Source organism: Zingiber officinale, chromosome 9A (assembly GCF_018446385.1).
Source record: "Zingiber officinale cultivar Zhangliang chromosome 9A, Zo_v1.1, whole genome shotgun sequence".
Lineage (NCBI taxonomy): Eukaryota > Viridiplantae > Streptophyta > Magnoliopsida > Zingiberales > Zingiberaceae > Zingiber > Zingiber officinale.
The window spans coordinates 31,888,197-31,960,285 of NC_056002.1; the positions used below are offsets into that span (position 1 = coordinate 31,888,197).

Consider the following 72,089-nt stretch of genomic DNA (forward strand, 5'->3'; position numbering starts at 1 on the left):
TCCTAATAGCCAAAATGATAAATCAAAAGCTATTGATCATGATTTCTGAATAACATACTCCAGCGACAATAAACAAATCTAAACTAATACGATGTCCAAGATCAAGGGCATAAGACATGTTAACTATCAGCATGAATACAAGTGAATTGAATAACAATCCACTACCAACTATCAAGAATTCCTTTTTAGGTATCTTATCTTTCCATTTGGTCTTTGCCTTGTTGACCTAGGGAAATTTCCTGAACACATTTTGCATCTAATGACCAAGGACCTCCAGGCATAAGCTAAAGTTGTTTATTTAAACACGTTATAATTCACCATTCCAATCTAGAACTATAATGAAAGAAATCTTACAAACTTTGTGGACAAAAGTAATCGAGTTCTTGACGAGATGGCGTGCGCATGCTGTCCCTTAGGAGTTGCTCTGATACCAACTGAAACATCCCCATTTTTTTTTTTATTTATTTTATTTTATTGTTATTTTTTTATCCCTCTCATCAACTACTATAGCATGATCATAAGGCAGTACTATCAAAGAAGTTATCATAACCAATGGGCACGATAGCATCAAACTAGGTTTATCAAGATGAACAAAAACTCCTCAAACATTTCCCACCCGAATGATAAAGAAATGAAAAATCTCTCGCAGTAAACCCAGTAGGCTCTGCACTCCCGGACAACGGACAAAACCATGCGTCCATCCCGCCTCCTCGTCTACTCCGTCCGAAGGTCTTCCGGCATAACCTGGAAGTCATCCTCACCTGTAATAAAAATGTAGTGAGTCTACGACCCAGCAAGTACAGACCAATATGCATAAGAGGATATCCATAAAGTAGAGGAGGTAGTAACTAGAAACCAAACGAAAGCATAAGTCAGATATCATATAGTAGAAGAAATACTCATTGCACAAGTCATCCTATATAGCTAATATGGTGAATATGTCACATATCCGGTAACCACAATTTGAGCCAGTCAACATTCCCATGATCCTAGAGGCGTCCCTACTAGAGATCATGCATCCAGTCATATAGCCGAAGATAACAATAAATTACCAGTCAAGTTTGGATGGGCCCTCCCCGGAGCTCATCCCGGGTCACCCATCCCGTACTGCTACCACATATGCTCATATTCATTCTATTAGCTATGTAGAAAACCTTAGACAACTACCTTATCATATAACAATTTATCATGCATAACCCTTTCATTCTTACAGTCAACATATCCATTCACAATGCCCGTTCCATATCCGTATCATATACAACATAGCTATACACAATATAAGCATGCGTATCAAACCAAGAACCATCACAGTTTTTATATTATTATGGTAGAAAGCAGCCACGATTTTTAAAATGAAACATGAAATCTTACAGGAAATTAAAACACAAAGCTAATAACAGCCAAGAAGTCAATTTGTGTACTTCTACCACCAAATTCCCACTAGTATACTACAGCATAATCTTGACCAAAAACCACAACCAAAACACCACTGCTCGGAGAAATCAGAACTCATTAAAATCAATCCCATCAACGCCGAGACAATTCCGAAGAGAAAACAAAACTGAACTACAATTTCAAATCATATTTGGAATCCCGGCCACCATAGACTCACCTTCTTGCTTCAAAGCTCACCCACATTTCCAAACCAATTTCAGAGTCCAGAACACTACAATTGAATTTCCGAACCAAAATCTCAAGAAGGAAGCGAAACAAATAACAAGAGTCAACTTGAGGACATCGCAAGAGTCAACACACTAGAACTCCACAGAAATCCCAAATCAGAACGCACTCCATCAACCAGCCTCTAAGTCAAGAATATCAACAAACAGGTATCGTGCAAGACACTTACCACCACAACAGCATAGCGGAACTCGATTCAAACTCGATCACAGTAAATCAAACATTGCAAGATTCATATTAAGAACGTTCCTGTGTTCATCAAGCTTCAACAACAACAGAAAACACCAACCAAATATTGAATTCAAAGGAAATCAGGCGATTTCAACAGCACTTTGGAGAAACTTCGATTCATAGCATTAAATCTCAGAAAGAACCGAGTACAATTTCATTCACAGTCCGGCGAAATCCATAAGATTATCAATAGAATAGACCACCGGAAAATCAAACTCCAACGAGAACAGAACGCGGTGACAAAACACAGAAACCTTGCGATTCAAACCAAGAAAACCCCCAATGAAACCTCAACCAAACTAGGCTCTACCGTATGAAATCCTTTCGCAAAAACATTTCACCGATCTCCATACCTGAGAGAAACGTTCAACCCCTCCTAAGTTCCTACCTCCTTACCTCACAGATCTCGCACATTCATAAGGAAATGAACTTGCCTCCCTTTCCTTGGGTCGCCTTCCTCGCCTTTGCGTTGTCCCGTCGCCGATGTGATGGTCGATAGTCTCCTCGCCGTTCCCTTCAAGCTCGCCGACGTGAGGAGCTGCTTGGCCGGAGTTGCGATCCTCGGTAGAGAGCTCCGTCGCAGATCCCGTGCGAAGCGTGGAGTCGGCGAATTTGAGGAAGGGGCGTGAGAAATGGTGCGTGAGAAACACTAAGGTTAGGTTTAAATACCTAGGTCCATTAAATCCCAACTTAGGTAATTGAGCTCAATTAACTCCTAACTTAACTTAATTGGGTATTCCTAAATAGGCTTTTCCATACCCAATTATACCCTTTAAAATCTAAAATAATTCCCTAAAAATTCATAAAAATTTCAGTAAACTCCATAAATTCATATCAATTTAATTCCTGATAAATCATCCATAAAAACATATCTATTTTTCCTAAAAATAATCTAATTAGATTAGATTTTAATTATTTACACCTTTATCCGTATTTTTGGTATTTAATAACCTTATGTATTTATTCTATACTCCTCCAAGCCGTACAAAGGTTACAAGTTATCTCACCAAATCCTCCTTTTATATATATATATAACTTTTATGCATATTTAGGTCATGCAATTTATTTAAGTTTGGATATACTGTAACCTATTTTATTAAACATAATTAAAGCTAGCCACTTAACTTAAACTCCATTCTAGCTATACCCGAACCAATTAAATAATTTCTTTTATTTAAAACAATTAGTGTAGGACATTACAGAACTACAAGAACCAATACCATATTTCTCTAAGGAAACAACAAATCATCATGTTATTATGACATATTTTTGAGAAATAAGAAGAAGAAATGGAGTAAAATAAAATTGGTTTCTCACAATTATTTTTTTCATTGCTTATTAATCCGAGCTACATAATTAGCTCAAGCTAGAGGTGTATTTGGTTAAAATTGAACCTAATAAAAAAATAATTTATAAAAAAATTATTTGATATTTTAATTTATCAGAAAATAATAAATCTTATATCGATATAAAAAATTTGATATACTGAAATTTATGAATGATATATATCAATATATGATATATAAAATGTATCAGTCAGTAACTTATTATACATCGAACACACAATTTCATAACATACCGAACACAAGAACCTCTTATACACAACAGGAGTACCTAGTTGAGTTGATATGATGAGGAAAGAAATCAACGACTTAAAGCATATACCATCGTAACAAATCTTGATAAAGGTAATATATATGTATTTAAATATTCAAATCTTTTAATAAATTAAATAATTTATTATTATTTATTCATAACAAATTTTTTTATTTTTAGGTGGGAAATCACGAAGATCAAAGAAGGCGGTTGCTGCTGTTCTCTACCCGCGAGATTGGCATTGTATGGTGTTGCTTTGTGCGAGACGAAAGATAGAGACCAGAAGTAGGAAATTGCAGTCTTTACTTTTGAATATATTCACACTAGCAGTTTTTGTATGATGGATGTTTTATTATTATTATTATTATTATTATTATTATTTAACGTTGACAGGTGAGTAAGACTTGACGACTGCTATCAACAATTTTTTATTTTTTATTTTTGGCATTGAGACGGATGCGGTGATAAAGGAGAGCACATCTATTATGTGTCATTTGACATGATGTCGATTAAAATCAAGACGGTCAATATCGGGGTTTATCAAAAGAGCCTCGGTCAAAGGTGGTTGTCTGATTATCCCGGTCGGTAAAGAAGTAGTCGAGCGGATCACCCGACCGGTCAGACGAATGGACATCCTAGACCAATTGGAAAAATGAATAAACCCGTAGCCGGTTGTTTTGATCGACAGGAAAACTAGCTGCTTGGAACGCCCGTCCGACGCAATGAATGACATTACACAGGAGGGGACGAGAAAACAAAAAAGAACACTCCGTCTATCATTAAATATGAAGAAGCCAAGACAAAGAAGAACACTCCATCTATCATTAATACACGAAAGTCAAGACAAAGAAGTATCCCTCTAACAATTAATATCATTAAATAAGGGCAGATGAACGATTACAAAGAAAGGTATAAAAGGATACGTCAGGTATGAGGAAAGGCAAGATTTATCTATTTCTTAATTACTCATTCTCTCTTCCTGATTCTAACTTGAGCGTCGGAGGGCCAACGCCAAGAACCCCTCCCCTGGTTTGGTTTTGTTTTGCAGGATTGAGGTCTTCATCCCGTCAGTAGTCACCCCATCCCTGACTTTCCAGCTTCCCTCATTTGGACAGGATCATTTTGGCGCCATCTATGGGAACGTAGCATGTATCCGAATAAAAAGATAGAAGACGCTGGATGACTCATAACAGTGACGTTGACGCAAGAGGATCTTGATGCACTAATTCAAGCTTGAGTGACGAAGATATTGGAGCAACGGCAACAGGCGTTGGCCGATCGGCCAAGGCATGAACCTGCTGCCTCTACAGCAAGTCGACAGGCTGAAAGAGGAGATCGAGCGAATCAACTTTCCGCTCGGGAGTCAAATAGGAGACTGATCGGCTCCTATGGGGGCTCCTGTAATACGGCAGTCCCTTTCGACCGAGCGCTATCGTGGGCTCCCCCAGAAGAAAGGGGTCGAGCGGATAGAGACCGGGGATCTTCCTTGGATGAGGCGCTCATACGGAATGCACGAAAGGGAAAAGCACCGAGGGAAGACAACTCGCCCGAGCGGGTCTATCAACAATTTTCAGAGGAGATCCTAAATGATCCTCTGCCAAAGCATTACACCCCGTTGACGATCGGGGAGTACAATGGAGCGACCGATCCCGACGACCATTTATCCAAGTTTGACAACGCGACCACCCTTCACCAGTACATAGACGGGGTGAAATGCCGAGTCTTTCTTACCACTCTATTTGGATTGGCGCAACGATGGCTCAAACAGTTGCCGAACAGCTCGATCCACAACTTCAAGGACTTCCGAGTGGTATTCCTACATCACTTCGCTAGTAGCCGCCGCCACTAGAAGACGAGCATGAATATATTCTCGTTGAAGCAAGGGTGTAAAATACGACAACAAATAATAATTAAATAATAAGGTTTAATAGACGAAAAACTTAATAGAATTTATAGGAATTTTTAGAAATTTTTTGGGATTTAATCGGAGCTCATATGACGTATTTAAAGGGGATACATTTACGGGCTTGAGAAAAAGCCTGTTTAACATACCCGAATGTGGGAGTTGATTGAGGAATTGATCTAGGGTTTAATTTACAACCCCCTAAGTTATAAAAGGGAATAACCCGTGCCCTAGCTTTCCCTCGCCGATCTCCCCTTCCCGAGCCCTCATCCTTGCGACACCGCCGAACCTCTCCTCTTCCTCCCGATCCCTCACATCTCGACGCCGCCCCGCCTCCATCGCCGGCTCTCCTCCTCACGCGCAAGCACCAAGATGCCGCCCCTTCCTGATCTTCGCGACGCTGAGTTCTCCACCTGATCCACTGCCGCTGGCTGACCATTGGCGCTACCCTCTCCTCTTTGCACCGCTGTTGACCACCACCGCCCCACAACCAGTCGCCGTTGCTAGATGCCGACGACCACCCTCTCCCTCTCGCGAGTTTTCTTCCTCACTGAGCCGAGGTTGGATGGTGCAATGGGTTGGTCTCTTCCCGATGTCTCTCGACGATCTCTTGCTCTTTGTCAATGGCTTCGTTGACATCCCAATTCTCACCAATAGCTACTAGTTCTTGGGTCTCCCTGCCGTTTGGGACGTTGGCACTAACAAGAACGCTGCCCATTGGGGTCGCTTCTTCCAAGATGTGTTTAAGAGGATAAGTGGCTCCAGTCATTATGAAGAATCGCTAAACAAACTTGACAAAGCTTTGAGGGATATTGAATCCAATCCATCTTTCCCACAGGCAATCATGGAGATGTGATGATTGCTAGTTATGGTAGCATTCAAGTATTGTTAGCAGAAGACCCACAGCTCCGATCACACTCTTCTATTAGTGAAACTTTTCCGGCTATGATCTACTGATGATCACCTTAGACTTGGATAAGTTTTGGAGGTATTTTCTGTACAAACTAACTTTGACTTAGTTGTGGAATGCTTAATGTTGTTGGATTTAATCTAGTGATGGAAGAGGTTAAATTTGTTAGGGAGATGGAGATTTGATTTTAGTTTCCTGTGGCATTTAGGCTGATTAGATGATTTAGATGATTTCATGGTCATTATTAGGATCATCAAATTAAGATGGGTTGGTGGATATGGATTTTTCTTTTGTCAGATTTTGTTGGATGCATGTTGATGTTAGGATCATTGATTTGTTGTGGATGAATTAAGTATGTATTGATCTTAGTGGATTGTCTATGGTTAAGGAAACTAACCTAATTGACTTAAGTTATATGTAGTTAGGGTTAATGATCATATTGAGTAGGGTTTTCCCTAATTAGTTTGGGAATTTTATTTAGCTATTTAATTCATATGAATTTAGCTAAATAAAATATGTATATATTATTGATTTATGCAGGACGCTGATTCGAGATGAGCATATTGATGCAGGGCTTTTGATTCGATCTTCTTGCTAAGGTGGGTACTTCTTGTTTTGTTTCTTTTAGTACTTTGACCTTGGTGCATGAACTATTTTGGATAAGAAATTATTTTTACCTTGACTCCACTCTTATTTTCCTACGCTTGATACTTCCACGCGATCTTTGAGAAATTCGTTTTCATATCTATATAGTCTCTTGTTATTGTCCATGATCGGTAGCAGATACTAGATACCATGTTTGTATGCTTTGACTATTGTTTATTATGTACTATATTGAGCATGCTGGCTTCATGTAGCATACCTAATTTTTATTTATATTTGTATGATGATTATTGCATTTGGCGCATCATGTCATGGCATGTATGTCAATGACCAATTCTCCCTTGCGGTCGAGAGAGTCGTTGACCAGGGCCGCATCCTCGGCCACTCGAGAGGGTGGTAGCTGGAGTTGATGCCGCTTGTATTGTCGTGCCGCACTCGGCCACTCATGGGTAGTGGTAGCTGGAGTTACGAGCAGCGGGGACCCCCGTGGCAGATTTAACTAGTTAGCTACTATGCAACTGTCCCCTCGGCCACTCGTGAGAGTGGTAGCTGAAGTGGTGTACAGTCTGTCACTGATCCGACCTCTCGACTATACAGGGGTCATAGTGCAGAGGGGTGGGCGGGAGTGACCATCCGTGCATACACTGTTATTATATTTGCTTTGGCTGCTGCTGTTTATATATGTTGTTATTGCTTACTTACTGCTGTTGTCCACATATGCTGATATGCTTACTTATGTTGAGATATATTCTCATTGTAGATGTTTAGTGATTGGAAATTTGTATATACATTGCTTATTACCTCTGTAGTTATGAGCAGTACTGTAGCAGATTAGTACCATTTCTAACCTTCTATACCTAGCCTAGGATATGATTTCAGGTATGAGCATTTATTATGGTTCTATTTTAGTATCTGTTATTTCTTTTATGAGACTGTATACTCTTGGCTCACTTTCTATTTATATATTATGTTCATGCACTATCTTTTCTTTACCCGCTGAGTTCCAATACTCACCACCTCGTAAATTAGTTTTTTCTTTCGCCAGGTAGCAAGTAAATGAATTATGGATGCTTGGAGAGTCCCGGCTGCCAGTCCCACGTCACACTCGAGGACAGTTACTTTTCGATTTTATTTCTATTTGATAGTATAGTGATTTTGCACATCTTGTTTTTTCAATAAGTCGATGTGGATTTTGGAGTCTAGTGTGGTGGTCGCAAGCATTTTTGGTTAGTGACTTTGTTGGTCTTACGTTCGTATTATTTTGTGTTTTCCGCTGCGTTTACTTACAACCATGTGGGATGTTATTATACCGCGTGGTTGTGTGTTTATTTTGTTCCAGCCGAGTGGACGGATGATATAAACTACGTGTTATGTTGTTTCTATTTTGTTTATGTTCCAGTTGTGTGGGCTGATGAATATACTATATGTTGTGCGTATATGCATATATGTTTCATATTGTCACCGGTACAGGGGAGATGTTACCGGATTTTTGTCTGGCAGGGACTCCTCTGGGGGCGTGACAAAGGGACCCGAGAGGCCCTGAGGGTCTATATCCAACGTTTCAATCAGGTAGAGATGAACATTCCGACAGTCTCCTCAAGCTTATGGGCATGTGGGAAAGATTGACCTTAGGTATGTAATTAATCAAATAGACTACTGCAGCAAAGACATAAGGCCAGAAAGTGAGTGGAATAGAAGAGATGTAAATTGCGAGCGTTAGGCAGAGTAATTGGAGGTGGTAAGTTTCAATGGTGTTTGAGCATTCACGTTGAGAACCACAAGGGTAGAATGTGAATCAGGAGTATTTGTGAGAGATAGCACTACAAAAAAATGACTTTTCGCAGTGTGCAAATTCACTTTCCGCAGCGCGCATTGCGCGCTACACAATTAAAATCTATAGAAAGTCCTAAATTATTGGCAGCGTGCTTTGTATGCCACAAAAAATATTATCTGTAGCGCGCAATGCATGCCGCGAAAAATAATATTCGTAGCGTGTGTTGCACGCTGTGAATAATATTTTCCACGGCGTACATTGTGCGCTACAAAAAATATACTATGGATAATAATCCGCAGCATGCAAACGTACTTTGTTGATGATCTTATTTATATTAAAAAAAAATTCATTGAAGAAAACAATAAGCCACAATTTTACAACAAATTCAGTGCAAATCAAATCCACACATAATTAATAAAAGTCATAGTTTTTCATTATACCAAAATAAGGTTTGAGAATCCAAAACAAGATACAAAATCTCAAACAAACTAGCTATTACATAATCATGTTAAATTATGAGTTTTTCATTAAATTCTGCTATTACAAACTAGCTATTAATAAAAGCTATAATTTGTAAGAACATATTTGAAGAGAAAAACATTATCTTGTTAAATTATGAGAAAATATAGTGAAATTTAATTGTACTTGTCCACTATAGTTTTCCCTTGTTCAAACTTCTTCAACAATTCAAATGCTTGATCTAGTCTTCCTAAATAGAAGTTAGCCTTTGCCTTCAGGAGCTAATGCCAGCGATATAGAGGAAAAAATTAAAGATTTTCAGAGTTATCTTCTTTGTTTGACTGTACATTGGCTCCATAAGATAAAGTGTTAACTTCAACATGCCCTATAGTCTACTCACAGAATTTGATTACTTCTTCATACATTTGAAAATGTAAAATTGAAGAACAACATTCAGGATACTAAAATTGATCTTCAAATCATGTATCTAAGATAATATGAATCCTTTTGCTACTTTCCAATATATATTCGAACAGAAGAGAAGAATGGTGATTATGGTACTAAGGATGCTATTCAAACCATAGACAATTAAATTTAAAATTACAAACCATGAGAAGAGCCTCAACTTTCATTTCCATCAATTTTTTTGAATGTGCACTTGTTATTAAGGACTCAGACATCAGTTGTAAGGTTTTTGTCAGTCCATCAAATGTCCTTTTGAATAAAAGCTCCTCGGCCTAGCTCATGTGATCAACCACTTGCTATGACACCAAAGAAGTATTCTAGTCTACCAATTTGTGAAGGCAAAGGTAATCGAACAAAAAACACACACAATTATCATAACTAAAGCAAACAATAATCCAACATAAAAATTTTATTTGTTGAGGATTAGCACATATAGCAACAGTCTAGCAATGTTAATCATCAATTAGTTGTGAGAACCAAACCATAAAAAATCAGCAGGTAACTCTTTCTTCCAAATAGGTTACTTTATAGTTAATTATTATGGTTCATATGTGGCTGGAATGAACCAGCAGCAAAGCATAAATACACATTTGTTCCTTTTTCAAATTACTCAAACCATTCTTATGTATATCTTAGACACTCAGTGGATTCTTCTTATACTTGGACCCTTCAATCAGGTAAAAATATAATTTGCAAGAGAAACTAAGTATGACGATTATAAGAATGGTGACCCACTGGGTTAGATGCATAAGAGGCCAGAAACACAAGTTTTTCTCCTTGCACCTTTCTCATAATCACAACTATTATTAATTTATGGTCAACAAAAAGGATTTTGAGCCAAAAATATAGAAAATACATAAGCATAATGAATCACACTATCTTTATAATTATAATATCAAAACAAAAAAAACACACCTTTCCTCTTCCTAAAAATGCACAGGATCAAGAAATTATGAAGAACCAAGAAACATGGAAAATAGCTGAAGTTTACACAGGGTGATGCACATATACAATTCTTCATAGTTGTGTAGAAGAAATGACATCAAAAGATAAAACAAAACTTTTTTTTTTAGTTTAGAAAACATAAAGATGTCAGAGCCCTATTTCAAACTCTCATATATGATAATTACCTTTAAATGGGAAATTACATTATGTACATGAAAACCAGAGTTCATGAATTCCTTATGCTTAACCAATGTCAATTGTAATACCAATTCATATTAGTCTTTCAAGTGATGCTTCATTGAGTTCAACTGTAGAAGACTATTGGCTAGTAATATATCACCAAGCAATTAGTTATAGAGAAGAGTCTACTTGGACAAGCTCTAGATCATTTTGAATGCACCATGAGATCCACATGCTGTCATATAACTTAAAATTTTGCAAGTATTGATATTAGGAACAAAACCATCATAGGAAGTAAGAATCAAGATGCATGAAAACAACTCTGTATCCTCAGTAGGGACCGATGAATGTTAATGAAAATCTAGCAAAAATACTACAAAAAACACTATTTCAAAATACCAAAATTATTTCAAAATAGCCTAAATTTGAAACCACTAAGAATGATTTCTATAACAACATTGTGCATAACCATGAAAAAGCTATTTGCAATCTCCGGACCCTGTGCAACTCACCCCATCACCACTTGCCCTCTTAGCCGTCGTGATTTACCTCCCTCGTGATGGCCTGGGGTCTGGTGCGATGGGGGTGAGTGATATCGCCTTTTGCCACATGAAAAAGCCATATGCAAGATACAATTTCTATCTATGATCTCTCAAATTTCTTTACAAGCAGATAATGTTCTCTACAGATAATATTAAGTCCTAAAAGAGGATAAATGCTTAAACCTATTCCCCATCGTTATCACAATTTAGGCTCGACCAATAAAGAAGAATAAAAAAAAAGAAATTAAGAGGGAATCAAAGAGAAGGAGACTAATGCAAGAATAATTGCATCGAACACAAAACCATAGACTAATACCATTAATGAAGGCACATAGCGGGTGAGGAGGAGGCAATGAAGAAATACTAACAGAGAGGCGGCCCCAGTGAGGATGAGGCAAGGAAGATGGCTGAAAGTCAAGGCGGCGAGGAGGAGGCGGTGAAGATGATCGAAAGTTGAGGCCAAAATTAGAGACGGCGATGAGGGAGATGACGAAGAGGGCGGCGAGTCGAGGCGTGCACGAGGGTTCGCAGAAAAAAATAAGGTAGAAAAAACATAAAGAGGTAAAAAAAAACTAAGGCGGAAAAAACAGGCGGGAAAAAAAAGTAGAAAAAAATCAAACGTCTCTTGTAAATCCATTTGTAGCGTACCGTGTGCGTTGTTGATAATAATCATTATTATTAATTATTTATAGCGAGCATTAATATACATGTCTTTAATAATAATATTAACGACATGCTTTTAATATGCGTTGTTAATGTCTCTCTTTTTTTTCTCCAAATTTATACTATTAACAGTGTACGTCAACATGCATGTCGTTATTAATATTATTAATGACGTGCTTTCAATGTGCGCTATTAATAACATGTTGCGAAAAACCATTTTTGTTATAGCGTAGCCGGCGAGTGATGTTGTCGACAACAACCATTCTAGAAGGTGGCCGGTGGGTATTGTGGAGAAAAGAAAAAAAAAAGATTGTTGTTAAGCTTAGTGCTCTGATACCATGTTGACGATAGAATTTATACACTTTATTAATGAAAATATGTGGTATATAAATACTATTACAAGTGAAAAATAGGAAAACATATAAAATACTAGAAAATAAATAAATATTTCCTAAAAATAATTATTCTCTAATAATTAGGAAACAAATAAATATTTCCTAATAATAATTATTTCCTAATAACTAGGAAATAAATAAGCATTTACTAATAATAATTATTTCCTAATAGTGGCTTACAGCCTTTGGATAGTTTTTCATCTAGTACCTTTTGAGAGAAAGACATGCTGAGTTGTTCATGCATTGCACAAAAGATTAGGGCTTTCCCTTTCCTGGGGTCTCTTGAAAGTGTGTTGTCGGCTGAGGAATACTATGATTGCGTGATCTTGGTGCAATCTTCCCTCAGCGTTCGATAAAGTGTCCGAGAAAAATCGTATGGTTTCTTCCTCTTAGACCCTCTCTCCGAGGTAGGGGGCCCTTCCTGAGGCCGCGGGAGCTCGGCGGGGGTGAGAATCCCCTGTTCTTCTTTTCGATGCAGCTCATACTTTAGTAGCCTTAAAAAGCGCATACTCCTCCGGTGTCATGGCGATGTTAATTTTATCAGTATTCTCCATCTTCACGTCCCGGAACATGCTGAGAAGAGCTTCCCATAGATGTTGTCAAATTTGATTCCGTCCAGAAGTTGAGTCAGATGGGGGTATCGATGACGAGGCGATAGCGTTGACAAAAGGAGGACCTATGCACACCACAGACCAATCACACAGGAGTGTTAGCACCCAAAATCAGGGAAGAGCTCATTGGCGAAGGCTCTCTGATGCTCAAGTCAGATTGAGAGCCTCATGAATTGTAAGAATGAAGTAGATACGTATGTGTGTGTACCTGGCCAAAGGGAAGGACCTCTCTTTTTATACTACATTTTCTAACCTCCGTAATGATGAGGGATTAGAGAATATTGGATGTTAGAGTATACTGGGTGGTGGATGAAGTACGATAAACTCTCATTGGGTAGAGGAAGGTTTCGTGTGGTGCAGGTGGCATGGTATCAGAATATTCCCTGACGCATAACCGTTATTCTCTAGCGAGTGGTTACGATTCTTTGACAACATTGTCACCGACCTATGGTCAGAACAGTGTTAGGGCCGCCCGGGAGTTTAGGAAGCTTCATCTAGGAACAAAGGACAACTTTGAGAACCTCTGGCTGAGTAACTAGCCGGACGTTAGTTAGGGCCATATCCATGAGCAAGGGGAGGGGACTGCACCCTAAAGATCGATCGGCTAAGAAGTCGACCGAGTATTTTTGCTAGGGCGGTGCCCGGGAGTGGATAAGGGGACTAAGCTCTAAATGCTCAATCGGTTGAGAAGACGGTTGAGACTTTTAACTGGGACAGTGCCCAGGAGTAGATAAGGAGCTTGAGCCCTGAAGGTCCATCTTGATGAGAGCCGGCTGGGAGTTTTGACTATGACGGTGCCCAGGAATGGATAAGGGGGCTAAGCTCTAAAGGCTCGACCGGCTAAAAAGTCGACTAGGACTTTTGACTGGGATGATGCCCGGGAGTAGATAAGAGGCTTGAGCACTGAAGGTCTAACTTGATGAGAAGCCGACCGGGAGTTTTGACTGGAACGATGCCCAAGAATGGATGAGGGGATTAAGCCCTGAAGGTCTGGCCTGATGAGAAGCCAGCCATAAGTTTTGACTGAGACAGTGCCTAGGAATGGATGAGGGGATTGAGCCCTGGTCCGACCCGCTGAGAAGCCGGTCGGGGGTGGGCCTTGAGACCTCTTATGTGGCTCGTTGATGCGGCCCTTGAAAGACTCTCCGGTCTTAGTTGCCACCCCTGAAGGCGTTGAAATTCCGTTATGTTTCAGTTTCCTTGTACAAAAATTGTACAAGTACAGAACTTTTCCTAACAACCCGCATGTTCGATCAGACATGTGTTTGATCAATCAAGCAAGTTCTTGACGGATCAAAGCACACCTTGATCGAAATATAAGATCGCTGGCTTCTTGTGTTGGTATTCAGAATCGATACAAAGAAAACTAAACTAATTATGCAGCGGAATCAAAGAACTAGTTGTACCTTTCCTTTGTAGACAAAAACCTCTTGATCTTCTGCTGTTTTCCTCTCCTTTTCCTGGACATCATGTGGGCGACAATCTACCAAGACAACAAACATCCTTCCCTCTTTGGATCCAAAACCGCCGACCACCAAGTGAGCTCTAGGATGGGGCGCCTTCTCCTCTTCTTCCTCTTCTTCAAGCCGCCGGCCACCAAGGAAAGCAAGAGGAGGCGCCGATCTTCTGAGATTCGCAAAGTAATTAAATTGGTTGGGTCAATAAAAAAAAATTTGGTTGATGATTCCAACTCTGAAATCTCGTGTGTGAAATGCCGATCTTCTATGAGATTGGCAAAGAGACCTGTAAATCATGTAACTAGTCCAAGACATCAGGTAACTCCTTCAACATACTGTTGTCAAAAACACACTTGGGATGCCGTCATTTTTTCATTAATCTTTTTTACAAAGTAGTTAAACTTTGCATTAGTGTCACATGGTGCTCAGTAGAAGGTTAAACATTGGTATCTATATATTTGTACCAAATTTTTGGAGTGAGATTCTTAGGTTTCAAATAAACATTTTGAAGGAGATGATGCTATCCAATTGTGCTCCTTAAACCTTTTATTGTGATTGATCGATAAAGTAAAGTCCAAACGCTTTAACTTATTTGTTGTTGTCTTTAAACACGCACCTTAAAGATAATTGTTGATTGATCAATAATTGTTATCCAATTCAATGTTTTTTCTTAATAAAAATTATTTTGGTTTAGTCGATTTGGTATGGATTATGAAATTCAAAATTCAATTGAATATATTAAATTTAACTGGATTTATTTTTTTTTAAAAAAATGAATAATTGGCAATCGACTAATGGTTATGATATATCAATTGTTAGCGAGAGCGCTGGGGCGAATAAATCGTTTTTTTACCACCATGATATATCAATTGATGGCCCAAGTCTATGACAATTCAAAAGACATGTAGTTGAGTAGTGAGTTTATAAATTGAGCATGAATCGATTTGATAGTAGATTATAACGAAAGTGTTGGGTAAATTATCATTAATTTTTTTTTAAAAAAATTGATTGATTAATTTTGGTTGTTTTCATTTATGAAAAAAAAAACAGTTAAACTAGTTGGGTCAATTTAATTTTAATCAAATGCTCGATTTAAATTGTGATTCATAGATAAAGTAAAATTCAAAAGCAGACTTATTTTCCTCCTTTTGGATACTCTTGGGCACTCATAGTGTTTCAATTATCTTTTAATTTATTTTGATGATTGATAATTTTTTTTTTTATAGAATCTAATTTATTATTTAAATTTGTACTTTGCAAATATTAATTACTTTTTTACTATTTATAAAATAGGTAAATTTGCACGGATCTACCGAAAACTAAGCACACGGAACTAAACAAATTTATGAGTGTGTCGAGAAACGAGTTTCATAACCTTTTTCCCATACGTTTCCCCTTGTCTTCCTTTTGCCCCTCTCCTTCTAACTTGTTGGCGGTAAAGGAAAAATACTAACGACGACCAGAGATGACAATGGGCTACGAACACAAGTGCAAATTGTGCAACATAAGCTCATTTTTGCAAAATAAACATAATTATTTTTTATTATAACAAAATTTTTCCTATCCAAATAAGAATATTTTGAAGGTAAGAGATTTAATCTCTTAAAAGCTTCAGTTAGATCATGATAAATTAAATTTGAAAGTTCTACTGGATTAATTCAATTTTTTAAAGTACGATTTCATTTTTAAATTCCAGAAATTGATTAAATTGAAATATTAGTTGACTGGTATATTATATAATTAGTCAATTGAAACAGATATGTCTAATTTAACCCTTCAATCTTGGTAGATCGATTGATAATATAATCAGTTAAATGATAATAAAAATCTGATTAATTCAATGATTATTCAATTTTATATCAAATTATTCAATTGATATTTATTTGATTTGTTAAATTTTTTTGTCAAAGTTCAGTCTTAATGTAAAAAATATTTTTGGATGGTTAGATTTTGAGCCGATTGAGCGTATGTCGGAATTATATGGACCGATTTGAATGGATTGCCCATTTACGGCCCAACTATTCAAACGCATCCCCGTCCTGCCTCTGTTTCACGACGCGAATTGGTACGCGACTGCCTTTCCTGATGACCTGGCCGCAGCCGACGGGTGAGTGGCGAAGCCATGCGTGTCATCGTGTCTTAAGTCGTCGTATTCATCGGGACGCGATGCGTTCGTCGTGTCTTCGACTCATTGACATCTCCCCCCTCGCCCTTCCTCATCGCCTCGTCTCGTCTCGTCTCCGCCCCCCGCCTCGCTTCCTCCCCTGTGCCGTGCTCCGCCAAGTTCCAGAAGGTACACTCTAGAACACGATTCCATCGAAAAAAAATTTCAATTCGAGTTTCTTCCTCCGTGAATCCGTCATTTAATTCCGTCGGCACCGTAATAAGGGAGGCGTTTGGCTTCGTTTCCTGAATTATAGCTATGAATTTGTTGGGTTGATCACAAGACGGCGGAACTTGTTGATCCAATCCGGCACCCTGCGAGCGGGACGTGATCCATTTTTTGAGACCCCTGCGGCTGGGGGCGTTGGCGAACGGCGACGCTCGAAGGTATTCGTTCCTTCTTCCTGCGCTTCTCTTGGACGGATAGGGTTTCTTCATGTGTTTTCTATTGATGTATTTCCTCGCCAGATCGGCTTCTCGAATCTGTTCTTTCAGGATGATTTTTTCTGCGGATTGTGTTTTGTAGATCTGTGTAGTTTTCAACCATCTGTATGGTTTGTGATCGTCAATAAGATATGGATCCGCGTAGCTTGATATTGTCAATGGGATCGATGCACTTGTATGCTGTGCTGTTCTATGTTTCTTCGCTTCAGATAGCTAGTATTGTCTTCATGGGATAATGTTTACTCAAGCCTTTCGAGATTTGTGTGCCACATGGGGTTTATTTATGACTGAAATGCCAACATAGCTGCATCATGCTGGGCATTCTTGGTCCTTAGTAGTAGGAAGCAATGGGTAATTCGCCTGTATTATTCTCTGGAAATTTTATTCCAGATTCCATGTTTAAGTATCCTTACTTTTGTTTCTTGTAGTGAGTTTGCTGATGCAGTTGGACTGCCAAGTTGTTGCATATTGCATAACTACGTATGCAGTATCCGAGTGCATTTGCTGACTACAGGCTTGCTCTTCAATTGTGGCTTTATTAGTTCTTTTCTCATTTGGATTTGCCGCTATGGAGTATTTTAGTGGAGATTTAGATCCTATTTATTATCTTTAAACTTGCTGTTATGCTTTGGAATTTGGAAGATTATTGACATTTGTCCAGAAGTTAGTGGCGATTTTTATCTGAATCATGTATAAGCATAAGCTTAGATTGACATTTTTAGAAAATTGTTTGACTATTTATCAATTATAAGATTTGGTGTAATGCAATATGAATCAGCAGGCATTGCCACTCAAGTAACTGGAAGCAGTATCTAACAACCACTAGGGATGGAACAAACAACTGTTCCAGGAAGACCCACCTCATCCTTTCCGACTGCTCCGCAATTTTCGTCACCTTTCAGATCCTCAGGTCCTATTGTTGGCTTGGATGGATCTGTTCCTTCTCGAGCTCCTACCCCTATTGCCTCTTCAGGCCCTGTAGCTGACTTTGGGTCATCAGTTACTCCACAAACTACATCACCATTTTTCTCCTCTGGTCCTCCTATTGGCATGCAACCATCTCACTTCAGAGTGCCACCACCATCCATTAGGTCAAACGGCCCTTCTGGCCCTCCATCTTATCCAGCACAGGATGTCAGTTCTTATCAGCAAATGCAAGCCCCGAGATATTATCCAGTTGCTCAACCTTCAGCTCCCTTGGGTTCTTCACCTTTTATCCATCAGCCACGTGGGCCACCGCCTACGGGATCTTTTCAGCCTCTATCTCAAACTCCTGCAGTTTCAATGGGCCCCATGCAAAGTTCATCGCAAATGGTACCAAGAAGTAATGTGCCCCAACTGTCAGAGCCATCATTTACTACAACTAAAATACCATCTCAACCACCTTTGCATGCATATTCGAATGTACCTCCAAGACCTAGCATGCCTTCATTTCAACCAGATACACAGTTTCATGCTTCTAGGCCAGTTTCACAACCGCCAATGCAGGGTGTTCCGCCTGCCCATGTTCCTGCCACACATCCATCTTATTATTCTCACCAAAGTATTGTGCCTCCACCACCTCCTGTTGGAGGTTCATTGGGTTATAGTTCAAGGGATCAGCTGCAGCATCCTATGACAGCACCTCCTATTGGAGGTGTTCAAGGTCTAGTTGAAGAATTTCAGTCATTATCTATTGGGTCAGTTCCTGGGTCTCTCAATCCTGGAGTTGATACAAACTTGCTTCCAAGGCCACTAAGTGGAGATGAAGTTTCAACTAAAATTCCTGAGATATACCCTATGAATTGCCATCCGAGATTCTTCAGGCTGACCACTCATGCATTACCAAATTCTCAGTCATTGTTTTCTAGGTGGCATTTGCCTCTTGGAGCAGTTGTTCATCCACTAGCTGAAACTCCTGATGGGGTAAAATTATATTTTGTGCTTATTGTTTAAGTCGATGCCTTCTCATACCTTGCAAGCATCATATCGACTATTTTCATTCAGGAAGAAGTACCAGTCATCAATTTTGGGCCAGTGGGCATCATTCGCTGCCGAAGGTGCCGTACATATGTAAATCCCTATGTAACATTCACAGATGTTGGAAGGAAGTGGAGGTGCAACCTCTGTTCTTTGCTCAATGATGGTATGTAAACCATAATATTTTTTACATTCTCATTATGTCCGCTCTGGCATTGTTATACATGTTTTTTTCCAAATAATATTTATTCTGTGTTGCTAATCTACACTTATATTTCATGCACGACTGACACTTATGAGATAACCATTGCCTTAAATCGCATTCACATGACCATTCCTTGAAAAGTGATGTAGGTTATCCATTAGCCTAACAATACTACAACCTGAAATATCATGGATCGCCTGATTATCAAATGTCATGGAGTTTAGTTTCAATCCTTCTGTAGGACAGTACAATAATGCTGAACTTATATTGTCTACTTATCAGCTCTAACATTTATTCTCTAAGTGAACATGACCTAGCTTAACTACTTGATCTACCTGAGAACCAGGGGATGTTTATGCTGCAACAAATATGGAATCACATTAACCCTAAAATGACTCAGCTGAAAGAAGTTACGAAGGTATAGATACCCTGTGTACAGTGATATGTATATTTTGATGAGATCAAATTCCTATGTCCATTATGGACATGCCATTATCTTGGAACATAAAAATGACTGTAGCCAGACTTATATAACACTGAAATATAACGTACTAGCATGGACACTATTTTTATTACATGAAATTTTATTAGAATGGTGTAAGACAACATGGCAGCTTTTCTTTACTTTTTGTCTTTGAAGCTGGAATAAGCCCTTAATTATGAGTATCTCTCTGATCAGTGCCCATGGAATATTATTGTGCCCTGGATGCCAATGGCAGAAGATGTGATATTGACCAAAGACCAGAGCTATGCAAAGGTAGTGTAGACTTTGTTGCTTCAACAGAGTACATGGTTCGACCACCCATGCCACCTCTATACTTTTTCCTCATTGATGTGTCAGTATCTGCTGTTCGTTCTGGTTTACTCGAGGTAATCTATTTGGAAGATAGTTCAGTTTCCAAAATTCATTTCAAGTTCATATATGTTAGCAGTTTTTTTACTTAATATTTGATATGGACCATGGAATTCAGTTTTTTTTTTTTTAAATGGTTTACAGATTGTTGCAAAGACCATCAAGTCCTGCCTTGATGATTTACCTGGATTTCCTAGGACACAAATTGGCTTTATAACATTTGACAGCACATTGCATTTCCACAATCTGAAGGTAAGTAGTGTTGATTTAAAAAGCTATGTCGTGTAATAAATATTTGTAATATATACCCCTGTTATTCATCTTTTTCCTGATACCATTGCTTGCATGGTAAAGTAATGCTTACAATTATCAAAATTATTACTGATTAATCTTTTCTTTCCCCAGTCTTCCTTAACTCAGCCTCAAATGTTGGTGGTAGCTGATCTGGATGATATATTTTTGCCATTGCCTGATGATCTTCTCGTTAACTTATCTGAATCTAGGCATGTAGTTGAAGCATTCCTTGATAGCCTGCCGGTTATGTTCCAGGGCTCTGCTAATGTAGAATCAGCCCTTGGGCCTGCTCTTAAAGCATCATTGATGGTTATGGTAAATTGTCTTTCATCTTATTGGTTCCTGTTTGTTGAGTTTAATGTTCATTTACATGTTTTTCCCTTTTCTGATAGAGTCAACTTGGAGGGAAGTTGCTCATATTTCAGAGTACTTTGCCATCTCTTGGTGTTGGCCGGTTAAGACTTCGTGGAGATGATCTTCGTGTTTATGGGACTGACAAAGAACATCCTTTAAGACTACCTGAAGATTCATTTTATAAGCAGATGGCTGCTGAGCTTACAAAGAACCAGATTGCTGTGGACATATATGCTTTCAGTGAGAAGTACACAGATATTGCTTCTTTAGGTGACATTCCAAAACTCTTCCAGCCGCTGTATAAGCAGATGCCATTCCACTTGTCTTTATGTGTTTTTCTTGTTTTTGCAGGATCTCTGGCGAAGTATACTGGTGGCCAGGTATATCATTATCCATCATTTCAGGTCGCTCTTCACCGTGAGAAACTTAGCTATGAGTTGGGTAGGAATCTTAGAAGGGAGACTGCCTGGGAATCTGTGATGCGTATAAGATGTGGCAAAGGTCACTAATAAAACTATTTTCCTTCTGTAGTTTCTTTTTTCAAGATAATGTGAACAAGCATTTGATTTTCTAAGCATTTTTTTTTTGTGTATGTGCTTGTTTTTTAGGTGTCCGCTTTACAAGTTACCATGGACACTTTATGTTACGATCAGCTGATTTGTTAGCCCTTCCAGCTGTAGATTGTGACAAAGCCTTTGCAATGCAGTTGGCTCTGGAAGAAAACCTACTGACAACTCAGACTGTATACTTTCAAGTTGCCCTTTTGTATCCTTTTGCTATTATGAAATGCATTATTTACTACTTTTTAAGAGACCAATTGGGTGAAAATTCTAGTCAGGTATATTCAAACAAAGTGTCAAAATACTTGGTGTCTCTCTGAGTGAACAACTTAGCAAGAAAGTTTTTAGATGATAGTTCACACCATTTCTCCTGTACAAGTTTTTAGATGAAAGCATTGTTGCTGCAATTTGAATTATTCAGGTGTCAATGCTGCTACACTAAAGTTTTGTGCCTGAAACCATTGTAGCACTATCATTTCCCTCTCTTATTGGACTATGCTTTTATATTTGACTTGCTAAAATAATAACTAAAATGCTTGCTTCATGCTAGTTGTGGATGTTAAGAAAAGCAATTCTGCTGGAAGTTTGCCTTCGCCATAAACTAGTGGCTGATCCCTGGCACAGTTTCAAACATAGTAGGGGAAGAACTCTACACGTTTACTCTTATGGTTAAAATATTCTCATATTCAAAATTTTAGCAGGATAAGAAGAATCTGTTTTTCTTGAAAAACTACTTATTTGAAAAATTTTGCGAATATTGAAATTTCTTGTCGTCTAGAGCCATGACGAATTCTATAGTGCACTGGTAATGATAAGTGAGTCCTTAGCTGGCATAGGTATACTTCCTCATCAGGTGAGAGACGAATTAGAGTTCACACAGCAGCTGCACCAGTAGTGACTGATCTTCATGAGATGTACAATCAAGCGGACACTGGAGCGATTGTCGCTTTGTTGGGTAGGATTGGTAAGTAGAAACACTGACCTCTGTAGTTTTGGAAACTTGATGTCTAGTTTCTTATTGCCAAGAATCCTGCAGCGATTGAGAGCTCACTATCACAGAAGCTGGAGGATGCTAGACAATCAATTCATTTGAAACTCGTGAAAAGCCTTAAAGAGTATCGGAATCTCTTTGCTGTTCAGCATCGTCTGAGTGGGAGACTGATATATCCAGAATCTTTGAGATTGTTGCCGTTGTATGTATTGGCTCTTTGTAAATCTGTAGCTCTTCGTGGAGGGTATGCCGATGCTCCTCTGGATGATCGATGTGCGGCTGGTTACAATATGATGATACTGCCTGTGGCCAGGATGCTGAAACTTCTCTACCCTTCCTTGTTTAGGATCAATGAGAATCTTTTGAAGGTAATTTTATATCACTGGTTTTTTTCTTTCGCTATTATGTACATACCTTTTATTATATCTTAAACAAAATTGTTTAAGTTCTCCTAAAGTTTAATCTACCAAATAAATAATAAAAATTTGAATGACATATTTTTTAATAATTCTCCTCATTTCATTCAATTTATTTATTTATTTTCTTTGTTTCTTCAAGGATTTTATGTACAGAATATTATGGCAAGCATCTATATTTTTAACTTTGTATAATTCACCTACTTGCAGGATTCAAAAGAATCTGAGGAATCATTGATACAGTTACCACTGACTGCCCTAAACTTGGATCCCAAAGGCATTTACATTTTAGATGATGGGTTCAACTTTATCATTTGGTTGGGCAGGATGCCCCAGTCTGATTTAGTGAACAATATCCTTGGAGTTGATTTTGCCAGCATCTCCGATCTATCCAAGGTACTCCATTTAACCTTTGCTTGTGTTGTTGAACTTAAACATATATGTGTTTGGGGTCATCACCTCAAGCTATATTCCTACTTTTTGAAGTCAGCTACATAAAGAATTATATGCAATACTATATTACAAATGACATTCATATTATGTTTACATGTTTTTCTCATTCGATCATCTACTAGTGCTACGCCCAACTCTTCTATTATAGTTTTTTTTTTATATATTTTATTTATACCTTAACCTGATCTTAACTGTCTCATCAGTGTTATTTTGACTTTCTGTGTATTATTTTCTAATTGTCTAACACTTCAATCCGTAAACTATGTCAAACTCTTCTTACCAAATTTTTCTTGCAACCTAAGGGGCTTAAGGGGCATGCAAGTATAACACAAAATTGCACAAGCTCCTCCCTAATCAACCACCCACTCTTTATGAAATGTTCAGAGGAGTTGTGGATTTGTAATGTAGCTTACCAGCTTACGAAACTAATTCATAAATAACATAGTCGAAGAGGAATCTCCCTCACTGTTGTGATTAAATTTTGAACTTGGAACTTGATCTTACTTAACTAAACTGGCTATTTTATTCGGTGGACAACTTCAATGAACTATTATTTAAATTAAATGTTTTTTTGGTTTCTTCTATCCGTTATAGTCCACTCTAATAGATTGAATTGTTCAAATTATGGGAACTATTTAGCTGTACAATCTTAATCTATTTTATTCTATGCTATCATCCATGCAACTTAATTGCTCTGGCATATCAATAGCATCTGTTGATTAAGGAATACCATAGATGGAATTCGTTTTAACTCAACATTGTTCGGCTCCAACCAAGTTGGGGACACAATTTGGTCGTAACCCATGACCTCTGCTACTCGAGAAGCTCACATGATACACTGGATAAGACACTCATTACCATATCCTTTTCTTCTTCTTTTTTTTTTTTCGTTTGTGTGACTGAGTCATTTTGTTTTGCAGGTTGTGGTTTCTGAACATGAAAACCCCATCTCAAAGAAGCTGATGAGGATATTGAACCAATTGAGAGAAAAGAACCGTTCCTCCTACCCGTCTTGTCGCCTCGTTCGACAGGGTGAGCAGCCAAGAGAGCTCTCCCTGTTCCTCACCAATCTCATTGAGGACCCAACTGCCGGGTCCAGCAGCTACGTCGACTGGATCCTTCAATTACACCGGCAAGCACAGAGCTAATAAACAAAAAAAAATGTCAGCAATTTCTCCCCTTCCCTTCTGCGTCGATCTCGGTGTGTGCTCGATCTAGCTCGACGAAGTCAATCTTTTTGGGATAGCGAAGGCATCTTTGAACTTGAAATGAGACAATGATAGATCTTATCTCGTGTCACAACTTGGAGTCTTCTTTTCTACGTCTTGTTTCTTGTTTGAATAATTTTGTTTCATATATATTGCGCAACCCGCGTGCTTAAACCTCTATTTATTCCTTTGTAGATTAAACATTTTCTTATAAATGTTAAATCATGCTGCACCCGAGATTATACCCTACTCGGATCGTGTGCCTTAATAGGAAATTATTTTGCATAAAGGCCATTCAGATTAGTTTGTTCCCTTTCTCTATAGTATCATGACTATCGATTAATAATAATAATAATAATAATAATAATAATAATAATAATAATAATAATAATAATAATAATACCAATCAGTAATTCTATATGTTTTTTTTAGCTTTTACTTTTTGTTTAAAATATATGCCCATGTAGTTTGTTTGGTTATGAAAATAATTCTCTGTTTACTATTTTTAAACGTTTTTTTAAGTTTAATCTTAGAATATCCATGTAAGTTTTATATAAATATATAATTTAGAATTAAAAAATTACTTTAGATATTCACTTTTCCCTTCACCCTGTATTAATTTTTTTATTTTTTATTATCTGTCCTCTATAATATTTAAGAAATAGAATATAAAGAAATAGGATATATTCTTCACATTTAGAGAAATATTATTTATAAATATAAATTTTAATGAATAAATAGGATAATTACTGATCATGTCCGAAAATCATGGAAACGGTAAGCTAGAGATGCGGTTGTTGCGTTGACTGGATGTAGACCACGCTCCGGCCTGCAAGCACAAGAAACGTCAGTGCCGAGCCAGGAAAGGAGTCCCCAACGTTGACCCTCCGATGCTCAAATCGGTCATAGGCACGAAGAAGAAGATGAAATTGTTGGTTGCTACTCGGAATATCGCACTGGTTCCCCTGTATAAAATTTTTGTATAAGTTCCGAATCTTTCCTAACAACCTATTGTATTTTTTAGAAATTAAACTTAGAATCACAAACAAAACTTAACATTATTGATTTCAAGTTCAACTTATCAGTTCTTAGAGGTTTAGACTTGGATCGCAAACGATACTTAACATTATTAATCTAAATCCACTCATGTTACAAAGTTGATTAAATATTTATTTCAAAGATCGGCTTCCAGGTTAAACATGACAAGACACTAGGCCTTTTTGGATATGGGATCATCCACCACTTCCTAGACAAAATCTTTCAACGAAATTCAATATTTAATCTCCTTATAATAACCCTAGGTTTAACCACTAAGAACAATCGAATCACATGATCGAAAAACAAAAGAAACACAAAATCGAAACATAAAATCGATTGCCTAAAACCGATAGCCTCTTGTATTTGGTATTTCAAAATCCATACAAAGAAAACTAGTATGATGCGGAATAAGACAACTAGTTATACTTTTCTTTGTACCTAAAGACCTCTTGATCTTCTGTATTCTTCACCTCCTCTTGGACGTTGTGTGGGCGACGATCTACCAAGATGAATTCCACCAGGATCACTTCTTCTCCAAGACTCTTGAGCCATCATGGGATGCCAAAATAGGAAATTTTCTTCTTCTTCTTCTCCTTCTCCTTCAAGCAACCGACCACCAAGTGCTTCTCATCTTCTTCTTATTCCTCTCCGAACAACCAGCCACAAGGATATAGCAACCCTCGATGCCGCCGTCCCTAAGGAAACAAAAAAGGTGACAAGATGAAGGTGGTGCCCCTGGCTACAAGAAAGAAGAAAGGAAGGGAGCATGACCGACCATCAAGGAAATAGAGAGGGAATAAGAATATGTTGTCTTAGCCATGAGACACCCTCTCCCCCTCTTTTATAATCCTTAGTCTTGGTAAAAAAGGAAAGTTTAATTAAAACTTCATTTTAATCTTCTTATGGCCGACCACATCATGATATACTAAAAAGGAAAATTTTTACAACAAAAAATTAAAGTTTCCTTTTAAACCATGATGTTTACAAAAGGGAAAATTTTAAACATAATTAAAACTTCCTTATTTGTGGTCTCCCTCTAAAGAGGAAATTTTAATAACAATTAAAATCTCTCTTTTTAAATTTACTATTGTACATGACAATAAAGGAAAGTTTTAAAAATTAATCTCTCTATTTTAAAAACATGTAGACAACTACAAAAAAGGAAAGATTAATTAAAACTTCTCTTTTTAAATCTAAAGGGAAATAAGGGAAGATTTTAACAAAATTAAAATCTCTCTTTAATCTTTTGTATATAGATATAAAAGGAAAGATTTTAAAATCTAAAACTCTCTTTTTAAAACCATGAGGATGATTATAAAAGGAAATTTTAAAAATAAAATTTCTCTTTTAAATCCCTTTCATGAATGACTATAAAAGGAAAAATTTTAACAAAAATTAAAATTTCCTTTAATCCTATGTGGCCGACCCCATGCTTGGACACCAAGCATGATTTGGCTGGCCACTACTTGTGCTCCAAGCCTATACTTGGCCGACCCCCTTGCTCCAAGCAAGGTTGTGTCCGACCCATTACTTGGATAAGAAGTGGACTTAGTGGATACAAGGTTTTATAGAGGCTACAACAGGAACCGAGAGGAGAAATTGGTTTTGGTCTCTCGATGAGCTTGAGCTTCCTGTGTTCGCCCCGAACACCCAACTCAAGTTCATCAATAATAACTCATACCACTAAAGAGTTATTATTGAACTACCGCACCAATCCCAAATTACATTATGGGCTCCTTTTTATTATGAGTGCATTAATCTCCCTGTGTTTAAGATATTGAATGCCAACTAATTAAATGAGTTACTAATAACTCACTTAATTAATATCTAACTCCAAGAGTAGTACCACTCAACTTTATTGTCATTCCGGACTAGGTCCACCTGCAGGGTTTACATGACAATCCTTATGAGATCCTCAAGGGGACATCATCAACCTAAATTACTAGGACACAATTTCATTCTATAATCAACAACACACCATATAAATGATATCATTTCCCAACTTATCGAGCCTATTAATTTATCAAACTAAATCACACCCTTTGATAAATTAAAGAAATAAATATTAAATATACATGCTTGTTATTATATCATGATTAAGAGTATGCACTTCCATAATAATAGAGGTTTTGTTCTTTTATATAGTCAATATAAAATGAAACTACCTCAAATGATCCTGCTCAATATACTCATAGTATACTAGTGTAATATTATAGTCAAGATAAACTATTACCAAATTACATTACAACCACTCCAATGGTTTGTCCCATTCCATCTTGGTTGTGAGCTACTATTTATAATTTATAAGGATCTGATAACATGATCTTCTGTGTGTCTCCTCACATCATGTTATTTACAATATAAATTAAATGAGCAACTACACTTAGCATAAATATAGACAGTTAACCAATGTGATTTTTATTTCTAAATAAATATTTATACAAAAGATAGGCTTTTTGTATACATTCCAACAGAAACAACAATAACACAAGCGCCAAAAGTGAATTACGTATACCTCCGTCGGTGTACATATCCTCTTTATATAATGCCTTGGTGGGTGATGTGCGCATTTTTCGAGTCATGAGCACGTTCTCCCATAGGTTGCAGACACGTTCCCCAATTGGTTCTGAACACGTGGTCTTGGACACATTCTCCAATTGGGCGTGGGCACGTCCTCCTATTTGTCTGTCGTACGATCCGCTTGTAGACCATGCCACGTGTTGGCGATGCCATCTCACAAAAGTATATCCAAATACACGTCAGCGGTCCCGCCACTCGGTCGAGCAGAATAGCTGTAAATACCGCAAAATTAAATAATAAATGTTATAAGATGAAAAATCTTATTGGATTTTTTTCAGAATTTTTAAAAATTTTTCGGGAATTAAATGGAGTCCGTATGACTCGTTCTGAGGAGATGAATCGGAGGGGCCAGTTGGAGGCCGGTTTGAAATACCAAATTAAATTAGGATTTGATTGAGGAATTAACGTAGGTTTTAATTACCTAAACCTAAGTTATATATCTTAATTTAAACCTAATTTCTCTTCTACCGATCCTCTCCGCATCTTCTTCCCCGATTCCAAACTTCTCCTCACGCGCGCACGATGCCGCCACCGCGCCAATCGCCGCGAGCTCACCGTCGGCGGCGGTTTTCTTCTCCAGTGTGCATCATCAACATCAAGCTACCAGGTGGCCTGAGCCTCCCTCCTCCCTCCACCTCTCGTGCTGCTACGATCCGTCGACCCACGAGACGCCGGAGCCAAGTCGCCCCCTTTTCGGATGTCATCATCGCACGGTCTCCAATCGCCTCTCCTCCTCACCAAATCTTGGACCAGGGGGGGGGGTACTACAACGCCTCGTCTCCCTTCGTCGGAGCCTTTCTTGAAGCTGTGCCCTAGCTCAAACTTGTTGTCGGCGACCATTATTTCCCCCACCTGGTGACTTTCGCTCGCTATCCTAGCCTTTGGAGTCAGATGTGGATCATTGCCGGTTACGCAGGAGAAGTGGTAGTCACTGTTCTCCTCTACCCCATTTTTGGATCTTCTTTTCTTTTTGGCGTTGAGAGCATTTTGTTACTCTATGGTGATCTTGGAGGTTAGCGATTAAACCTAGCATTTGATTTGGGTGTTTGATTTATGTAGAGTTGATTAGAGCAGTGACATTTCTTGTGCTTAACAGGTTGATATGGGTTAAGTTTCATAGGTCCCCGATAAGGAAGGGAAAGAAGATAATCAAAGGAAGTAGGCTAATATCGGCCGGTATATACCTCCAAAGGAGGTAGGTTTGTATCGACCGAAATATGCCTCCAAGGAGGAAAACTTATATTAATTGGCATATACCTCAGAGGAGGTAGGCTAATATCGGCCAGGATATACCTCCAAAGGAGGTAGGTTTGTATCGACCGAAATATGCCTCCAAGGAGGAAGACTTATATTAATTGGCATATACCTCAAAGGAGCTAGGCTAATATCGGCCGGGATATACCTCCAAAGGAGGTAGGTTTGTATCGACCGAAATATGCCTCCAAGGAAGGAGACTTATATTAATTGGCATATACCTCAGAGGAGATAGGCTAATATCGGCCGGGATATATCTCCAAAGGAGGTAGGTTTGTATCGACCGAAATATGCCTCCAAGGAGGGAGACTTATATTAATTGGCATATACCTCAGAGGAGGTAGGCTAATATCGGCCGGGATATACCTCCACAGGAGGTAGGTTTGTATCGACTGAAATATGCCTCCAAGGAGGAAGACTTATATTAATTAGCATATACCTCAGAGGAGGTAGGCTAATATCGGCCGGGATATACCTCCAAAGGAGGTAAGTTTGTATCGACCGAAATATGCCTCCAAGGAGGAAGACTTATATTAATTGGCATATACCTCAGAGGAGGTAGGCTAATATCGGCCGGGATATACCTCCAAAGGAGGTAGGTTTGTATCGACCGAAATATACCTCCAAGGAGGAAGACTTATATTAATTGACATATACCTCAGAGGAGGTAGGTTAATATCGGCCGGGATGAGTAATATAGAAGGGTACCGATAGAAGCCTCATGAGGAATAATAATCATTAACTAAACCTAGTCATGATTAACTTCGACCGATACAAGGAACCTTGGTACATTGAGCTATCCGCGATATAATAAAAGCAGGAGAAGTGAGAAGAAATGATAGAAACACTTTAAGAGGACTCATGAGAGAGAATATAGGTAAATATTTCAAATAAAATAATTAATGAAGATATCTGCAATATGTGATTCTATGACAGGTATTATATTTTGGCGGGAAATGCGTTTTAGATTGTTTTGCAGGTGCTAAACGACAAAGAAGGTACATTTGGGGTACAAGAAAGATTCCTTAAAAGTCATTCACCATAAGTACGCAGCTGACGTGATCTCCTAACAAACTCTAACAAACCGGTGTCCACTTCATGACTACGGAGGTTATATGAAGTGGTATAAAAGGGGGAATCCTCTCTGTTGGCTAGGTAAGTTCACATCATTGTGCACATTCGTAACCCTAATTTTGCAACTACTGTTCATCTTCTTCCTCCTTCTTCTTCTTCCACACAAAGAGAGATCACTGACTTGAGCGTCGGAGGGCCTAGCCAGGGATTCCCACCCCGGTCTTAGGTCACTGACGGTAGTGTTGGTCGGTCTCTTGTGCGCAGGAAGCTTTGGGAGCTCCGGATCTGGGTGTTCTTCGATCGGATTTCTTCATCGCCATTGGTATCTTGCATCGGGAGGGCACTCTTGTGGCTTCATCCTCTTGGATCCGCTTTGGGTTTCTCGGATCGGCGTTCCATAGGTATTATTCTCCATCAGGAGTAGGTTTTTTCTCCTGGCTCTCCATTTTGTCCAGCTTCTCAGACTGGATTAAATTTGGCGCTGTCTGTGGGAACTTCACCTGAATCTGAGACTACAGGATGGAAAAGGCCGGAAAATCAAACCTACTCACTATCAGTCGTGAGGATTTGGATTTCCTTATTAATTCCCACGTACAAAAAGCCTTACAACAACAACAACAACAACTTCAAGCCCACACTGGAGCTACTCTACCAACAGCTCATAACCCAGCAATATCAACTACCGAGCATCGGAAAGGAAAGTTGCCGGAAGAGGAGGAACAGGCATATTTTCCTACAACTGCTGTTTCTCCAACAAGGCGTCCACGAGCTTTCCTTCGCACTCCCATGGAGCAGGGGGGTAGGAGGCCCGTGTTCTAAGAATCCTCTGGCGAAGCATCAGACAAAGAAAAGCGTAAGATTAAAATGATAACTAGTGATAGCTCACCAGAGAAAGTCATCTCCCCATTCTCTCAAAGTGTACTGGATGATCCGCTTCCTAAGCGGTATCAAAATCTTCAGATCGGAGAATACACTGGAACAACAGATCCAGAAGATCATCTGTTGAAATTCGAGAACGTAGCATTATTACAACAATTCTCTAACGGGGTGAAATGTCGGATGTTTCTCACTACCCTCGGGGGAGCTGCACAGCGTTGGTTCAAGAGATTGCCAGAGAAGTCTATTCAGAAATTTAAAGACTTTAAGAAAGTTTTTCTACACCATTTCTCCAGCAACAAGAGGTACCATAAGACTCCTTGGAGTCTATTTTCAATTAAGCAGGCATCCAAAGAGTCCATCCGAGCATACATCAAAAGGTTCAATCAGGTAGCTATTGATGTACCTAATGGTACCACTGAAATATTAGTAAGCGCTTTCTCTCAGGGTTTAAATGATAATGATTTATTTAAAGATTTAGTAAGAAATCCTCCCGTTAATTTTGATTCCTTGATTGAGCGTGCTACCAAATTCATTAATGTGGAAGAAGCTCAAGCTGCTCGCAGGAAGGAGAGTGTTACCTCTTCTCCTATCCAGGTTAAGGAGAAAGCTCTGGCCCCTGTTCCTCCACCAAGAGGGCCTAGAGCAACTCATCCGCCTCATCGACAACCATAATATCGTCCACAAGCCGTACAACACGTGGAGATACAGCCAGAAGCACCAAGGAGATGTACTTATCATAAAACTAGCAGTCATCATACTGAAGACTATTTTGTTTTAAAAAATAAACGAGCTAATAGGGAGCGTTATTAGAGGCAAAATTATTATCGGCAGCAATACCCCAGGCAGCAAAGCCCACTCAAACTGGAATATCACCCGGTCGAGCCTCGGCAGGAGGCATTGCCAGGCCCGGTCGGTACAAGCCAAGTGTCAGAAAAGGCACCTTCTGAAGCTATGACGACGTGGCAGGAAGAAAACAAGAGTAATGCTGCTCGGGGCAATATCAATATGATTGCGGGAGGACCCACGGACGGGGATTCTAATAGGGCCAGAAAAGCACATGCCCGAAGACTGGAAATTCATGCCGTGGGATGTAGCATGGAACGAGCGGCCGACCCCGAGATAAGTTTTGGGCCTAGAGATCTCGAGGGGGTAGAAATACCCCACGATGATGCCCTGATTATCAAAGCCGTTATAGCCAACTACGCCATTTCTCGTACCTTCATAGACACGGGCAGTTCTGTCAATATTATATTCAAGAAGGATTTCGATCAACTACAAATTGACCCGAGTGAACTTTAGCAGATAGTCACTCCTCTATATGGGTTCACAGGCAATGAAGTGCAACCGTTAGGTCAAATAAAGCTAGCTATATCTCTGGGAGAAGAGCCTCTGATGAGAACAAGGAGATCTTACTTCATGGTAGTAGACGCTCCATCCTCCTATAATGTGATACTGGGTCGACCTGCCTTAAACGATTTTAGGGCGGTCGTTTCTACTTTTTGTCAGAAGATTAAATTTCCTGTGGATGACCAAGTCGGGGAGGTGCGAGGTGATCAGAAGATAACCTGAAAATGTTATGTAGAGATAATTCGGGCTGAAGCTAACACTGCCCGAAAAATTCGAAGAATGGAAGTTAATGTCATTCAGGAGAAGCAACCTGTTTTGGTCTATGAAGAAAAAGAAGAAGTTCATATCCAGACCGGTCGACCTGAAGATACTACATATATTGCGGCTGATCTTGATCTCACTCTGAAAGCGGAACTGGTACAGTGTCTGAAGAAGAATAATGATGTGTTTGCCTGGACGCCCAAAGAAGTCTCGGGCGTTTCTCCCACGGTCATGGAGCATGCCTTACATGTCTTCCCAGATGCCCGCCCGGTCATGCAAAGGAAGAGGAATTTTAGTGCGGAATCGAACCAAATCATCAAAGAAGAAATAACTAAACTTATGGAGGCTGGTTATATCAGGGAGGTACAATTCCCTAGCTGGTTAGCTAATGTGGTGCTAGTCTCTAAGCCAGGAAACAAATGGCGAGTGTGCATTGATTTCCGAGATCTCAACAAGGCTTGCCCAAAGGACTATTATCCATTACCCAGGATCGATCAGTTGGTAGACTCCACTGCTGGATGCGAGTACATCTCTATGCTAGACGCTTATCAAGGCTATCATCAGGTTCCCTTAGCTAAGGAAGATCAAGAAAAGGTCAGTTTTATAACATCTGAAAGTACTTATTGTTATAATGTTATGCCTTTCGGATTAAAAAATGCAGGAGCAACTTATTAAAGGCTTACGAATAAGGTCTTCTAGAAACAGATTAGTAGAAATATGGAAGTATATGTTGATGATATCTTAATTAAGTCTCTTCAAGCTGCTGATCTGTGCAGGGACGTAGAGGAGACCTGCAAGACATTGAGACAATATGGGCTCAAGTTAAATCCGAACAAATGTTTATTTGGTGCGAAAGGGGAAAAATTCCTAGGATATATGGTGTCCGAACGGGGAATAGAAGCCAATCCGAGCAAAGTCAAGGCATTGCAGAACATGGAGCCACCTCGCAACTTGAGAGAAGCTCAAAGATTAACCGGCCGAATTACAACCTTGTCTAGGTTCATTTCTAGGTCGGCCGATCGTAGCTTCCATTTCTTTAAAATACTCAGAAAGGCCAATAAATTTCAGTGGAATGAAGAATGTGATAAGGCTTTCCAAGAATTAAAAGATTATTTATCTACTCTCCCTATATTAACTAAGCCTATAGTAGGAGAGACTCTTTGGGTATATTTGTCGGCTAATGAAAACGCTGTAGGCACTGTATTAGTCAGACAAGAAGGAAAGGAACAACAACCTGTATATTTTTCTAGTCATTTATTAAAAGGAGCTGAGTGTAGATATAATACACTAGAGAAATTAGCTTATGCACTAGTCTTGACTGCTCGGAGGTTACGCCCATATTTCTTAGCACATGAAATTATTGTATTGACCAACAGTACTCTGGGACGGGTGTTACTCAACCCAGAGGCATCAGGTCGGTTGATCAAATGGACAACTGAACTTGGAGAATATGACATTCAATATCAACCTCGCTCGACCATCAAAGCACAAGCTTTGGCAGATTTCATTATAGAAGTTCAAGGCCCTGAGGAAGAAAGCATTTGGAAAGTTTATGTAGATGACTCTTCAACTAGACAAGGCAGCGGAATTTGTGTTCTTCTTATATCTCCAAGGGAAGACAGACTTCAACTCTCTATCAGATTGAATTATAGAGCTACTAACAATGAAGCAGAATATGAAGCCTTGATAGCTGGATTACAGGCTGCTCGGCATGTAGGAGCGACTCGGGTCCTCATCTATTCTGATTCTCAATTGGCAGCCCAACAACTATCAGGTAATTTTGAAATTAATAATGACCGACTCAGGTTATATGCCGAGGCATTTGATAGGTTGAAGTCTCAGTTTCAAGAAGTAAATATACAAAAGGTTCCCCGATATGAGAATCAGGTAGCAGATGAATTGGCTAAGCTAGCCTCTGCTATAGTACCATAGAGTCTAGATCGGCCCGTAGAACAAACTCTGTTAATATCCTATATCGAAAGACAGACTGAGGCAGAAATTCAAGGTGACTGAAGAGCTCCAATTATATTGTATCTACAACAAGGTATTCTTCCAAGTAATATAGAACAAGCAAGGGTATTTAAGAAGAGAGCTGCCCAGTACACTATGGTAGGAGAACAGTTATATAAGAGAGCTTTTTCTAGACCTTTACTCAAGTGTATTGGCATAGAAGATATACAATTTATTTTACAAGAAGTTCATCAAGGTTCATATGGTAATCATGTAGGAGGGAGATCCTTGGCTCGTAAAATCTTGTTAGCAGGATATTTCTGGCCTACTCTACATGAAGATGCCAATAAGTTGGTAAGAACTTGCATTTCTTGTCAAAAACATCAAAATATATTGCATCATCCAACGCAATTATTGAGAACCTCTATAGTTTCATGTCCCTTCGATCAATAGGGCATGGACATAGTAGGACCGTTTCCTATGGCAGCTGCACAGAGGAGGTTCTTATTGGTAGCAGTGGATTATTTTTCTAAATGGGTAGAGGCAGAGCCACTCGCTCGGATTACTGAAGATGCAGTTATTAAATTCTTATGGAAAAATATAATCTGCAGATTTGGCATTCCTCATAAATTAGTCTCTAATAATGGAAGGCAATTTCAAGGGGATAGAATCTTAGACTGGTGCAAAAGTTATGGTATTACTCAGGCTTTCACCTCTGTAGCTTATCCGCAAAGTAATGGTCAAGTGGAAGTGACCAATAGGGAAATCATAAGAGGTTTAAAAACCAAACTGGATCATGTCAGAGGTAGCTGGGTAGACGAATTACCCAGTGTTCTTTGGGCATACCGCACTACACTTCGAGAAGCTACAGGAATCACTTCTTTTCAATTAGTTTACGGAGGAGAAGCAATAATTCCCATAGAGGTGGGAGTGGAATCCGATAAAAGGCAATTATATGATGCAGACAATGAAGGTCGATGACTCATGGAGTTGGACTTGATAGAGGAAATCAAAGATAAGGCTGCTGCTTGTCTCGTATCATATCGACAAAGAATGAGACAAAATTACAACAAAAGGGAAATTTTCTAAGTAGGAGATTTAGTATGGAAACGTATTAAACCTGTCGGGGATGTTAGTAAGTTGGCACCGCAATGGGGTGGACCCTACAAAGTGGTGGAAAAGCTCGCATCAGGCTCATACTATCTCCAAGATGCTGAAGGAAGAATTCTGGAATGTCCTTGGAGTGCAAATCATTTACAACCTTACCGGATTTAACAAAGATCATGCTACTTAAAAATATGTCAAAGGAAACAAACCATGATTATCTGAAGTAAGTTTTCAATGAAAAGAAGACAAGTACTCCTACAGTTTATGTACTCCATTTCTTTCAATAAATGCAATGCAAAGCGAATACTACCACAAAAACAAATGTGGCTCATACAGATTGACCAATATTGGCAGAACTTTTATAATCTATGTTCAGGCAATCAACAGTGGGGAATCTTAAAAATTTATTCAGCCCCCCCCCCCCTTTTTTTCTTGAAGAATCCAGAAATTTTAATTATCATAAGGTCAGTGCAATCATAATTTTACAGCAGAACATAGTCGATCGGGAAATCTCATGAAGTAACTTGGACGGGTCTTCATGGGAGGAACCGAAGACTTTAAACCATCACAGAACATGGTCGATCGGGAAATCTCATGAAGTAACTCGGACGAGTCTTCATGGGAGGAACTGGAGACTTTAAACTATCACAGAACATAGTCGATAGGGAAATCTCATGAAGTAACTCGGACGGGTCTTCATGGGAGGAACCGAAGACTTTAAACCATCACAAAACATGGTCGATCGGGAAATCTCATGAAGTAACTCGGACGAGTCTTCATGGGAGGAATCGGAGACTTTAAACCATCACAGAATATAGTCGATCGGGAAATCTCATGAAGTAACTCGGATGGGTCTTCATGGGAGGAACCAGAGACTTTAAACCATCACAGAACATGGTCGATCGGGAAAGCTCATGAAGTAACTCGAACGGGTCTTCATGGGAGGAACCGGAGACTTTAAACCATCATAGAACATAATTAATCAGGAAATCTCATGAATTCAAAGCCTAATCAACCGGGATTACATTGGCATGAAGCCAAGATTTAAGGGGGTTCTATGTATATGACACATTATTCATCTGGAAGCCCATTCATATGGAAGTCTTTATTTAAAAATCATTCGGAGTATTGTACTCAGCGCGGAACTCAGGAGTTTTATACAGTTCCTTATCTAAGATCACTCGTGATTATTTATTCTTTTAGAAATATGGAGCACACTGGATGTTATCTGCAGAAGGATTCATTAAGACAAAGCTTAACTTCAAAAAGATGAGCAAGGAATTCTAGAATAAATCTTATACCTAATGCTCGGAAACATTTCAAAAGAAGCATTTTCAAACCAGCACAAAAGAAAAACAGGTAAGTATCAAAAATTTCTTATACATCGCAATCACTTAATTACCAGGCTTTGGTTACATTTCTTTTCATGACTAGTTTTTCATTTACAAGTCTTTTATGAATAATCTCTTTAGACATTTGGAAAAGGACCTTTTAGATCTGCGGGTAGTTCTTCGTTAAGCCTGCGACGATTTATGAAAGAAAGGGGAGGTTCCTTGGGTAAATAGCCACCCTCTCTTAATTGTTGAAGAACTCCCGATACAGAATGATTTAAAGCATCCACTATCCCGCGAACAAATTCTTGGGTAAATGCTGAAGACTTTAAATAAGCCTGATGCCACTCTTCCCATCGACTCTTCTCCTGCTCCTTATAGCTTTGAAAATCATCTTGCAGTTTTGCATTTTGATCTTTTTAAGCATCCTTTTCTGATTTAAGCTGTTCCAATTCCTTCTGGAGTAGTGACAATTCAATATCTTGAGCTTTCCTTTGTTCTTGTTCATGTAGGATAGTGAAATCATGAGAGGCTAGGTCTTGAGCTTGGTCATAAAGACAGGCATTATGAAACTTTTCTACTTTCTCTAAAATAAGACTTTTATGAGAAGCATCTGAGAGAGCTTTCTCTTTTAAAACAATCTCCAGCCGAAGACCAGAATGTAGTCGATCCACCTGTAATTCCAAAGTTCTTCTTGCAAGCTCTTTATCTTTCAATAATTGTTGGCACTCCTCCAATTCTTGTTTCAAGGTCCCCAATTGTTGATTTTGTAAGGCCACTTTCTCTTGCAACTGAGCCAGGTCGCTATTAGGAGAAGACGAAGTAGCCTTCAATGTTTCCAGTTGAGTTTTTAATTTGTTGTTCTCTTGGTCCTTAGCCACAAGTAGCTGGTCGATATGTAGACTTGAGGCAAGGAACTAAACAAAAGGATGATATAGTTAAAAAGGAGGATACAAGGTTGACAACATATAACTATAAATACTTACAGCTACCGCCTGACGACCATGGCGGTCAGCTCGATGTGGTAGACTAAGGCCTCTTAGTTGTTTTTGACCTTGTCGTCAAGATTCGGTTAATAGGCCTTGTAGTTGCAGAGAACCATAGCTAGGTGGATCAGAGGATTGGCCCAATTGAGAGGGTAGACCCACAGTCTGTTTAAATAAAGGTCGGGGAATGGAGGAAGAAGGAGGTATAGAAGAAGAAGATGCAATGGAAGGAAAAGAAATAGTAGAAACAAGAGAAGCAGAGGAAGAACTAGATGGAATAGAGGGTGACAATGTGGGAAAGGCCGATTCAGTTATGGAAGCACTAATAGCTGAAGGACTAGCACTTGGAGAAGATCGCCGGCAGGGTGTCCGTTTTGCTCGACGCCCAGAAGTCAAAGGGGGCAGGGCTAATGCGAGGGGTGCAGAAGACACAGAAGGGATAATGGCCACCTCAGAAGCAGAAGCAGAAGAAGCTGAAATAATAGAAGAAGAGGGGATGAGTAGATCGGGTCTCATCATCCTAAGAAAAGGATTAGAGATAATATGAGTAGGCGTTATTGGTACTTTACCTCTCTCGAGAGAAATAGGCGCCGGGACAAGAGGAGCTTGCACAAAAGTATCAAAGAAATCGCTAAAAGGAGAATCCTTAGTAAGATTTGGCTTTTTTACTAAGGCAATAAAAGACTCTTCTTCTTCCTCTTCCATGGCTGCGACAACCCTTGCCCATTGTTCTTCTTCAGATAGCAAACCCAAGGTGGAGGAATTAGGATCGGATCGGCGGGCGCGCAACCATCCTTCTCCAAGATTATTGACAAAGGATTTAGTCATAGCAGGATGCTTGTACATAAAAGCTGGAAGAAGAACATCAGCTGAAATATAGGAATTAAACGCCATTATAAAAGAGATATATTAATCAGTAAATATGGACCAAAGTGTTTACCCATACCAAAAGATCCATCCAAAGGGGTGTCAATATTGCTTATCCCGAAAGGGAACATTAAACCCTCCACAATTAGATGCGACAAGCTGAATTTCGCTCCTCTCAGTTTAGGTAAAGCAGAAGCCACGAGGGGATCATTAAGAAGATTTTGGGTACTAGGAAGTGGAGGTAAATCATGTATCTATCAGATGGGAAACGGAGGAGGAGAAGGAAGACGCATATAGAAAAACTTGTGATACCATTCCCCTTGAGGAGGGATTCGGTTGAACAAAATGGCCTTCGGACGAGATTGGAATTTGAAAACACCAACATCTACCCGACGAGGAACAAAAAAGTGATGAAAAAGACGAGGAGACAAGGGAAAATCCAACAGTTTGGATACCCCGATAAAGCCCATGAGGATAGAAAAGGATTGAGGGATAAACTGATTAAGTGGAATGTTAAAATAGAGACTAACATTACAGAAGAAGGGGTGGAGAGGAAATCGAAAACCTTGCAGGACTTGGTCTTGGAAGATAGATATACACCCTAAGGGAGGAAGATGCGGACCATCATGAGGATTAGGACGGATTATGTAAGAAGGAAAACCATAGGTCGTCGTTAAATCTACTTCTTCTGTATCTATGAGATCAGAAGCGCACGAGAGAAACCATGCAGGAGAGGAAGTTGCCATAGAGAGATAGTAAAAGAAAGAGGAATCAAGGAAGATGAACAGAGGTAGGGGAAAGCAGAAGAAAACTTCGTAAAACCCTTATTTTTCTTTCGGCCCTGTGCTAAAACCCCCAAATAGGAACGACAGCAGAAAAGAAGGAAAGAAAGGGTACTTAGAATTCCAATCGTCATAAATGAGTGATAAAATCAAGAGAAAAAGGTAAAGTTAAGTAATCTTCCTTGAAAAATGTGTAAAGCTTCCCTAAAAATAATTCTTAAGAAAGCTTGACGGATATAAAGAAAAATTAATCCAGTAATTATAAGTTCAGGTTATTGGTGTAATAAAATAAGGAAAAGTTAAGCGCAAGTCAGCAGACAGGACTTGATTAGAGGCTACTGAATGAGGTCCGTAAATATGAATCGGGCGGTTCTGATAGATCGACAGAGATAAAGACCACCCAAATATGTTGACCAAAATCTTATCATAATAAGTCAAATAATATACACTATGATAAAATCATATGAGACTCGATTAATACATAAAATAACGTATGAAGATATAGGTGTAAATCGATCAAGTAAAATAAATCGACCAATACTGGGGACATCATGATAGAACTGAGTTAAATCGGGCAAGACGTAACTAATCTATGAAATATCGGGCGATACTTATCAATCTTGATATATACCGTCCGGTCATGAGGAAATGATCTAAGACATGATAATCTGTTGGGTAAGGTTGTATGATGACCAGCCAAGCAACATTTGACACATTTAAATAAAACAGATAACTATCGTGCGAAAGAGTGAAATTAACAACAAAAAGGGAATAATCAGCGTTACATGAGTTTGTCAGATCGTCATTACAGAGTTTCGGTCCTCCTCTCTACAAGAATTTGAATTTAAGTCAAAGTCAGCTTAGGGTATATATCAGGGGGTTTGTTCTCAATAAGTCTGCGACGGTTTAGGAAATTAGGAGGAGGGACACGAGATAAGTAGCTCTCCTCTTGCAGTTGATGAATCGCCCCTTTTGCTCTAGCAGTAAAGGTTGATAAGATGGACTTCACAATTGGCCTGTTGAATTCGGGAGATTCAATCATGGCAGTGGCCTGCTCCTTGTAACGAGTATCTTCGTTCTCCTTGTAGACCACCAAAGCCAGTTGGGAGGTTTTCAGTTCATTTTCTTTGGTAGAAATCTCGGCTCTAACTGAATTAAGGGAGGTATTCAGGGAAGTTATTTCATCTTCCTTCAGCTGCAGGGCTTTGAGTTTTTCAGTCAATTCTGCCTCATAATTATCCTTTAGCTCGCCAATTTTAGAAGTCAATTCTTGGTTGAGGTCCGTAGTCAATTTAAATTGTGCTTGAATACTGTCAATCTGGGCTTCAAGTTGTTTCTTGGCAGCAACGGAGAACTCGGCAGAAGATAACTCAGTGACCTGTTGTCTCAGCTTATCATTCTCAGATCTTAATCTCTTGTTCTCGTTGTATAGGTTGTGCATCAGTCGAGAAAAACCCATGTTTTCTATCCATCGCTAGAAATATAATAAAAGGCTATGAGATGATCGCTAAGAAATAGAGAGTAGACATTAGCAGACATACCTGATTCTCCTTACGGGAAAAACGATCAATTGCTTCAAGAGTATTAAGTTCTTCAAAAATGGGACGGACTTCATCCCAAGCACCGGCGAAGGAACCTCCTAGCAATATGGGAAGAACAGGAATGGTAGAAGAACCAACCGAGAAGGAGGAAGTAGGAATAGATGGGGGAGCAAAGACTAAATAAGAAGAAGGTGAGGAAGGTAAAGATCCAGAAGTCGGAATAGATAGGGGAAAAGTAAAAGAGACATCACCAGAAGCACTAGCATTAGAGAAAGGTGAGGCAGGAAAACTAAGAGAAGGGTAAAGTTCGACTAATGTGGGTTCATCAGAAGGAGGAACAAAACCTTCTGAAACCTGTTCATCAGCCGGAAGGACAAGCCTCCTTTTTGACGGAGGAGCCCTAGTAAGTTTGCGCCCGGGACGCTTGCTTGTAGAAATTCCAGTTATCGATTTACCGGGGCTATCAGGAGACGTGAGCTCAATGAGGGGAAGAGGTGTAGATGAGGAGACAGCAGCAGCCGCTGGTGAAGTAACAGCAGGTAAAGAAATGGCAAGGATCTCTGCAGAAGGACCTTCAGGAGCCTCAAGAGCTTCAAGAACCCCCAAAGAGCTGGGTACTTCAGCCAAAGGAGCTGGCTCTTCGATTGAGTGGGGAGGAACAATAGCAGCCAGAAGTTCAGCTTCTTTGGCACGAATGACGTCCTCTTCCAGACGTAATTCTTCATCAATCAAAGCGTCATAAAAGCTCTCCACTGTATAGAAAAGAAAATAGTTTAGTTAGTTAAAAGCAAGAAGAAAGAAACAAGGTGTTACCTAAAGGAACTTGAGTATCAGGTTTGACGGAGCTTAATCCAAAGAGGTATAGAAGATCGACTCTCAACCATTTAGGAATAGAAAGTCGATGGCCTAGCAGTTTCTCACAATAAACAGGAAAAGAAGGATGAAGATGAAATTCCTTGACGTCGGGCAAGGGGGGCAAGAAGGATTTCCAGGCATGAGACCAAGGAATGGGTCCTGGAAACTTTAGGAAGAAAAAAATGAGATTTCTAAGCTTTGAGAGACGAGGGCATATCCCCAAAAAGAACCATTTAGTCCATGAATGAAACAAGAAAACCCCGGGTTCTGAACATTTGGGATAAGAAAACATGAAGAAATTTTGAGGAGTAGGTGGAATATCTCGCAAGCGAAACAGCATGTAAGTACCACATAGATAACGAAATGTGTTGGAGGCAAATTGTTGCAAAGGAATATCAAAATACTGACTTATTTCAATCAAGAAAGGAGGAATAGGGAATCTTAAACCTCCTATCAACTGATCCTTGAAGAAGGTTACACAATTAGCAGGAGGATGATGAGGACGATCATCCGATTTGGGGATTATGATGTCATACTCTCGGGGAATTTCATACTGACGACGGATGTTCACCCTAGCAACTTTATCAAAGGAGGAAGACAGGTGGACATACCAAGGAGCAATTGCTTCTTCAGCCATGGACCGGAGTATAGGCTAGCAAAACAACAGATTACTTACTGAAAACAAGAAAGAAGATCGTCGAAAGTCGGTGAGCACGAGATTTGGTCGAAGACTGCAGCAAGAAAAGAACGTTAAGGAAAAGAGAAGAAAGGACAAATTTGAAAAGAAGACGAAGGGTTTAGGGTTTGGAAAACACACAACAGTCGTCAGATCAAAACACTTTTATCTCGGCAGACGCTGAGGATTACAGGAAAAAGGCAAAGGCTTATGTGACATGGCGGCCAGAGAAAGTATGTGTCATATCATCATAAAAAAACATTTATACCGGATGCGACAGATCGGATCACGCTGGGGTTGGTAACACCTCGTGGTACTCTTATAACATTCTCTCACCCAAAGAAAAGCCAATCACTAGCTAGTAAGCTTCGAAAGGAGACGTAATTAATTGAACATAATAAAGTGAAAAGGACTGAGTTTTGACTAAGCCCAGGCTAAGGACAAAAACATTTAAGGATAGAGATTTAGGCTAATAGCAGATTTTAAATCAACATCCTTACAAAATGCATACTCGCATTGATCAAAATAATTTTATACTGGCTGGCATAACTTTGGTTATGCTAGACAAGTATAATATTAGTGTAAATAGCATTATTTATGATCAACAAGACAATACTAGTCAGTATAATGTTAGTTACAACAGATGAATGTAACATCGACTAAAATAGTTTTGTTTATGATAAATCAAGCTAATATTGGTTGATATAACATTTAGATATGATACAGAAGTATTCCAACATTTAATATAGCCCCAACCATGATAAATGACACATATGACACACGAAGGGGTAATGAGTACAACATCACATTTATCCTTATCAGTTATAGAAGGATTCAATAGAATCACTCAATTCAATACAAAAGCTTGTTTTTACACTTAGAATCTGATCAAGTACATAATATTACATTTCCCCTCAGAACAGTAAACCTTAAACAGATAACGAAGATTACAAGCATAAGCTCTTGAGACACTTAAAAAATTTTTTTAGTCCCACTGGATTCAAACTTACCATGGAGCAGAGATGGAAACATTTTACTTCGCCCAGGCTTGTCAAGGCACATAAGTGGAAATATTTTACCTGAGACGAAGAAAGCAACAAAGAAGAAAGACTCAAGGGCAAGGGAAGGGGAGGGATCTATTCAGACCATGATGGAAAAGTAAATATAAAAGCCACTTCCCCTCTCAAGCCCTGGAGTTCTGCAACTAGAGCAACCAAACATAGCCCAAGGGTAACATGTGTTGTGCTCTTCACACAACATCCATGGGATATTTAGTTGCCCCTTCATGAGTAGTGAAAATCTCTCTGAAGTTTCTTGAGTCCTTCAGAGCATCGGCATCTTTGGATGAAAAGTCTGGACTGTGAAGCTTCATCTCTTAAAGCAATCCCTTGAACCCTAGAGTTAGTCGGAGCAAAAATCCCACTAAACTCATATATAGATCTCACCTTGTCCGACAAAAGTCGCCTCTCAAGAGGAGGATCCAAGACCATAACCTTAGCAATGAAAGTTAGCAAAGAAGGAAAAGAACTAAGATGGATGGTGAACGAAGAGAAGGTTGTAACCCTATTTAAAGGATCAAAAGACTCAAGGAATCACTGTGCTAAGGCTCACGGGATCACTACACTTAGTGTCGTCAGATGGTTGTACACAAAATCTATGAGGTCATTTTAATATCTGGGGCAGAGTCACGGTAGGAAAAGACAAAACCAGACTTGTGTCTAGTCAGTCGTCTACACCTCCTTCGACTAGACTTGAAGGGAAGGCTAGTGGTATGAGTTAACTTTCATAGGTCCCCGATAAGGAAGGGAAAGGAGATAATAAAAGGAAGTAGGCTAATATCGGCCAGTATATACCTCCACAGGAGGTAGGTTTGTATCGACCGAAATATGCCTCCAAGGAGGAAGACTTATATTAATTGGCATATACCTCAGAGGAGGTAGGCTAATATCGGCCGGGATATACCTCCAAAGGAGGTAGGTTTGTATCGACCGAAATATGCCTCCAAGGAGGAAGACTTATATTAATTGGCATATACCTCAAAGGAGCTAGGCTAATATCGGCCGGGATATACCTCCAAAGGAGGTAGGTTTGTATCGACCGAAATATGCCTCCAAGGAGGGAGACTTATATTAATTGGCATATACCTCAGAGGAGGTAGGCTAATATCGACCGGGATATACCTCTAAAGGAGATAGGTTTGTATCGACCGAAATATGCCTCCAAGGAGGGAGACTTATATTAATTGGCATATACCTCAGAGGAGGTAGGCTAATATCGACCGGGATATACCTCCACAGGAGGTAGGTTTGTATCGACCGAAATATACCTCCAAGGAGGAAGACTTATATTAATTAGCATATACCTCAGAGGAGGTAGGCTAATATCGGCCGGGATATACCTCCAAAGGAGGTAGGTTTGTATCGACCGAAATATGCCTCCAAGGAGGAAGACTTATATTAATTGGCATATACCTCAGAGGAGGTAGACTAATATCGGCCGGGATATACCTCCAAAGGAGGTAGGTTTGTATCGACCGAAATATGCCTCCAAGGAGGAAGACTTATATTAATTGACATATACCTCAGAGGAGGTAGGTTAATATCGGCCGTGATGAGTAATATAGAAGGGTACCGATAGAAGCCTCATGAGGAATAATAATCATTAACTAAACCTAGTCATGATTAACTTCGACCGATACAAGGAACCTTGGTACATTGAGCTATCCGGGATATAATAAAAGCAGGAGAAGTGAGAAGAAATGATAGAAACACTTTAAGAGGACTCATGAGAGAGAATATAGGTAAATATTTCAAATAAAATAATTAATGAAGATATATGCAATATGTGATTCTATGACAGGTATTATATATTTTGGCGGGAAATGCGTTTTAGATTGTTTTACAGGTGCTAAACGACAAAGAAGGTACATCTGGGGTACAAGAAAGATTCCTTAAAAGTCATTCACCACAAGTACGCAGCTGACGTGATCTCCTAACAAACTCTAACAAACTGGGGTCCACTTTATGACTACGGAGGTTATATGAAGTGGTATAAAAGGGGGAATCCTCTCCGTTGGCTAGGTAAGTTCACATCATTGTGCACATTCGTAACCCTAATTTTGCAACTACTGTTCATCTTCTTCCTCCTTCTTCTTCTTCCACACAAAGAGAGATCACTGACTTGAGCGTCGGAGGGCCTAGCCAGGGATTCCCACCCCGGTCTTAGGTCACTGACGGTAGTGTTGGTCGGTCTCTTGTGCGCAGGAAGCTTTGGGAGCTCTGGATCTGGGTGTTCTTCGATCAGATTTCTTCATCGCCATTGGTATCTTGCATCGGGAGGGCACTCTTGTGGCTTCATCCTCTTGGTTCCGCTTTGGGTTTCTCAGATCGGCATTCCATAGGTATTATTCTCCATCAGCAGTTGGTTTTTTCTCCTGACTCTCCGTTTTGTCCAGCTTCTCAGACAGGATCACATGTGTTCGACAAAATGCCTTAAGTTTCTTGTCTCCTCTGTTTGTGTCGGACCAACTACGAATTGGTGGGGAAGCTCCATTTTTTTCTCCACAGCAACTTCAGATTTCTTCATCAAAGGATGTGGATCTATTTTAGGTTAAGGTAAGACATACGTTATTTAATTTTTCAGAGGTTGGATTTCATTTCTGGTTTTTGGGAGATTATGAGTGTGATTTTGTTTGTAGGATTCCAGCAGATACACTGTTGTATGATTTCTTCTTGGACTGATTTTTGGAAGAATTGGAGTATAGGTTTCTTTTGTAGCATTTGAGGAGAGGCTGCTACTGGATTTACTGGTATACCTCTTGTATAGGTGCGTGTGTGCTCCTGTAGCTTATGGACAGGGAGTGATAGGGTTGTGAGCTACTGAATTTGCTACTACCTCCCAAGGTAATTGATGTTCCAATGAAGTGTTTCGGTTGGTTTCATTAGTATGTGTTATTATGTGGTGGTTTGGTTAGTTGTTGATGATGAGATTAGGTTGATGTGGATTTATGATGGAGATTTGATCTTATGATAGGTTTTGTGGTTGATGTCATTATGTGGTGGATTGGTAATTAAGAGAATAGATTTATTATTCGATTAAATAATGTGTTGATTTAGAGGAGTTTTGGAGATGTATCATGTATAACCTAATCTAATTAGGTTGTATTATGGTTAAGGTTAGTTGGGGGATTAATCCATAATCATGTTTGATTAGGGTTATTCTAATTAGGTTGGGGGGGGGGGGAGTTGTTTAGTTAATTACTTTCTAGGTAATTAGCTAAATATACTATGTGATCGCAGGACTTGGATTCGGGACGAGCGTCTCGACGTGGGATTTTCGGACACGATCTACGTATTAAGGCGGGTATTTCTTCCTTGGTCTTTATGTAGTTTCCTTTGAGCTTAGTGCATGGTTTATTTGATGGATTAGGCTGTTGTACCTTATATCGTGTTCGTTTGTTACTTTCTTGTTTGATACTTATGCTTGATCTTTGAGGTTTTCTAGTTATATCATATACAGTCTCTACTCTTGATATCTACTCTGCTATGTTCACATCTGTAGACTATGTATTGTAGGGATTGTCGGGTTGTTTGTATTATCATGCTGATTGTGCATATGATGAGGATTGTACGCAGGATGATATGTGTTATAGGAGTCATCATGTTGACCTTACATTTACATGTTGTAAGTACGCACGTGTTTGTTATGTACTTTTGGAGGAGTTATGTTGATTGTATGTCTGTGGTTTATACACGTGTCTGATGTGTTTTTACTGGAGGATACTGTTGATACAGTCTGACCTGGCTGTTGTTTTGATGTTGACACTGATTTAAGTTTGTATCAGATATTAATTTAACTCAGAATGACTAGTGATCGAGGTTGATCAGTTGGGAGGGAAAGTCCTGGTGAGTGAAGCCAGGCAAGGGAAATCCAGATGGGTCAAGGTTGACCAGACATCTGGTAAAAAGTCCAAGCAGGGAGCTTGGCACGGGAAAAGTCCAAGTATGGTGACTTGGCACGGAATGGTTAGAGAGGGCTCGGTAGCTCGTTCTCTGGACCGGATGAGGTCGGAGAGGGCTCGGTAGCTCGTTCTCCGGACTAGGTCAGAGAGGGCTCGGTAGCTCGGTCTCGGGACCAGGAAGACCTCAGGGTTTCGGGCTGGAAAGCTGCAAAACTCACTCGGTAGCATTGGATCGGTCTGCAGACCGATCCAGTGATACTCCAAGATCACTGATCGGTCGGGTGACCGATCAGTAACCACACAGACTTTCTGTGGGCTATCTGATCGGTCTGGTGACCGATCAGGATCCACACAGAAACATTCTGTGGGTTAACTGATCGGTCTGTGGACCGATCAGTAACCACACAGAAGTATTCTGTGGGTTAACTGATCGGTCTGTGGACCGATCAGTAACCACACAGAAGCATTCTGTGGGTTATCTGATCGGTCTACAGACCGATCAGAAAGAAGTGATCAGAAACGCTGAGAAAGGGTGGAACGGTCTGTGGACCGATCCACACATAGTCTGATCGGTCCACAGACCGATCAGGATCTTCCCGGACCGATCTCCTGATCGGTCCAGAAACCTATGGATCGGTCTGCTGACCGATCCACAGTGATGTCGCACGTCTCCTGCTACTTCTCTGATATTTCTGACTCGTTTCTGATGCATCTGATCTAACATCTGCTTGTGAGCTTTTTGAGTTACAGGCTGCAGGTACCATGGTGATGTTTGAATTCAAATCAATGACTATCAAAGGAATAAAACAAAATGGTTTGTCTACTGGTTATCGCTGCAAATTGTGCAAAAGAAGCGTCAACGTTCACTGGCTTGTTCAGTTGGTTCACTGGCTGCGATCAGCTTGACTCTTCCTTATTGGTTCGAGCTCAGAGACACCAGTGAAGACCAAGGATGGTATTGGTGTGAGTTCAGATGAGGAAGAAGCGTGATTGGCGACGCCTGGTTTGGCGACAGTGATACGCTACTGGTTTGCAGTGATTCGATGCAGGCAAACGCAGTGAAGAAAGCAGAGAAATAAGAAGGAGGAAGAGGAGAGGATGGAAAAAAACTCTCTGGAAAAACTCTCTCTGTCGTTCAAGCAAGAGGCTGTGCGTTTTCGTTGAGCTCTTGGCTGATTCCTCCTGTAGTTGTTTTTCTGCTTCGTGGCTGTAAGTTAAACTGTTCAATCCTTTAGCCACACTCTGTAAGTAATTGTGCTTCACTTTCAAATCTACTCTTGTGATCTTTGTGGAGAGGTTACTCCACCGAGAAGGAGGATCTTTAGCCGGAATTTATCCAGGGTGCGATCTACCGAAGATCAAGGAGTCGTCCACCTTACGGATACGCCGAGGAGTAGGGGCAAGTTATCCCCGAACCTCGTAAATCCTAGTGTTAGTGTGCTTATGTTTTTCTCTCCTTTAGTTGTCTAATTCCGCTGTGCTAACGATTATCTGTGTAGAAGTTTTCGTTTAAGTTTTTAAAGGAGCTATTCACCCCCCCTCTAGCCATCTAAGATCCCATCAAGTGGTATCAGAGCCTGGTGCTCTTCATTTCGGCTTAACAACCCAAAGAGCTAAACAATGGCCATGAAGGAGGGACTCAGCACCAACCGTCCACCCTATTTCGATGGTGCAGATTTTCAATACTGGAAAAGCCGCATGGAGTATTACCTCAAGACCGATATCTCCATGTGGTTCTCCGTCAAGGAGGGATTCTCACCTCCAAAGGACGAAGAAGGTAAGGAACTTGACTCATCGAGATGGTCAACCTAGCAAACTCGCAAGGGACAAGCCGATGCCAAGGCGGTTGTCACTTTGCAATGTGGGATAGCCAAGGATCAACTTGTCAAGGTTGGTCCTTTCACAAGTGCGAAGGATCTATGGAACAAGCTCATCGAGCTCCAAGAAGGGACTCGAGACTCTCGGATTGCCAAGAGGGATTTGTTCCTAAACCAACTACAGAACCTTGTCATGAAGGAAAATGAAACTGTAAGTGAGATACATGGAAGGTTCAAGGAGATCATCAATGGTCTCCATTCGGTAGATGAACGAGTAGAAAACCGTGACCTCGTAAGGTATGCTCTAAAAGCTTTTCCTAGGAATGCCTTGTGGTCATCTATGGTGGATGCCTACAAGGTATCCAAGGATCTTTCCATTGTTAAGTTAGATGAATTTTTTTGTGAAATGGAATTACATGAACTTGCTAACAAAGGGCAAAAAGAGAAAGGTATTGCTTTGGTTGCAGAAGAAAAGAGCAAGGAGGGAAGAAGAAAGAAAGAAAAGAAGAAGGAGAAAGAAATTGTTTCATCTTCATCCTCCTCCGAGTCCGATGATGAAGGTGAATCATCATCAAGCGAGATGGCCAACTTCATGAGAAGAATCATGAGAAGGAGCAGAAGATACAAAGGGAAAGGTAAACCTAGTGAACAAAATATTGACAAAACTAATGTTACATGTTATGAGTGCAGCAAAAAGGGACACTATCGGAGCGAGTGTCCCAAATTAAAAAGGAAGGAGGAACGAGCCAAAAAGAAGGAGGAAAGAGTCAAGAAGAAGAAGGCTCTAAAAGCTACATGGGATGAGTCTTCTTCAAGTTCATCTGAGGAAGAGAAGAGGGAGAAGAGTACACGGCAGTTAGCCCTCATGGCAAGAGAGGAGTCCGAGTCCGAGAGTGAGGACTCAAGCTCTTCAACCGCGACTTCATCATCTTCGGATGATGAAGAGGTAACATCTCCCCATTTAGAAAAGTGTTATAAAACAATTGCACATTTGTCTACTTCCCTTAAAAAATCAAAAACAGAAACTAAACTGCTAAAAGATGAAATAGAGAAATTAAGGGCCCTTAGGGAAGATGAGGTCGATGACCTTTATCAAGAGGCCCTAGAGGATGAAAACAAAACCTTGAAGGGTGAAATTGAGAAGCTCAAGAAAATGCTTGAGAAATTCTCAACCAGCTCTAAGACCTTAGACATGATTCTAAATGCCCAAAGGGCGGTCTACAACAAGGCTGGATTAGGATACCAACCTAAGGAGTCTAGTTTTATTTCTTTAGTGTCAAGAACCCAATTTCATAGAACACATGTTTCTAGGGTTCATGAGACTAGGAAGAAGGTGACTAAGGCATGGGTGCCTAAGTCTCTCATTGTAGATGCATTAGGTCCCAGAATTTGGGTACCTAAAACATCCGTCTTTCGTGTCTTGTAGGCATTGGTCGAGGGAGCGTCTATCAACTTGGTTTGTTGATAGTGGATGCTCCAAGCACATGACAGGGGACAAGTCACTATTCTCTACCATACAAAATAAAAATAGAGGTAATGTGTCTTTTGGCAATAATGGTAGTCTTAAGGTTATAGGGGTTGGAGACATTCATATATCCGAATGTCTCCACATCAAGAATGTTCTTCTAGTCAAGGGGATGACTTTTAATCTCCTAAGTGTCAGTCAATTGTGTGATACAGGTTACACAATTGAATTTCATTCAAGTCAATGTTTGGTTAAACACATTGACACACTTGACACGGTACTAGTAGGCACAAGGGTTGATAATATTTATCAAGTATCGTTTAAAAGTGCTACTAATGCTTTGATTAAGTGTTTCATGTCAAAAGAAGAAGAGTCTTGGCTTTGGCATAGAAGGTTGGCACATGTAAACATGAAGAACATTCGAAAGTTGGCCAACAAAGGACTAGTACGAGGCTTACCAAGCATCAAGTACCAAAAGAACAAACTATGTGATGCATGTCAAATGGGTAAGCAAACAAAAGCATCTCATAAAGGTAAAAGCATTGTGAGTACATCTACTGCCTTAGACTTATTACATATGGACTTGTTTGATTGTAACAATGTTATTTCATTGAATGGTAGTAGATATTGTTTAGTAATTATTGATGATTTTACTAGATATACATGGACTTTCTTTTTGAAAACTAAGGATCAAACCATAGATATTTTTATTTCTTTCTGTAGAAGAACTGAAAATGAAAAATCAACAACAATTAAAACCATTAGAAGTGATCATGGTGGTGAATTTCAAAACCATAGGTTCTTAGAATTTTGTCAAGCAAAAGGGTATAGACATGAGTTCTCAACTCCAAGGACCCCACAGCAAAATGGGGTTGTGGAGAGAAAGAACCGAGTCTTACAAGAGGCTGCACGAAGCATGCTCAATGAGTACTCACTACCGAGTTACTTGTGGGCTGAAGCTGTGAATACAGCTTGCTATGTGCAAAACCGAATCCTGATACATAGGTTTTTAGGAAAGACTCCTCATGAACTTTGGTTTGGGAAACCACCTACAATTAAACATCTTAGGGTGTTTGGTTGTAAGGTGTTTATTTTGAACACCAAGGACCATCTTGGAAAATTTTCGGCCAAGGCTGATGAAGGGATACTGGTCGGGTACTCGCTCACCAGCAAAGCCTATCGAGTCTACAACAATAGGACTAAATTGATTGAAGAGTCCTCTGATGTAGCTTTTGAAGAAATCCCTAAATCAAATGATCAATCAAGGGATGTAGGAGAAATTCAACTTGAACTTAGAAATCTAAGTTTGAATGATCAAAATGAAGAAAGAGTCGAGGTTGACTCTGATGACGATGAGCAAAGGCAACAAAGGGCTCACTGATCCCTTGCCCGATATTGAGTCCTTGCCCGTGCCTAGTGAGACCATTCATGAGGCACCACCAACACCAAGACAATCTAGGATAACCACTAGTCATCCCCAAGACCAAATTGTGGGAGATATCCAACAAGGGGTTAGGACTAGGTCATTCTTTAGAAATGAGTCTAATGAAGTCGCATTGATTTCAGAGATTGAACCAAAATTAGTTGATGAGGCATTGCGCGATCCTGATTGGATCATAGCTATGCAAGATGAGTTAGGTCAATTTGAAAGGAGCCAAGTGTGGGACTTAGTTCCTAGACCTAAGAAGACCACCATTATTAGAACTAAATGGGTCTTCAAAAATAAGTTAAATCAAAAGGGCGAAGTTGTAAGAAACAAGGCAAGACTTGTAGCCAAGGGCTATAGTCAAGTCGAAGGTCTCGATTATGATGAGACTTATGCTCCCGTGGCCCGATTAGAATCCATTCGTCTGATGCTAGCTTTTGCTGCACATAGAGGTTTCAAGCTCTATCAAATGGATGTTAAATCTGCCTTCTTAAATGACTTCATTAAAGAAGAGGTCTATGTTGAACAACCCCCGGGGTTTGTGAGTACCGAAGCTCCAAACCACGTATACAAGCTCAAGAAAGCTCTTTATGGGCTTAAACAAGCACCTCGAGCTTGGTACGAAAGGCTGTCAACTTATTTACTAGAAAAGGGCTTTGTAAGAGGCCAAATAGACCCAACACTATTTCTACGTAGAGATGGTGAAAATATTTTTGTAGCCCAAGTATATGTCGATGACATAATTTGTGGCTCAAATAACAAGGGCTATTTGAATGAATTTATTTCTCACATGGAAAGTGAGTTTGAGATGAGTCTAGTAGGAGAATTGACATTCTTCCTTGGACTTGAAATCAAACAAACTCGAGATGGCATTTATGTCCATCAGACGAAATACACTCAAGAGATGCTTAGAAAATTCAATATGAGTGACTCTAAGGAAATGTCCACTCCAATGGCGACAAGCACTCGCCTTGACAATGATGAGAGTGGAAAACCAATTGATCTAACGCAATATAGAAGCATGATTGGTAGTCTTCTATATCTCACAGCTAGTCGACCAGACATACTTTTTGCTGTGGGCATGTGTGCTAGATATCAAGTCTGTGCCAAGGAATCTCATTTAATTGCAGTTAAGAGAATATTGAGATACCTTAAGGGCACAATTCGAGTAGGTCTATGGTACCCTCGTACAGAGTCTTTTGACTTGATAGGCTATACCGATTCCGATTATGCTGGGTGCAAACTGGATCGGAAAAGCACTAGTGGGGGTTGCCAATTTTTAGGTTCATCATTAGTTAGTTGGTCAAGTCGGAAGCAACATTGTGTGGCTCTCTCCACGACCGAGGCTGAATACATTGCCATGGGAGAGAGTGTATCACAATTGTTGTGGATGATTCACACTCTAGAGGATTATGGACTTTCCTATAAGGGTGTACAAGTGCTATGTGACAACATTAGTACGATCAACCTAACTAAAAATCCAGTCCATCATTCGAGGACCAAACACATTGAGGTGCGTCATCACTTCATAAGAGATCACGTAGCTAGGGGAGACATTGTGCTCACATATGTGGAGTCAAAGTCAAACCTAGCCGACATTTTCACCAAACCCCTTCCGGAGAATGAATTTAGTCATTTAAGGAGGGAGTTGGGAATGTGTTTGGCTCCTTAGGTCATTAGAACTTCACCATGATCAATAAGGACTATTAAAATGACAAGAGTAATTGGGACAATAATTTGGGAAACTTGGGAACATCTCACATAAACTATAAGGTTTAACAAAATATTTTTGTTTGCTAGAAATGGGGTGAGATGCTAGGATCAACCCAATTATTCAAAATGTATCATGCATCCCTTGAATAATTAGGTTGAAGAGACATTAATTGAGTATGGGGAAGGCCATTACATAATTCATGTGTATTTGGCTCCTAGATCTTACTCATATATTCCAACCAAGGAATCTTGGTTGGACTTTTGCCTAGAAATTTTCTAATCATGGTTGATGGTTGATGTGTTGATTGATATTGTTGCTTGGTTCAAGTCATGACTTTGATTGATAAAACGATAGGGTATTAAAGGAAATAATAACAACTTGTTTATATTTTGACAAACTTGAACCTGATCATAGAAATGAGTTTTGAACTCTTAAGGACCAAGAAGACAGAACCCCATATGGTTGGAGTTAGTGTGAGGTTTTTGTTTGATAAGAATCTGAAACCTTAAGACTATAAACAAGTTCAGACCATAACTTTTAGGTAAGAGTTATGCTTGTAGGTTCTAGGCTCTGAACATGGAAGTTTTCCTAGAGAAACTTCCACGAATTATCGAACACAAGTTACTGAAATTACAGCTTTCAGTTACCGGAATTACAACTTTCAGTTACTGAAATTACGGGAGAAATCAGACACTGATCGGTCTACGGACCGATCAAGTCAGTCTAGCACGCTACTGATCCCTTTCTGATCGGTCTACAGACCGATCAGAGAGATCCCTGATCGGTCCGGAGACCGATCAGATCAATTCGGCACAAAAGCCACTGATCAATCTCTGATCGGTCTACCGACCGATCAGGAAGCTCGCTGATCGGTCTCAGGATGTTCCTGGATCGGTCCAGGGACCGATCAGGAGGCTTCTGACACCTTCTGATCGGACAACCGTCCGATCATTTCTTCACTGTACACCCATCTAAACCCTTAAAACCTCCCGATTCCTTCTTTTCCTCGTTCCCGCGAACCCTAGCCGACTCTCCCCACCAGTCCACCTTTTTCTCTTCTCTTTGCACGCCAAACCCTACCCGAAGCTCTAACCCTCGGAAGCCCTAGTCTAAAGTTCAAATGGCACCAAGGTAACTTCTTACCTCTCTAGAACTTGGCATTATGTTTCTCACTGAATCTGTTGTTCTGTTGTTTCGGTCCTTAATTGTTGGTGGCTCCTGTGCTTTTCATTTTTCCTATTGTGTCCCCTTAGGAAGAAACCCACTGATGGTGAGGGAACCTCTAAGGAACCAACCAAGACATCCAAATCCAAAACTTCTGCTGCTCCTTCCCGACCCCAACCAGCTAGTTCCAGTAGATTCCCAAACCGCCAGTCTGAGCAAGCTTTTCAACAAAGGACATTCAAATTACTCCCTTGTAGGTCCGTGGATAGAAAATTCATGGACGAATTTTGCCCACAAGTGTCCGAAATCATAGCATACTACAAACTCGATTCACTAGTCTACTTGGAACGGGATATCAACTATGACTTGGTCTCTGAGTTCTATAATAACCTTCATGAGACTAATGATCAAGGTTTTAAAACAAGAGTTGCTAAGCGGACTCTTGATTTCAGTATCTCATCTTTCTTTGAGTATCTCAATTGTCGGAGGTGTTCCGGTGATGTCTTTTCGATATTTCCTGACTTACCAGATCAGTTACTTCCACCGTTTGATATCTCACCTGACGATATATATGAGTACTTCTTCAGACAGCCTAGACAAGGGCTAGATGAGCTAGATGTTGACTTCCCTACTTTTGCAGCCTTGAGATTATCTCCTCAAGATTACATTCTTTTTAAAATTATCACGAACTGCCTTCTACCTATCACATCTAAACCATTATCTGAGATCCGATCATATCATTGTCTTATGCTTTATGGTTTGCGTCGGCGTCTCGATTTTGATATCATGTCGAGCATCTACTCCTCGATCATATCATATTCTCAGCCTAGCGGCTTCACCATCTATATGCCTTTTGGACATGTAATTACTGACTGGCTTGAGACCCTGGGTATTGATGTCTCTAAGGGGAGGATAGTAAAGATGGTTAAGCAGGATTGTCGACTTGGGAAACGTGCGTTTTCCAAGTCTGGAATCATAGGGAAAAATGGGGATGTTCAGTGGAAGGATGGGAGAGCTTTAGGTGAGTTACCACGGGGACCTCCACGACAGGTTGCAGCTGCTCCTCCTGCTGACATTGGTGAGGCGGATCCAGACCTGCGCTGGCAGATCGCTGAGTTGGAGAGCCGATTTGATCGTCACGAGGAGATGGTGGCTGCTGAGTTCGATGGACTACGCATACGGATTGACCAGCGCTACGATGACCTGCGCGGGCATATTGACCAGCGCTTCGATGATATGCGCAGTCATCAGGTGGTGACACAGCGTTGCTACTCGGATGGATGGCACGCTACCCGCCTCCGCAGTCTTACCCAGGCTATTCATCCTCCGGCATGCCGCCTCAGGATTTCACCCCTCCTGCCGATGATGGTGATATTCCTCAGTGTGAGGATGTTGATTGATACAGTTTGTTTGTTGGCTGTCTGTATTTTGGATGTTATTTGTTAGTCTTTATGACTGACCTGGATGTTTGCACTTCTGATGCTACTCCTGTATTTATGCTACTCCGTTTTCTTTTTGCTTGCTCTTTATTATGCTTCATTTTCTATTGGATATTAATATGTTGTTCACTTGCATGTCTTGTTTGTCCTTTATTTCTTTATCACTATCTCGTAATACACTTAGAGGCATTTTGGGGGATTAAGAAAGAAAACAGTATGGGTTAAGGGGGAGTCTTTTAACATTTTCTTACTTGGTTCGCACCTTTTCGGTGTTTGACAAAGGGGGAGAAGGTAACTAAGTTTAGAATTAAATGAAAGTTTGAGTTAGGGGGAGAATCATGATTCTCCTATTCTTACATGGTACTGTATCTGTCTTAGGGGGAGGATCTTGATTCCCCTAAAATTATGAAAATTTGAACAATTCTGATCTAAACTTAAATCATGTTGTCAAACAACAAAAAGGGGGAGATTGTTGATACAGTCTGACCTGGCTGTTGTTTTGATGTTGACACTGATTTAAGTTTGTATCAGATATTAATTTAACTCAGAATGACTACTGATCGAGGTTGATCAGTTGGGAGGGAAAGTCCTGGTGAGTGAAGCCAGGCAAGGGAAATCCAGATGGGTCAAGGTTGACCAGACATCTGGTAAAAAGTCCAAGCAGGGAGCTTGGCACGGGAAAAGTCCAAGTATGGTGACTTGGCACGGAATGGTCAGAGAGGGCTCGGTAGCTCGTTCTCTGGACCGGATGAGGTCGGAGAGGGCTCGGTAGCTCATTCTCCGGACTAGGTCAGAGAGGGCTCGGTAGCTCGGTCTCGGGACCAGGAAGACCTCAGGGTTTCGGGCTGGAAAGCTGCAAAACTCACTCGGTAGCATTAGATCGGTCTGCAGACCGATCCAGTGATACTCCAAGATCACTGATCGGTCGGGTGACCGATCAGTAACCACACAGACTTTCTGTGGGCTATTTGATCGGTCTGGTGACCGATCAGGATCCACACAGAAACATTCTGTGGGTTAACTGATCGGTCTGTGGACCGATCAGTAACCACACAGAAGTATTCTGTGGGTTAACTGATCGGTCTGTGGACCGATCAGTAACCACACAGAAGCATTCTGTGGGTTATCTGATCGGTCTACAGACCGATCAGAAAGAAGTGATCAGAAACGCTGAGAAAGGGTGGAACGGTCTGTGGACCGATCCACACATAGTCTGATCGGTCCACAGACCGATCAGGATCTTCCCGGACCGATCTCCTGATCGGTCCAGAAACCTATGGATCGGTCTGCTGACCGATCCACAGTGATGTCGCACGTCTCCTGCTACTTCTCTGAGATTTCTGACTCGTTTCTGATGCATCTGATCTAACATCTGCTTGTGAGCTTTTTGAGTTACAGGCTGCAGGTACCATGGTGATGTTTGAATTCAAATCAATGACTATCAAAGGAATAAAACAAAATGGTTTGTCTACTGGTTATCGCTGCAAATTGTGCAAAAGAAGCGTCAACGTTCACTGGCTTGTTCAGTTGGCTCACTGGCTGCGATCAGCTTGACTCTTCCTTATTGGTTCGAGCTCAGAGACACCAGTGAAGACCAAGGATGGTATTGGTGTGAGTTCAGATGAGGAAGAAGCGTGATTGGCGACACCTGGTTTGGCGACAGTGATACGCTACTGGTTTGCAGTGATTCGATGCAGGCAAACGCAGTGAAGAAAGCAGAGAAATAAGAAGGAGGAAGAGGAGAGGATGGAAAATACTCTGGAAAAACTCTCTCTGTCGTTCAAGCAAGAGGCTGTGCGTTTTTGTTGAGCTCTTGGCTGATTCCTCCTGTAGTTGTTTTTCTGCTTCGTGGCTGTAAGTTAAACTGTTCAATCCTTTAGCCACACTCTGTAAGTAATTGTGCTTCACTTTCAAATCTACTCTTGTGATCTTTGTGGAGAGGTTACTCCACCGAGAAGGAGGATCTTTAGCCGGAATTTATCCGGGGTGCGATCTACCGAAGATCAAGGAGTCGTCCACCTTACGGACACGCCGAGGAGTAGGGGCAAGTTATCCCCGAACCTCGTAAATCCTAGTGTTAGTGTGCTTATGTTTTTCTCTCCTTTAGTTGTCTAATTCCGCTGTGCTAACGATTATCTGTGTAGAAGTTTTCGTTTAAGTTTTTAAAGGAGCTATTCACCCCCCCTCTAGCCATCTAAGATCCCAACAGATACATGTTGATTGTACTTATGCCTTGCGTATATGTGTCCAGTAGGATTTTTGGAGATCTTTGGGTGATTATACGTGTGTAGTTGTGTACATGTGTTTGGTGAGATGTGTGGAGGCATCATGACGATTATACTCATGTTAGAGGTACTTATGTGGATTTAGAGGTTGCATGGATGATGACGGTGTATGTATCATGATTATATATATATCATGTTCATCATTCATTGCATCTGACGACTATTGTTTCCCTTGTGGTGAGAGAGTTGTCAGTTGGTTTGGTTTAGCGCCATACACTCAGCCACTCATGGGTAGTGGTAGCTGGAGCAGTTGCCGCTCTTCCTGTCGTGCCACCCGGTCATGAGGTTTTGTGATATCCGGCGTTGTGAGCAGTCAGGGACCCTGATGCTATGTAGTTAGATAATTACTTAGCATTCCGTCTGCCTCAGCTGCTTTATAGAGGTATGGGGTATGAGGCTAGTACGACTTGTCACTGACCCAAGCTCTCGGCCATACAGGGGTCGTGGTGTCTAGAGAGGTGGCGGGGGTGACCATGGAGCATGCATGCACTTTCGCATATGATGCGTGGTGCATCTGGGGAGTTATATCTGCATACATGCGCAGTAGATACTAGTTGCATGTGATTGTGATTTGTTGCATTTGATTGAGCTATGGTTGTCATGCTGCATACATGTCATTTATTTTACATGTATATGTAATTGTATTTATATTGCACAGGTGTCATGGGTATGTCTGTTGCAGATCCGGTGAGTTTACTAATCATTGTACCATGTGTCGATTCCATATTGGGTATGTATCTGTCATTATGTCAGTTTTGGTTTGTATAGTTTATATGTCAGGTTATTATGTCAGATATGTTTAGGTGCATTGATTATGATAGTATGATCATGTTCTTTATTCCCTACTGAGACAGTATACTTGTGATTTCCATGTTTGTTTATGGACCATGCATTATCTTGTCTATTACCTGCTGAGTTACCTATACTCACCACCGCATGTATACCTTTATGTTTTCAGGTAGCTTGCAAATGGTTGGTGTCGCTCGGAGTATCCTGTCTGTCGGGTCCTACGTCACATCTGGAGACGGTTTCACCTAGTGTTTATTTTCTTTTGTATATCCTTTAATTATTTTTGGCATTGTATTTGTGTGAGATCTCGAAAAAAATTTAATTAATAGGGTTATTTGGAAAATAGCCTTATAGAATTTTTTCGAAATTTTTAGAAATTTTTTGGGGATTTTTCGGAGTTCGTACGACGGGTTTTGAGGGGATCAATTTCGGACACGGATAAAGCCTGCTTGGAATACCCGTTTAGGAAAAGTTTTAATATAAATACTTTTCTTTTCTTATTTCTTTTCCCTAAACCTATCACCGAACCCGAGCTCCTCTTCTTCCCCGACTCTTCTTCTCTATTCCTCAAGCGGTCTGTTCCGGGTGATCGACGACTCTTCCCTCGTCTTCTCGGCGTCGCCGGCGCAGATCGGGTCTCGGAGCTTGGAGGATAGGAGCTAGCTGGTTTCTTTCTCCCCGTCGATTAGCAAGCGGTAGGATATCGTCTCCTTGAGCCAACTGCCGACGCCGCTGGATCGATCCAGATTCATCGATTGCTGGCGTGGAAGATGCCTTAGGGTTTCGAGGGTAAGTGACATTCCTAGTCCTTCTTCCCTCCTTTTTCTCTGGATTTCCTTCAACTCGTGCCCTAGCAGTCGGTGATTCTAATCCCTGTCTTTCTACATCGCCGGATTTCACTAGATTAGGGCTTGATTTTGGTTATCTCCGGCCGATTGACCTTCATTTCCTTCTTCTTGAGTTGTTCACAGAATGATCCGTGTATCCTCAAGTTGGATCGGATTGGGTGATACCTGTTGGTTGCTACTCGGAAAGCCTAACGGTTCCACTATACAAAAATTTTGTACAAAGGTCTGAACCTTTTCCTAGCTACCATGTGTTCTTTTAAATTAAACTAGGATCGCCTGCGGAACTTTACACGTTTGATCCTAAGTTTAACTTATTTGTTCTTTTAGGTTTAGACTTGGATCTCCTGCGGAACTTAACACGTTTGATCCAAATCACCTAGGTTACGAAGACAATTAAATATCTATTTCCAAAATTGGCTTCCAGTACTGACGTGGCGAGGCATATGACCTTCTTGGATATGGGAACAACCACCACCGACTAGACAAAGCCTTTTAAGGAAAGCTAATATTTAATTTCCTTAAATAACTCTAGGTTAACCAAAAAGAACAATCGAAGCACAAGTTCGAAAAGAAAACAAAAGAACACAACATCGAAAACTAATTCGAAACTTAGAATCACATGCCTCTTGTATTTGGTATTTTTACAAAGAAATAAAACTAATATGATGCGGAAATTAAATACTAGTATACCTTTTCTTTTGCAAACAAAAACCTCTAGGTCTTCTACCGTATTCCTCTTCTAATCCCGGACGTTGTGTGGGCAACGATCTTCCGAGACGAGAACCACCAAGCGCCTTCTTCTTCCTTGCAAGTTTCGACCATCAAAACTTCTCCTAGGATGAAGAGGTTCGGCCACCACCACCATGCTCCAAGGGATGCTAGAAACAAAGCTTTTTTTCTCTCCTTCTTCTTCTTCTTCTCTAAACTTGATCCGGCCACCATATGAATCTCCACAAGAAGGATGAGGTTCGGCCATCAAAGAGAAGAGAGGAGGAGAGGATGGCCGGCCACACCAAGGAAGAAAAAGAGAGGAAAAATAGAATAGAGATGTTCACCATGAAGCCTCCTCTAGCCCCTCTTTTACAATCCTTGGTCTTGGCAAATAAGGAAAATTTAATAAAAACTTCCTTAATTCTTTTGCCATTGAAAAGGAAAATTTATTTAATTAAAATAATTTTCTCTATTCAATTTACAATGGCCGGCCACTAATAAAATCTCCAAACAAATAAATTTTTTAACACAAATTAAAACTTCCTTATTTGCTTTCGGAAATTTATAAAAAATTTCTCCAATAATTTTCCCTTCATGATTGGTTAATAAAAAGAAAATTTTATAAATTAAAATCTTTCTATTAAACATGTGGATAAAAAGAAAGTTATCTTGTAAAAATTAAAATATCTTTTAATCTACAAATAAGGAAAGATATCAAATCTTTTCTTAATCTTTTGTAGAAACTTATAAAAGAGAATATTTAATTTTTTAAACTCTCTTTTAAATCATGAACATTGTTAAAAAGGAAAGTTTTCTTAAAATTTAAAATCCACCTTTTAATCAACAAATAAGGAAAGATTTCAAATTTTAAACTCTCTTTTAAACATGTAGATGATTTACAAATAAAGAAAGTTTTTACCAAAAATTAAAACCATCCTTTTAATCTACAAATAAGGAAAGAGATTAATCTTTTCTCTTAATCTTTTGTAGAAAGCTATAAAAGGAAATTTTTAATTTTTAAACTTGATATCCACATAAGAAATAATTTGAATAAAAATCCTTTTTAATATTCTAGTGGTCGGCCACCTAAGCTTGGGACCCATGCTTTGGCCGGCCACCAACTTGGCTCATCCACTTGGTTTTGGCCGACCCTAGCTTGGGTTCCAAGCTAGCTTGGTCGACCCCATTGGATGGGTAAGAAGGTGGGTATGTGGTGGGTATAAATCTCTATATACAAGAGGCTACGATAGGAACCGAGAGGAGGAATTGGTTTTGGTCTTCCGATGAAATTAAGCATCCTGTGTTCGTCCCGAACACACAACTTAATTTCATCAATAATAATTCATTCCACTAAAGAACTATTATTGAACTACCGCACCAATCCCAAATTACATTTTGGGCTCCTTCTTATTATGAGTGTGTTAGTCTCCCTGTGTTTAAGATAACAAATGTCCACTAATTAAGTAAGTTACTGACAACTCACTTAATTAATATCTAGCTCCAAGAGTAGTACCACTCAACTTCATCGTCATGTCAGACTAAGTCCACCTGCAGGGTTTAACATGACAATCCTTATGAGCTCCTCTTGGGGACATTCTCAACCTAGATTACTAGGACACAGTTTCCTTCTATAATCAACAACACACACTATAAGTGATATCATTTCCCAACTTATCGGGCTTATTAATTTATTGAACTAAATCTCACCCATTGATAAATTAAAGAAATAAATATCAAATATATGTGCTTGTTATTATATTAGGATTAAGAGCACACACTTTCATAATAACTGAGGTCTTTGTTCCTTTATAAAGTTAGTATAAAAAGAAACGACCTCTAATGGTCCTACTCAATACACTCTAAGTGTACTAGTGTAATTATATAATTAAGATAAACTAATACCTAATTACACTACGACCTTCCAATGGTTTGTTCCTTTCCATCTTGGTCGTGAGCTACTGTTTATAATTTATAAGGTACTGATAACATGATCCTCTGTGTGTGACACCACACACCATGTTATCTACAATATAAATTAATTGAACAACTATATTTATCATAAATGTAGACATTTGACCAATGTGATTCTTATTTCTAGATAAATGTTTATACAAAAAGCTAGACTTTTAGTATACATCATAACAATCTCCCACTTATACTAAAAGACTAAGCTGCTATATCTGCTGCCATACATCTGATTCCCAACCTTTCAATATGCCCATCAAAAGCTCTTGCCTTAAGGGCCTTAGTGAAAAGATCTATAGGTCATCATCTAGGCAGCAACAACTTGTCCTCATTTATACGATTTCTCGTATTGGGTGGTACTTGCGCTCTATTGTGTTTACTTGCCTTATAGACTCATGGTTTCTTCGAGTTTGCTACTGCACCACTATTATTACAATAAATTGTAATAATCTTTGGACAAACCAGAAATCATATCTAAGTCTATCTTGAGGTTATTGAGGCATTCAGCTTTTATGACTACCTCAAAGGTTTGCCATATACTCAACTTCTATGGTGGAGTTCGAAAAGCACCTATGCTTATCACTCTTCCATAGTTATGACTTTACCTCCTAAAATAAACACAAAACCCTGAGGTTGACTTACTATTGTCCCTATCCGATTAGAAGTCAAAATCTGTGCAACCCATAGGGACCAAATTAACTGCCTTGTAAGCTAGCATATAATCTCTAGTGCCTCTAAGGTACTTCAATATATGCTTTACTGTAGTCCAATGTCCTTGTCTAGGGTTACTTTGATATCTGCTAACTATGCCCTTGGCAAAACAGATTTCTGATCTCGTGCATAGCATACATTAGGCTTCCGATAGCCGAAGCATAAAGAATTGCCTTTATATCCTCTATCTCCTTTGATGTCTACGGAGACATTTCTTTAGATAAAGTTACTCCATGCTAAAAAGGTAAGAAACCTTTCTTGGAGTTTTGCATACTTAAAATGAGCAAGGATTTTTTTTTCGATATACGAAGCTTGGGATAAGTAAAATATCCTTTTCTTGCGATCCCTTATTACTTTGGTCCCAAGAATATATACATTCTCCCAAGTCCTTCATATCGATTTGTTTGGACAATCATACCCTTACTTCTGACAACATTTTGATATTGTTTCCAACTACCAAAAATGTTATCTACGTATAGTTCAAGAAATACCACCATGTTTCCATCACACTTTTTGTATACACAAGACTTATCCGGTTACTAAATAAATCCATAGATCTGGATTCCTTTGATAAACCGGATGTTCCAAGACCTTGAAGCTTTGCCTTAGTCCGTAGACTGATTGAGCTTGCACACAAAATGCTCTTTGCCCTTTGCAATGAACCCTTCTGGTTGCTTTGTATGGATGCTTTCTTCAAGACTTCCATTAAGGAATGCTGTCTTGATATCCTCTTGCCAAATAGATAAAAGAATCCGGATAGACTTAAGCATGACTACCAGTGAAAAAGTTTCCTTTTTCATCAAGCCTTGCTTTGAAAGTTTCCACCTTCCTGTCTATCCATCTTTTCCTATTGTAGACCTATTTTCACCCAATGGCTTTTACACCATCTGGTGGTTCTATAAGCTTCCAGATTTGATTAGAATACATATATTCTAATTCTGTATTCATTGCTCTTTGCCAAGATGCTGCATGTTTATCTTGGAGTGCTTCATCATATTTCTGGGATTAGACTCATGTTCATTTGGGATAAAGTCCAAAAACTCTCCCAAAACATGAATCCTTTTGGTTGTTTGACAACCCTCCCACTACGATGATGCACTGTCTATAATTGTGGATCAATTGTGATACGTGTTGCAGTTTCTTGTGATATTTCATCTTGTACAGTTGGTACTAGATTAGACATGTCCTTTATAATTTCTTTAAGAACAAATTTACTTATGGGCTTGTGGTTTATTACATAGTCCTTTTCTAAAAATCGGTCATTGATGCTAACAATAACCTTATGATTTTTAAGACTATAAACCTACTTTCATTTCTCTAGGATAACTTACAAACAAGTGAATTCCTGTCCAACTTATCATTGTCTCTCTTCAGCATATGTGCTGGACTACCTGAATCCGAATATGCTTCAAAATAGGCTTATGCCTATTTAGCAATTCTATATGAGTAGAGAGTTCTGACTTTGGAAGGTACAATGTTCACTTCCGTTTCCAGAGTATATCCTTAAAATGAATTTGGTAATTTTTCAAATAACTCATCATCAATCTACTTATTTCCATAAAAGTCCTATACCTTCCTTTTTCTACACCATTCTGTAGGGGTGTACCAGGTGCAGTTAGTTGGGATTGAATCCCTACTTCTGATAAGTGACTCCTAAATTCTCCCAAGAGGTACTTGCCACTACGATCTCACCGTAGTGTCTTGATACTTTTACTTTGACGTTTCTCCACATTAGCCTCGTACTCTTTGAACTAATCAAAGCACTTAGACTTGCGACACATCAAGTAAATGTATCCGTATCTTGAATAGTTATCTATAAAATAGACGAAATATTCGATACTAACTCTTGTCATGGATCACACAAATCAGAGTGAACCTATTCCAATGTATCTTTGGCTCCATACCCCTTATACTTAAAAGCTTCTTGGTTATTTTTCCTTCCAAGTAAGACTCGCAGGTTGGAAAGATTTCCACTACCAATGAACCCAAAAGTTCATCAGCTACCAATGAATCCTACTCAAGTTAATATAACCTAGCCCTAGATACCAAAGATATAATTGGTTCATTTCCGAAGGTTTCTTTCTCTTAAAGTTAGAAGATGTGTTACTAATTTTCATTTGTTGCATCGTGGGAGTTATTAAATTGCCAACCAACGTACCAGAACAGATAACTTTCCTCTTTTTCTTAATAACAACTTTGTTATTAAAAGAGGCAGAATATCAAGTTCTTTGAATAGTTTAGAAACTAAAAACTAGTTCTTTCTAAACTTGGTACGTAAAGACAATTACTTAAAATCCATATTTTATCAAAGGATAAACATCTCCTACTGTAACAGCTGCCATTTTTATAGCAGTGCCCATGTGGACGGTATTTTTATTTTCATTTAGTTGTCGGGTTTCTTGGAACCCTGCAATGAATTACGGACATGATTAATGACATCTGTATCTACACTCCAGGTTCTGGTAGATAACACCACTAAACATGTTTCAACTAATGAATTAAATACACCTATATTGTTCTTTAGTTCTAAAAAGACAGACTACCTTAATGCCCAAGTCCTATTTCCAATCATTATAATCGGGACTACTAAGTCTTTTCTATAGTATAACAACTAAGGAATTGACAAACATTTTAAATCCTAAGAATCACAAAAATATTTGGTCAAGATCAATTCCTTAAAATCCCCATGAATTTTGTATGCCACGATAGTGTGGACGTATACAAAATCAAAGAAGAGATTTTATCCATTAATTTTATTATCTCGTCAACTTTACTTTATGACGAATAAAATTAATAGTTGATCTTTCTTTGATCAAATATTTGGTCAAAACTTTTGAATTTAAAATAACATTGATTCCTTAAACAATATTATTTAAATTCACCAACACCTCAAACACCGTGAATTTTACATGCCACGATAGTGTGGACGTATACAAAATTAAACATTTGTAAGAGGAGGGGTTTACCCATTAATTATCTTGTCAATAAATCTTTATGACAAATAAAATTACCTCAAACACCGTGAATTTTGTATGCCACGATAGTGTGGACGTATACAAAATCAAACATTTGTAAGAGGGGTTTTAATTTTATTATCTTGTCAACTTATTTATTTGACAAATTAATAGTTGGTTTTCTTCAGTCGCACAAATAATAGCAGTGACTCCGATGGGGAGGATACTATTAGACGTGCCTAAGTGTATACCATTACTTGACACTAAGCCCATTAATAAGATTGTGCCCCTTCCGATGGGGAAGATCACACGCTCTTAATTAACTTCCTATAGTCATCCAAAATGGAAGTTTAATCTAGTGATCCGCAAACAAGCTCATCTGATATGGAGGAAGGCACTCAGAGCCAACGCGCAAGCTTGTTGCATCACTTATAAACCAGTAATGGAGACCGTGGAATTTATTTAAAAATAAATCCCTCTCCCACTTAGTTATTTAAAGTGAGGAATTTTGACTATGCTAGCCTACTTAACATGCATACTAACAAGCACACAGAGCACAACATAAAAAGCAATAAATAGAAAAACTAATTTTCAACTATTATGGCTTTTATCTATTGCTGTCCTCCGTGTGTCGCCAACCCTAGCTGCTGCCATCTTTGGCCACCGCCATCGGGTCTAGTTGTTGCATCCATCTTGCTCCTTGTTCCGCTGCGCCTCTGATCCTCAAAAGGTTCCATGCCTTGCAAGATTCGATCCGCGACATAAATAGAATTTTACATTTTTCGATCCTATATTCCTCGAAAGAATGTACATGTATCTAGATCAAAAAATAAAATCCTAATAAAACTAAATACAACTCCTACTGTATTTTATAATACAATCATGCACACACAATAAAATGCCCTTGACATGTCCAAGGGTCCAATCACACACACAATATCTATAAGCCATAATAGTTGGATCCTGCATCCACAAAGTTAGCACATCCTACTATTATCCTGCCTAAATTATGTATGACATGTGCATAATTAAACTAATACCAAATATACAGAGGCAAAACCCTAGCTCTGATACCAATTGTTGGTTGCTACTCAGAAAGCCTAACGGTTCCACTGTACAAAAATTTTGTACAAATGTCTGAACCTTTTCCTACCTACCATGTGTTCTTTTAAATTAAACTTGGATCGCCTGCGGAACTTTACACGTTTGATCCTAAGTTTAACTTATTTGTTCTTTTAGGTTTAGACTTGGATCTCCTGCGGAACTTAACACGTTTGATCCAAATCACCTAGGTTACGAAGACAATTAAATATCTATTTCCAAAATTGGCTTCCAGTACTGACGTGGCGAGGCACACGACCTTCTTGGATATGGGAACAACCACCACTGACTAGACAAAGCCTTTTAAGGAAAGCTAATATTTAATTTCCTTAAATAACTCTAGGTTAACAAAAAAGAACAATCGAAGCACAAGTTCGAAAAGAAAACAAAAGAACACAACATCGAAAACTAATTCAAAACTTAGAATCACATGCCTCTTGTATTTGGTATTTTTACAAAGAAATAAAACTAGTATGATGCGGAAATTAAATACTAGTATACCTTTTCTTTTGCAAACAAAAACCTCTAGGTCTTCTACCGTATTCCTCTTCTAATCCCGGACGTTGTGTGGGCAACGATCTTCCGAGACGAGAACCACCAAGCACCTTCTTCTTCCTTGTAAGTTTCGGCCATCAAAACTTCTCCTAGGATGAAGAGGTTCGGCCACCACCACCATGCTCCAAGGGATGCTAGAAACAAAGCTTTCTTTCTCTCCTTTTTCTTCTTCTTCTCTAAACTTGATCCGGCCACCATATGAATCTCCACAAGAAGGATGAGGTTCGGCCATCAAAGAGAAGAGAGGAGGAGAGGATGTCCGGCCACACCAAGGAAGAAAAAGAGAGGAAAAATAGAATAGAGATTGTAACACCCCAAATTTCACGATTTGGAGTCCTAAAAGACATTATTAAAATCTATAAATGCTTTAGAAAAATTCTAGAGATTTTTAGGAATTTATAGAATATTTTTATACAATTTTTGGAGGTCGTTTGATATTTTTACTAAACGAAAGAAGTTTCGACAAAAAAATGTCCAAGCTGAGGCTTGAACCGGCAACCCCTGACCCGAGCAAAACCCGGCTAACCAAATGGGCTAGCAGTTATTACTTGATCAAATAAGGGTCGAATTGTATTTAAGTAATAAATAGTTAATAGCAGAATAAATGGAGAATAAAAGGCTTGGCTGGGGATTTGAACCTGCGACCTTTCGCTCGGTCAAAACCCTGCTGACCAAGTGATCCAGCCACCGGTTCTGTTTAGAAAAGGTAGGAAATTTTATTTAAGGAAGTTAATGGAATCCGGGAATTTAAAAGAGAAACTTAAGGCTTAATTTTCCCGTGACCTAAACCTAATCCTTTTCCCTCCCGATCCCTTCCTCTCTCGCGCGACAAAGGCAGCTCGGGCGGAAACAAGCCGCGGCTAGGGCACGATTCCGGCGGCCGGCGGGTGGCTAACTCGGGGTGGTTCTTCACCGTCGTGATCCTTGCGTCGAGGAGGAACCGTAAGCACGAAGGAGTCAAAGCTTGCAATTTTCTCAAGCCCTAGAAGTTGTTCCGGTTGTAGGTTTAAGAAGAGGTAAGTCGCTACTCACCTGCAATAGAGTAGTTTCGAATTCGAATTAGAGTTTTCCTTGTGTCTCTTGATCTTTTTGGAGCATGCTATGAGGTTGATTTCTTGTGAAGCTTGCTGCCGAGAATCTCAAGGAAAGGAATTAATTGGTTTGTTAGGCATATGTTTTGGTTTCTACAGATTTCAGATTTATGCTGTAAAATTCTGTTTAGCACAGCATTCACTTCCTTTGGTTCTCTGCCGTGAGTTACAAAGGAAGTATATGAAAAAGGATAAGTGTGTAGAGTATTTTGCTTCCTTTGGTTTTCTGCCGTGATGGGCACATTCGACTCATGTTGAGTTTTGCAGGTTTTGTTTTTATGATGCAATGGGTTTGAACAAGTTTTATATAGGTTTCAAGCTTTTGCAGGTTTTGGTTTTTAATGGCTATGTCTAGCGTTTTGGTTTCTTTTAAGTTCCAGCAAGTTTTGGCTTTTGTTTGTGCTAGGTATGAGATAGGAACAGCCTCATTTGAAGCTTAGAACAACCTAGTCCTCTTGTGCTTTACGATGAACAAGAACATCCCCCCTTGGAGCTTGTTGCAGTCCGGATTTAATGGTTTCAATTTATGTTGCTGATTCTGTGAATTTCATGCTGTTAACTTTGTAGTATTAGTATTTTATCTCACTGCCATGTATAAGAATGGTTTTTTAATGAATAATGCAGTAAGGTAGTTTGTGCTTATTAGTCTTTTGTCTAAAGGACTTATAGGGATGAACAATCCGGTTCTGTAAATTTTGATTTGCTTTAGAGATTATAGTGCAGAAATTTATTAGCTAAGAATGCAGAATTCCGAGTAGCATGTTATGTAGATTCTTAGTTAAGCTTTGTATTAGCAGTAGACTTGTACCATATTCATGTAGCAGTGTAGATTTTTCAATTCGTAGTAGAGCAGATTTTTGTTTTGTAGCATGCATATTTTTGTTAGTTATATATGCAGATTTCTATTTAAGCTTCAAGGCAGGTTCTATTAAAGCTTATAGTATGCAGAATTTTGTAGCGAAGTATGCAGAACTTTAGTGCAATTTAGATCTCTTGGTTGTGCAGTTTAGTACTTCAATGTTATAAATTGTTTTAAACATTTCAGTGTCTTTTTAAGAAGCATTCTTTTATGAGAAGTATTAACAAGTATAAGAAAGATAAAGAAAAGAAAGAAAGAGGCCAAGACCTTAAGTAGAACTCAAAGTCAAGACTTTAGGGATTTTAGCACACAAGGTGCTAAAGAAAATGCAGAGGCATTATATAGAAGTATTAAAAGATAACAAGTATTTTACTTTTATTAGTGGCATTGTGCTGGACTCTTAGTTATCCTTGGGTTGGGCTCCCATAGTCGTCCCTAGATTTAGATAACCTAGTAGTAACGGCACGGCCGACGGTCGACGGTCGACGACCCGAGGGTCACCAAATGGGTTGCCAAATGGGCCGCCAAATGGGTCGGGTCGTTACAAAAGTAAAAGCACAGTTGCCGGGCCCAAGAAGAAGTTGATTATTATTTTGAAGTATTATAAGTATAAGTTTTTGAATAAGTAAAACGAGTTTTACATAAACATAAAGTATTAAAGATTAAGTTAGAACAAATGAAATAAGTTTCATATAGTTCTGAAAATCAGTAAGTTTAGTTCTTTATTCTACCATGTTTATCTAGTGGATGAGTAGTTTTCATGTTTACCTATTAGATGAGTAGCATGATTAGCTATTAGAATTACATGAGTAGATTCCTTAGCTTTTCTTTGCTATTAGTTTGACATGAGCAGTTATGTTTATGCTTTATTTCTTTTTAGAGCATATAGTTTCTAGTTCTTTTCGTATACATGCACATTCATGATTTTGTGAGTTAGATAGCGCTTACTAAGCAAATTTTGCTTATAGATTGCACTTCCTCTTACTGCAGATACAGGAAAGGAAAAGATATAGAAAGGAAGGCGACAAGGAGGTGTTCGAAGGATGTGTGATGCCAGGACTATGTAAGCCTTGGGACTAGGAAAGAAGTTTTAATTTTAGTTTCCGCATTTTAGTTATTGTAAACATTTGAGTTGTATTTTAAGTTCATGTCATTTGAGATTATTCTTTTTAGATTGCATGTAGGATGAGTCCAGTTTAGTAAGTAGATATTTGTGTGTTTGATACTTATTTAACTGCGTGGTTGATTGATATGTGTTCCAGCCGCTTGTGGCTGAGTATATATTGCATGTATTGTTGAATATGGTCACCGGTACAGGGGAGATTCTGCCGAAATTTTTCAGTAGGGTTTCCATGTAATTTTTAATCATACCGGTTAAGTAGGGTTAGTAGTT

The 72,089-nt window shown here is 39.5% G+C and overlaps 2 protein-coding genes and 1 long non-coding RNA gene across 8 annotated transcripts in view; 2 read left to right on the forward strand and 1 right to left on the reverse strand.

Moving 5' to 3' along the window:
• LOC122019128 overlaps positions 1 to 3,134 on the reverse strand; it is an 8,283-nt gene extending 5,149 nt beyond the window's left edge. Inside the window, exons 1-3 of the mRNA XM_042576630.1 lie at positions 3,126 to 3,134; positions 2,346 to 2,600; positions 617 to 761 (exon numbers count right to left, since the gene is read on the reverse strand). Of these exons, the coding sequence (XP_042432564.1) occupies positions 617 to 761; positions 2,346 to 2,600; positions 3,126 to 3,134 (409 nt within the window). The remainder of the gene's footprint in view (positions 1 to 616; positions 762 to 2,345; positions 2,601 to 3,125) is intronic.
• Positions 3,135 to 5,640: 2,506 nt separating this feature from the next.
• On the forward strand, positions 5,641 to 8,305 carry LOC122018532. 2 transcript variants are annotated; one of them, XR_006121809.1, is made up of 3 exons: positions 5,641 to 6,398; positions 6,861 to 6,919; positions 7,953 to 8,305. It is a non-coding gene; the product is annotated as an uncharacterized LOC122018532 (long non-coding RNA). The 2 variants fall into 2 exon arrangements; XR_006121810.1 differs by having other exon boundaries at positions 7,969 to 8,305.
• Positions 8,306 to 16,572: 8,267 nt separating this feature from the next.
• Positions 16,573 to 24,563, forward strand: LOC122018529 (protein transport protein Sec24-like At3g07100). 5 transcript variants are annotated; one of them, XM_042575866.1, is made up of 14 exons: positions 16,573 to 16,707; positions 16,803 to 16,964; positions 17,800 to 18,926; positions 19,008 to 19,146; positions 19,865 to 20,055; positions 20,183 to 20,290; positions 20,444 to 20,647; positions 20,725 to 20,956; positions 21,038 to 21,187; positions 21,295 to 21,451; positions 22,083 to 22,210; positions 22,283 to 22,605; positions 22,864 to 23,049; positions 24,027 to 24,563. In XM_042575866.1, exons 3-14 carry the CDS (start codon positions 17,850 to 17,852, stop codon positions 24,252 to 24,254), a joined length of 3,123 nt encoding a protein of 1,040 aa, XP_042431800.1. In that variant the 5' UTR covers positions 16,573 to 16,707; positions 16,803 to 16,964; positions 17,800 to 17,849; the 3' UTR covers positions 24,255 to 24,563. The 5 variants fall into 5 exon arrangements, with proteins under 5 accessions (XP_042431800.1, XP_042431798.1, XP_042431799.1 ...); XM_042575864.1 differs by having other exon boundaries at positions 17,803 to 18,926; XM_042575865.1 differs by having other exon boundaries at positions 16,583 to 16,707; positions 16,835 to 16,964.
• Positions 24,564 to 72,089: the final 47,526 nt, after the last annotated feature.

What these genes read in the sequence shown, in the direction of transcription:
- LOC122018529 (XM_042575866.1), top strand. Translation starts at nt 17,850, where the DNA reads ATGGAACAAACAACTGTTCCAGGAAGACCCACCTCATCCTTTCCGACT. An exon ending in TGCATTTCCACAATCTGAAG is followed by an intron (nt 20,291 to 20,443) that starts GTAAGTAGTGTT and finishes TTCTTTCCCCAG; the next exon opens with TCTTCCTTAACTCAGCCTCA. An exon ending in GCATCTCCGATCTATCCAAG is followed by an intron (nt 23,050 to 24,026) that starts GTACTCCATTTA and finishes TTTGTTTTGCAG; the next exon opens with GTTGTGGTTTCTGAACATGA.